The sequence below is a fragment of the Miniopterus natalensis genome, chromosome 17 (assembly GCF_054644295.1).
Source record: "Miniopterus natalensis isolate mMinNat1 chromosome 17, mMinNat1.hap1, whole genome shotgun sequence".
NCBI classification, from domain to species: domain Eukaryota; kingdom Metazoa; phylum Chordata; class Mammalia; order Chiroptera; family Miniopteridae; genus Miniopterus; species Miniopterus natalensis.
This window is the reverse complement of record NC_142097.1, coordinates 21,418,192-21,488,885: the sequence shown is the minus strand read 5'-3', so window position 1 is coordinate 21,488,885 and position 70,694 is coordinate 21,418,192. Positions and strand designations below refer to the sequence as shown.

At 47.1% G+C, this 70,694-nt stretch overlaps 2 protein-coding genes across 2 annotated transcripts; one reads left to right on the top strand and one right to left on the bottom strand.

Annotated features, from left to right (window-relative positions):
- Window positions 1-11,047: 11,047 nt before the first annotated feature.
- On the bottom strand, window positions 11,048-20,153 carry DCAKD (dephospho-CoA kinase domain containing). The gene is made up of 4 exons (XM_087826574.1): window positions 20,032-20,153; window positions 19,456-19,659; window positions 15,418-15,505; window positions 11,048-12,367 (listed from the first exon to the last, which is right to left on the bottom strand). The coding sequence occupies exons 1-4, from the start codon at window positions 20,141-20,143 to the stop codon at window positions 12,076-12,078; spliced, it is 696 nt and encodes a 231-aa protein (XP_087682700.1). The 5' UTR covers window positions 20,144-20,153; the 3' UTR covers window positions 11,048-12,075.
- A 19,419-nt stretch (window positions 20,154-39,572) lies between these two features.
- On the top strand, window positions 39,573-68,060 carry NMT1 (N-myristoyltransferase 1). Its single transcript, XM_016202066.2, has 12 exons — window positions 39,573-39,709; window positions 49,737-49,845; window positions 53,309-53,453; window positions 58,613-58,731; window positions 59,450-59,541; window positions 60,419-60,535; window positions 61,335-61,505; window positions 62,649-62,757; window positions 64,990-65,160; window positions 65,772-65,939; window positions 66,915-67,052; window positions 67,696-68,060. Exons 1-12 carry the CDS (start codon window positions 39,579-39,581, stop codon window positions 67,714-67,716), a joined length of 1,491 nt encoding a protein of 496 aa, XP_016057552.1. The 5' UTR covers window positions 39,573-39,578; the 3' UTR covers window positions 67,717-68,060.
- The last annotated feature ends 2,634 nt before the right edge of the window (window positions 68,061-70,694 follow it).

Sequence of the window (70,694 nt, the reverse complement as noted above, 5' to 3'; positions counted from 1 at the left end):
CGTCTCACTCACTTCCTCAGGTCACACACGTTTCTCGGGGCTGCAGGACTCTCAAACCACGGAAGACAACAGGTCTGGAGCCCACATCATCAGACTTTCTCAGTTCACGGGCCCAAAGTCACCTAGGGGGTTAAGCAAAGCTAGGACTCCAGCTAGGTCTTAACTCTCCCACCAGAGCTCTGTCTCCACCCCAGGTTTCCTGTCTCCCATGTAGGAAGCCCCAGTACCCACATATCCTCCCTGCCCACCCTCTCCACCCCCCATCTCCCAGGGTTCCCTGAGTGCCCCCCCCCCATTCTCTGCAGAGGGGGAAGGGCTTGCCTGCTTGCTCTCTGGTCCGATGGACCATGCATGCCATGGAACCCCTGTGTGCCCACATCTGAAATGCCTACACTGGGCTGCCCTGTCCTTTGCAGTGTCCTTCCTCCCAGCACTAGGCTGGGGATCAGAATATCTGCCACTTGTGGCTGATTCATTTCTTCCCCTCCCCTTCCTCCAGCACATGTTCACTGTGTCCTTATTTCATGTGAGTGGCCTGCCGGAGACGAGCAGAAACAGACCAAGCAGCGGCTGCCCTCGGGTCCCAGCGGCAGGTAGGAAGGAACAAGTTAAGGACTGTAAGAACAGGACAGGAGGGACCTCACCTGCACCTGGCGGGGCAGAGGGCTTCCTGGCCGAAGTGAGCACTAAGCCGAGGCCTGAAAGCTGAAGAGGCGTGTGTGTTCCCAAGATGAACTTGAAGGCTAGGACACAAGACACAGCCAGGTGTGACCTTGGGCAAATTGAGGTCTCAGTTTCCTCATCTCTAGAATGGACCCCCTGCTCTGTCTGCCTCACGGGATTCTGGAGAAGAGTGGATATGCATGTACTCTGTGAGATGGATAGTTCCATTCAACTGGGTATTGCTGTTAACAGAGGGCATTTCCCTCCACCCCAGACAAGGGGACAGAGTCTGAGGGAGGGGTGAGTCAGTGGTCGGGGGTTAGTGGGGGAGGTTGGAGGTGGGAGGAACAGGAATTCAGGATTTATTCTGCAGAGCTCTTGTGGCTTCTTGGGATTGGGAGCCAGCACCCCGGCCTGGGGAGTGCCTTGACCAAAGGACTGGGAGTTATGGGGGTGGGAGAAACTACAGAGTTGGCAGTTGTTGGCAGGGCTAAGCCTGGCCACTATTATCAGTGTCTAGCTTCCACATAGCAGTACGTCTGGGCCCTGGGCATTCCAGGCCCTGAGAGTCCAGGTGAGATTCTGAGGGGAGTTAGTCCCCTCCCTGCACCTCTCAGCCAATCAATAGCTGCTCTGCCCTCCTGGCCTTCAGCAGGGTTGGTGCTCTATGTGCCATTCTGGAACTGACTGGCTGGCCAAGAGAGCCACTATCTCCCAACCCTACAGAACCCTCCTCCCCCCAAGAGGGCTCTGGAGGAGACCTAACCATGGGCAAGCCTTGTGCCTCCTTTACCAGTGGTACCAACCACTGGGCTTCCTGCCCCTTGGGCCCTCCTAAGGCCATGCCTGTGGCCCCAGCGCCCTTCCTAGCACAGCTGGCCTGGTCAGCAGCTGCAGGGGTGAGTCACAGCTTTCATTAGAGCTTAATTAATCAATTGAGTTAATCAGACAGCTGGGATGTGCTGTGGTTGCAGATGGGGGCAGAAGAGAGAGTGAGCCAAAACATGAAGGGTTGGTTCGGGTGAGCAGGGGCTGCCAAGGCCAAGGTTGGCGGTGGAGCTTGGTGGGTTGGTAAGGGAGGAGGGTGCTGGCCAGGACCACACCTGGGGCCTCTGGAAAGGAGGATGAGTGGGCTCAGCAGAGGCCCGAGAAGGGCCACTCCGAGGGTGCCTTTTGCTGGGTGCCAGAGACAGGGCCTGGGGAAGGAGAAAGCAGAACCTCTTCCACCCCTGGCTTCTGCTCTCATTTTTTATCTGGTCATGTGTGTCTCTGAAAGCTGTTTGAAATCCTTATTTGAATGGAGTGGGAAAATAAAATGAGAATAAAAAAACAAAATGAAAAGGTAGGTCCTCACATTCCCAGAGATTCCAGTGATGGGGAAACCAGATGTCTACTGGGACCCCAGACAGAGATCCAGACTCAGAGACAAAGAGACGCTCATCTCTCCAGTTGAGCGGCTCAGGCTCTGGACATCTGGACTGAGGAGATGGGGAGGAGCCAGAGGGACCAGAGCCAAGGTCGGGCCGGAGTCCAAGAAGAATATTGGGAGGAGGGGAGCACTTGAGCAGAGTTTACATTGTGATTTGCAAAATGTTGTTTCATCTGTTTTTTTCTCACATCCGACCTTGGAATTACTTTGGGGCAGGGGGAGTGAACAGGACAGGAAGTGTGATGGTGGGAAATGGATTCAGAGAGGACTCATGGACACCCCCCACAGACCCTGCCCTCCAGGGCCTTACAGTTTCCACAGGGCGACAAGCTAAATGCAGTCTCAGATGGCCCAGAGTCTAAGTCTGTGAGAGGTAAGGGTCCAGGGCCTGAGACATGCAAGGGACTATGGGAGATGGATTCAAGGAGGGCAGGCATTTCTGATGAGGCTGTGAAAGGCTTCATGGAAAGGGTGGCACGTGAGCCAGGCCTGGCAGATGGGTGGGATTTAATAAGTAGAAGTGGGCGTGGAGAGCAGGGGTGCTGCAGGAGGAGAAAACTACCGGGGCAAAGGCAGGGAGGGTGGACTGCATACGGCATGGTTAGTTAGTCCCACAAGTTGGGCTGGAAACAAGGTTCCTGTTTGTGTCAGGAAGAGAGGGCTTTATGGCTCAAGGCTCTTTGAATGCCAAGCCTAGGAGTCAGAAACTGAATTTGGTAGGCACGGGAGTCAGTGCAAGCCTCTAACTGGGAAGAATGGGCTAGAGCAGTTTTGGGGAGAGGATGCCTGTAGAGGCAGCCCTGTGCAGGATGGAACCAAGATGGAAGAAGCCTGAAACGGGGCGGGGGGGGGGGGGGAGAACACGTGTATATGTGTGAGTATATGTATGTGTATTTGTGAGTATATGTAAGTGTATATATGTGTGTATTTGTGAGTGTGTGTGTAGAGCAGTGGTTCTTACTCTTTGGGGAGTCACAGGTGCCTCTAAGCCTTGACAAAAGCTCAGACCCTTAGCTTAGAAAAACATACATCTCAAGGAGGACGATGCCTTCAACGATGGAGAACAGGAGGTGTGTTAATAGATTTCCTGAAGCCCATTTGCTGGGCCACCTAAGGCTTAGGTTTCCTAATTCCCAGCCCTCCCCCTTAGTTGAAGAGTCTGCAAAAGCTGTAACTGAGGGCTCACCGTGGCTCTCAGGACCCGGCAGGCGTGCTGAGGGCGCTCGGTCCTGGGCATGCTGCCTCTTCCCACACCCTTCTCCTGGCACGACAATTCTATAGCCAGAACGGGCAGGAATGGTGGGTAATAGGAGCTGGGCCCCTTGGGCACAGGAGCAGCCAGCCCAGTTGTGAACACTCCAGGAGGCCAGGCCCCTTGCCTGGCTCCCGGCATCAGCAGAAAATGTCAGGCTAGGCCGGGGAGGGCTGCCTTCCTGTCAGCACTAAGCGCCTTTCCCTTGCTCAGAAATAGCCCCAGTCACTCTTTCCCACAGATCCTAGAGCTGAAAGTAGTTGAGAAGCAGGACCTAAGCGTCCCAGCTCCAAACCAGGGAGTTCTGGCTAAGCCATTTCTGGGTTTGCTGTGTGGCTCCTGGGGAATCACACCCTTCCTGGGCCTCCCCTCCTACCCTCTTCCTCCAGCTGGAGCCGGCCTCACCAGGAGTAGGGTGGCCCCTGCAGACCCCAAGAACATGCCCAGCAGTATCCACCAAGGAAGAGGTGGCATTGGAAGAGGCTTCCCTGCCCTCCCTCCCTCCTCTCTTTCTCTCATTCACACATGCCTGCAGAGGCCCCCTCCCCACTGTCCCAGAGGTAGAAGCCCCTTCCCGTGTGGGCTTCTTATTCTAGATCTCTGCTGGTCCAATATGGCAGCCACTTACCACACATGGCGACTGAGCACTTAGAATGTGGCTAGTGCCACATGTTAAAATGATAACATTTTAAACATATTGATTAAATAAAAATTTAATTTAAATTAATCCCCCCTTTTTTTTTACTCTTTAAATGTGGCTACCAGAACGCTTTAAAGCACATGTAGCTTGCACTATATGTATTTGTATTAGACAGTGCTGTTCTAGATAGCTACAGCCCCTCACCTCATACAGGGTCTTGTATAATCTCATTAAAAATTGTGTGAGATAACATTGAATGTCAACTGCAATTGAAAAATTTAAAAAAATTTAAACTCTGAGATGAGAGGTGTGGGGGTTACAAGCCTTCATTTTACAGATAAGGAAAGTGGGACTCTGTGGGGTCAAATGACTTAGTCAAGGTCATATAGCCAGGAAAGGTGGAGGCCAGGTTTCCCTGACTCTGAAACTGAGATCACTTTCCAAGACAATCCAGAGATGCCCCTTTCTCCACATTGACACTGAGCCACTCACTTGCCCCTGCCCCTGCTGAAGTCCCTTTCCCCTTCCCACACTCTGGGAACCTCCTGCTAGAAACATCCCCCTGACAACCCCATTAAGACATGCCTATTGGTCCTCCACTAAAGCCAGAGCCTAATCAAAGCGGGTGCCTTTGCCCTGTCATTAAAAGCATGCTCTTTTGTATCTGCTGTCTTTCACATAAGTGCCCCAGGGCAAAAGAAGCTGCGGCTACTGCTCCCTGGGACACACCCTCTTTCCCCCACACTCTGATCCTCAGCTGGCCCCCTCCGCCTGCTTCCACCCCTTCTGCCTCCAGCTTGGAGAGGAGCATATTCAATGAGGCTAAGGGACTGTTTCTTTACCCACCCCCCACCCCCCTTCCGTCGTCCCTGGAACATGATAAAAATACCCAGCATTGATCTTTTTTTCTCCCCCTCTGCCGGGGTAATGTTTACCCAGGTGTCAATCAGAAGAATTTGGCTTCCTAATTTCTCTTCTCCTCCCTGGGGGCTGCTTGTCTCCCGCCTCACATGGACACTGAGCTGGAATCAAGGTTACTAATAATCCCCCAGCACACACAGACACTGAGAGCACATATATTAAAGTCACATATTGATTTATATTTTCGGGTCCCTTTGCCTTTCTGCCCAGCCTCAGCCTTTCTCTCTGCCAAGGAGAAAGAAAGAATTACACAGCTATATTTATCACCAAGATGTTTAATGTAAAGAGCATTGTGTCCGAATGTAATTCCTACCCCCTCTGCCCTTTTTGGGGATATTTTTTAAGAATAGTGTGGCATCGCCTATTCATAAGCATTTATCTTTTGTTGTCCATTGTTTAAATTTTCCCTGAAGGAAGTGGTGAGAGATTTAAGGTAGACTGTTGGAAGGACTTCCTGACTTGACAAATGGTGCCTGCCACCCCCAAGGAGGCTGGTGGGGTTGTCTTGTGAACAGAGAGGTAATCTTGCTGCAGAGGGAGGGGGTGGTAGGTAGGAGCCTATGTGGAAAGTGGGGCAATGGATCTCAGTAACAGAGACTTATCTTTTAAGGTGAAATGGCAGAAGGAAGGGCTCCCACAGCTCTAAATGCGGACACCTGTCACTCTCTCTGGAAGAGCAGCCATTTAAAAAAGCCAAACTAGCCCTAGCCGGCTGCTCTGTGGTTAGAGCATCGGCCCTGGGACAGAAGGATCCCGGGTTTGATTCCAACTAACGGCATGTACCTCGGTTGCAGTCTCAATCCCCAGCCCCAGTTGGGGCACATGCAGGAGGCAACCAATCGATGGGTCTCTCTCACATCAATGTTTCTCTCTCTCTCTCTTTCCCCCTTCCACTCTCTGAAAAGCAATGAAAAAAATATCCTCGGGTGAGGATTTAAAAAAAAAAAAAAAAAAAGCCAAACTATTTGACTCTAGTTCCTTCAAGAGACTCTTGGAATGCAGTGGAAGCAACAGTGAGCATGGATGGGAGCTCACATGCGAACTCTCACCATCTTCTTAACGCCTGCAGTGAATTTCCTTCCTGCTTCCATACATCACCTCCTTTATTATTCATAAATGCACTGGGAGCTATAGGGTGTGACCCCATTTTACACATAGGAAAACTGAGGTTCAATCATTTGCCCAGCATCATACAGCTGGGACAAGGCAAGCCTCAACTACCACCTGGCTTCCTAATTCCTCTGCAGGGCTCACCGCCTCAGCCGGGCCACAGGTGTAGCCTATGGTGACCTTCAGATCCCTCTAGCCTCCTTCCCTGGCCCGGCCTTGGGTCACGGCTCTCAGCTCACCTCTAGGCCCAGTTAACTTTCCATCCTCGGTGCCAAAGTCCCTCTTCTGGTTGTGCTCAGATGCACCTGGGTTGAGGGTCAAAACTTTGCCTGGTGGATCCTGACCCCATCCTGCTGCCTACAAGCTTCTGCCCCCCTCCCCCCCCCCCCGTATTTTCCAGCAGCTTGATTGAGTTACTTCCGACCAGTGCCCCTCACTTCATTCTGAAACTTATTCTACCCCATGGCAGGACTGAGAACTAACGTCTGTGGAGTGCCACTATGTGGCAGCCCAGTGCAGGGCCCTGTCCCACTCGTGGTTGACGCCACAACAACCCTGCAAGGTGAAGGTAGAGCCCCATATAACAGATGAGAAAACCGAGGCTGGGAAGCACAAATAACTTCTAGGTCACCCAGAGGGTAAAAGGTGTTACTGGGATTGGGTCAAGTCCCTGTGACCCGAAGTCCTGCCTTTGGAGCTCACTCCTGCCGCCAGGCTGTCCTCATGAGACCGCGCTGGTGAGGGCGGAGGGTCCAGACAGCGCAGGGCGCGGCAGGAATCAGCAACGAGGACCCTCCAGGATAACTTTTCCCATTGAAAATCTGTTCCCCTCGCGGCCACGGGTGATGTATGGCTGAAGCTGATGAGAAACGTGCGGCGGAATGAAGGCAGGCAGCGCGGGCGACGCCGGCGCGGGGCGGGGGCAGCTCGGCATTGAGATTCCGCGGGGTGCGGGGCGCGGCGCGGGCCCTGACGCGGGCAGGGTAATTGATCTGGAGGTGCCAATTTGCAGCAACTAAATATTTGGTTTCTGCCTCTGCCTGCTCCACACTCTGCTCAAACAAACTTCAATTAAAAGTGAAAAGCGAGGGGCAGGGTGGGGGCGGCGCGCCTGGGTCCCCGCGGCCCAATCAATGGGCGGAGCCTGCGGGCTGCGGGGCGCAGCAGCGAGCCAGGCTCCCCGCGCCGTGGAGCAGGGTGGGGAGGGGGTTTGCGGGGCGGGCGCCCTGTTCCGGATCGCCGGCCCTTGAGAGGCTGTGCTTGGGGCCTGAAGCAGCGATTTTACCTCCGTTGGCGGAGCAGAGGGTGCCCACTATGTGCCAAGCTGGGGACACAAATAGGGCTAGCCGACAATCCCAATCCAGACGTCCAGGCCTGTGTACATGGGCAGGAACCCGGGGGCAGGAGAAGCCCCAGGGCACTGAACCTCCTCTCCCAATGCACCCACCACGGGAACTTTGATGATGGCCTGCTGCTCACCAGCATTCACTGAGTCTTTGCTGAATGCCGCAGGGTGCCTGGGGCACTGGGTGCTGAGGTCCATCCCCTCTCCATTATCTGCCCATCTGTCTACACTTGGGTGGGGGGAATCAATGAGGGTGACTCCAACCAGGCCCCAGCCCTGGAGGGGTCTGGAGGAGAGGGTTTGGAATTGAGGGAGGAGGCAGTGAGATCCTGGGAATTGGGAAGAGGACCTGGGGAGGTGGCTACAGCCTGGAGCAGGGGACGGGATCATTGGGTCACAGTTGCCTCTTTGCGGGGTCCAAGACAAATACAGCAACAACAGTCACTGGGAAGTTTCTGGCCCTCAAGGATCTTCCAGGACTTTCTGGGAGAGACCCCAGGACTGGGAAGGGGAGCTAGTCATTGGTGCTGGGAAGCTGGGGCATCTCGGGGTCTGCTGGATGGGCAGCCGGGGGGGGGGGGGGGGGGGGGGGGGGCAGTTAAGGCAGTTCTGGGAAAGCTATGATGAAGGGTGGGGGTGGAGGTGGCAGAGGCATCCAGGTTCAGGGTATGGATAGATGCAGACAGATGGAACGTGGAGGGGATTTGGGATCCTTCCATCTGAGTGAAAGTTTCTTGAGGGCCAGAGTTAGGAAATGAGGCTGAGGGACTAGAAAGGTAAGTGAGGAGGCTATTATCACCTCCCACATTTCTGTGCCCACCTCCTGGAGTGAAAAGATTGCTTCTACACTTACCCCTTCACCAAGTGAGGCTGCTGCTGGCCCAATCAGCTGCATACTGAAGCCTCTTCCCTTTCCTCTTCTCCTTTCAACCCCTGCCCACTGCCCCAGGATCCCCTTGGTCCATGGCTGGGTGTGGAGGCACAGGTCCTACCCACGTGGGCCACAGCTTCTAGGTAATCAGATGGCCCTGCAGGACTCTGGACCAGGGAGGCTTGGGTGCCATCCCCATTCCCAAACACAGGGCTCTGGGGGAGGCTGATCTCACTACTCCACCTCTACTCTAAGCAGTTGCCTCACCCCTCCCCAACCCTGCTCATCAGCCCTCAGCCCCCAATTCTCTTTGTTGCTTGGGACACCAGTCTATCGAAGGGGACCTGAATGCAGAAGCCTCCTCATACTCTGCTACTCTCCCTCCCAGCTCCTCCCAGGGGCAGCCACATTCCATGCCTCAAACCCCTTCCCAGACTGTGAGCTGGGCTTCTACTCCCTCACATTCCCCCCCTCCTTCCTTCCCACCCTCTCCCTGGGTGCTGAGCTGTGGAGCAGAATGATTTCCTGTAATTGGCCAGCAATCTGGCTGCCCGACTTGTTCTATCGACATGCTGGTTAGCTGGAAATTGTATTGGAATCTGAGCGACAGGGAGGGGAGGGGAAGGTGGGGAGCAAAGAGAGGAGGCTCTTTGGGCCCCAGCTGGATGCAGCCTCAGCTCTGTGGGTGGGACAGAGGAGCCACCAGCCACATCTCCCCTTCATAGGAAGGAGCAGGAATGCAGCCAACCCCTAGGACTTCACCACCTCCTTCATTTTGCTCCTTCTCTCACCATCTCCAGGGGTCTCCCCTGCCTACCTCTAATGTGCCCCTATGGCCTCAGGCAATTACTGCCACCCTATTCCCTCCTGCTCCTAGGACTAGTTCCTCTTGACTTAAAGTATCTTAGCAAGAACTAGGGGTGCCCAGCATAGCCATCCCTCTCATCCAGTTTCTAGCCATGGAGGCTCCTCATGGCGTCCCTAACCTTCCCCTGCCTATCCTCAAGCAGGGAGGCTAAACATCAGAAGAGCTGACAGTAACTTCTAGATAAAGAACCAAGGTATAATTAATGGGGGCAGTGCAGTTAGTGGGAGGAGCATTGTATTGGGGGCCCAGAAACTCGGTTTTTAGACCCTATGGCTCAACCTGAGCTTCGGTGAAATTCTAGCCTGGACTCCTTCGCAGAACTTGATTTTAAGGAGATAACCATGTGAATGTACTTTGTAAACTGTAAAGCTCTGCAAATTAGGTACCCTAGGGTCTGGGAGTCCCCTTCATCCCTGGCCAAGAGGCTGGTGCATCTGCTGCCCTCACTGGAGTCTTCATTGCTCCTTGTTGGGTGGGAAGGCCCCATGCTGAAATAGAGTACAGTGCCCAAGTTTCAGGCTGGAGGGTGGGAGGCTGGAGCCCAGGGTCTCCTGCCCTCCGAAGGGAGGGTGGGCAGAGCAGGATGGGGACACAACCCTCTGCCCCAACACAGCTTCATAATTAGCACCCAGGACCAGGCAGTCTGCGCTCCTGATTCTCCACAGCCTTTGCGGATAAAGTTAGTAACTTCACCGGAGCCTGCCACAGAGGTTGGACCCCAACCTGGGTGGGTGCTGCCACCTGCTGGCCAGGAGGGATGCTGCCCACTGGGGTGCAGGGCTGGGACTCCCTGTGGCCTGGCTCTGGCTGCTCTGAGGCCTTGGGAGCCCCATACTGGCCTAACCATGGCATCATGACCCTTAGGAAAGCAGGCTTTTTTTAAGACTGCCTTCGGTCACCCAGCCTGGGAAAAGGAGGTGGTGAGGAGGGAGGTGTAAAGAGGGGGAGTGGGAGTTGTATGGGACCGGAGGTCTGGGGAGGACTGCATCTCGTTTTCTCACCTTCCATGTTGGCCATCCTCTGACATTTTTGCATCAAACTCAGCAAACTAGGTCATGGAAGAAAGTAATTCTTTGGAACTTTACAGTCTGCAAAGGGTTTTCACCGTCCTCCATTCATTAGGTCCTTTGACCTAAGCATCACGATGCCTACCTGATAGAAGAAACTAGAGCCAGGAGGCCACATAAGGAGATAGGACCAGGTCGCAATCCCAAATCTGTTCCTCCTAGAGGAGGCTCAGGGGTACAGTGGGCAGAATCCTGAAGCTTGGCTGTGACCCGAATCAGATTCCTCCATCTCTCTGGGCCTGGAATCAGGATAATCAGTTATGTCACCACTAGAGTGTTAGACATCTAGCAAAGTGTCCAACACATCACAGGTGTTCATGAAGAGTCATTTTCTCAATGACTGGAGTAATAGGACACCTTGTTACCTCAATGAGGGGTCCATACCCCTCATGCCAGGTCCCACTAAACCCAGGAAGCAGCTGCCTTCTTCCTTTCTCATCCTGCCCAGGCCCCAACCTGAAGCTCACCAGCCTTTGCCCCTAGGGGTTTGCAGTGAGTTAATAAGCTGGTCTCCAAGGTCTGAGCAGCTCTGGGAAATGGGCACTAAATATGGCCACCAGAGCATTCACATTTGTCACACTCATTTCTGGCCTTAATAGGTTGCTGGCCAGGATCACCACATCAGCAGGTCTGCCAGCTCTGGCAATGGAAAGGTGATGTCTACACTGGTTTAATTGGCTTGGGGAAGGAAGATGGAGGGAGTGGGCACGATGCTGCCCCTGTACCTCCACCTGCCTCTCACAAGGGTACACCTGGAGCTAGCTGGAATCCTCCTGGCACCCCAGGAGAAACCAGAGGGCTACTGTACCTTCTGGGGCCCAGGCTTCAGTGTAGGAGGAGGCCAAGTATAACCCAAATGGTATCAGCCAAGTCTGGGAACCTTAACTGGCCCATGGTGCTAGGGGAACAATGGCAGTGTAGGGCATTTCAGATCAACACACTTTATTAAGCACCAATGGCGAGGCAGGCTCTGCACAAGGAACAGAGATGAATAAGACAGTCCCTGCCCTCAAAGGGCTTACAGTCTAGTAGGAGAGACCAACAGCTTTGGGTTGATTGCTGTACTGTGGATTCAGATAAAACACGATGATGGTGGTATCCCAGAGCACCTAACCCAGCCTGGGGCTTCACACAGTGCCTGAGCTGGGAGTCAGCCAGTTACAGGGGGAGGAGTATTCCAGGTAGGGGAACAGCACAGTGAAGGCACGGAGGTCAGAAACAGCCTGGTGTGCTTGGACTACCAGGGGTTCAGGGCTAGGAGTACATGGAGTGGAAGGTACAGAATGGTGGGAGGTGATGAGCAGGGTAAGGGGAATGCTGGACAAATGCCAAAGGGGGACAGTGGGTCATCCCAGAAGAGGCCTGGCCTCTGCAAACTACTGCATTACCCACAGGGAATCCTCACAGCATCCTGGCCAAGGGCATCAACCTAAGGGAGAGTCCTGTTTGAAGATGGTAGTCCTTGGTCTAAAATGATTTGCCATGGTCCATGAAGGAGGTTTTGGCCACAATGGGGCATGTGCTCAGAGAGGGTCCAAGCCCAGGGAACTTCCCAGCTTTAAACACTGCTGACAGCCACACAGACAGTGTTCCTCATTCCCACCCACAATAAATTTATGTCTCCCACAGTTGCTTTCATGTCCCACTGTGGACACTGTAGGTGGTTTCAGAGGAAAGGGCCCTGGGGAATGTAGGAAGGAATATCTACTGACAGGGCTGTTTCTTTGCCTCAGACAGAATGTACCCCAAACAAGGGTCAGCCCAGTGCAGGGTTCCAGCCCAGAGAGAGAGAGATAAGGAGAGAGAGGGGGAGGGATATGAGGGGGCTGAGAAAACAGGATGCATTCATCACCTAGCTTCAGCCTCCGAGGAGATCGAGGCCTGGGTCTTCCTGTCTTGAAGTCCCCAGCTAGGGGGAAGGCAGGAGGTAGCGGGTGAGCAAATAGAGGAGGCTGGCAATGCCAGCCAGACCTGTGAGGACTCCGAGCCTCAGGGGCAGGTACTCTAGGGAGCGCTCCAGCTCCGCGTGCAGAAGGATGACCTGGCGTTTGGTGATGCTCCACTCGCCCGAGTTGTCTAGAACGTGGCGGGCCATGCGGGCTTTGTCCTTCAGAGGCAGCTGAGCATTGATCCGAGCCTCTGCGTCCTCACGGTTCAGGTTGTTCCGCCGCATCAGCCGTGCTAGCTGTGTGTCCCGGTCGCTAAGGGCAGGGCAAAAGGGCTGGTCAGGCTTTGTAGGCCCCACCCTCCCTCTCCCCCACCAAGTTACAGGGGTGTGCAACCCCTTCTCTCAATTCAGTTTAGGGTCCCACAGCCGGGAGGAAGGCCTGGGAAGTTCGCAGGCTCCCCCTACCTCACACTACTCTGTGAGGACCCTGATAGCATGATGGCCTTAATACAAACAAGGGGAAAGGCTGCAAAAGCTGCTTTCTGCCATCTGGGGCTTCTCTGCTTTGCCACCAGACCTGAGATTTCCCAGTTATAAGATGAGAGGATTTGATCACCTGGAATCAGCTACATCCTGGATCCCTGGATGGATGACCTTTACTGGAAGGCCTGTGCCTGCAAGCTAAACGCTTCCTGCACTTCCCCTGGGGGCTTGGGCCTGCTACATCAAAAATAGCTTCCTGGGCCACCACAAAGACCCCTTTCCTTGCCTCTACTCCCACTCCTTCGTATTTAGAGCAAAAGGACCATGAGGAAATGGTGGCTGCTGAAGAAAGATGAGCGAGCCTCAATATGCTTCTCGTGGAGCAAGGACTTGAGAATTGGATCCCCTCAGTCCTTGGGACAGGACAAAGCACTGCACATTAAGCTGAACAACCCCTAGTCTCCTAACTACAAAAGAAATTCAAAGGATACCTCTTTGGCCCACTCTGATGTCGCTACCTTGGTCCTTCCTCAGGAAACTCTCTGTCCTGCCTTTGGCTACACAGGAACAGCCCGCTGTGCTCTGGAATAGGGTCATCTCTGACACCCCTCTAGCTCCGTGACTACCTAAGCCCCTCATTGGGAACAAAGGAAAAGGGCTGCAGCAGCTGCTTCTGCCACTGGGGCCTCTCTGCTTCACCCCTTGGCCTGAGATTTCCCAGTTATAAGATGGGACAATAGGTCACTACAATTTGGTCCTTTCTTAGGTGTGGCCTACACCTGGGATGTGAAGACAGAGCTTCTAAGGACAGATATAACCTGAACACCAGCCAGTTCAGTTCCAGTTCCATTCAGAACAAAATGCTGCAGAAAGTAATTTCTGGCTGGGTGATCAGGGAAACCTTTCAGAGGAGGTGGCATTAGTAATGGCCTTGAAAAGTAAGTAGGACTTCTGATTTCCTTTGTTATGGGGGCAGGGTACTATCAAGGTCATGGGACCAATCCCTGCCTGGCTGAGAACAAGAACTCTATCAAACCTTAGGAATATCTCAGGTCTAGGGCTGGGAAAATCTGGGTGAGAGAAGAGATGGCTTAGGGACACCTGAGTGCACACCCTTCAGAAGGTGTGGCCTAGACCAGAGAGCCTCCTGGAATGTGAAGGCAGAACTCTCCAGCAGCCGTTCCTGTGGCTCAGAAATATTTGTGGTAACGAGATTTTTACAAAACACTTATTCCACAATTGGCACATTCCTTGAAAATGTCAATTATCACATTTTAGTATAATCATATTTTGGTAAATGCCCCATATTATTTCAAATGCATCAGGGGTAGTAAGGCAGTTAAAGGAATCCATGAGGGGAACCTAATTTTTATAAAATGTAGATCCCTTTTATGAAAAGCAAATAACCACACTCATTCATACCTCTGGCAGCTCTCTCGAGTTGTATACCCACATGTGCTGAAAGTGGGGCATGAAACCACCAGGACTTTGGCAAAGGTTCCTTGGCTGGTGAGTGGGGCTGGAGGATCTCCTGGACAACAGGCAGAATCTACAAAGCCCCATTTATCTGCCAGGAGCCATAGCTATCTCTGCTCTTAGCAAATAGACCAACCTTGAAGGGAAGTGCCGGAAGACGGTGGCAAGGGCAGGCATGGAGGCATCTGGTGACTGCAGATGCAACCTGTTTTCTCACCTACACTCAAGATTCTTTCTTTTGGATCCCTTGGTGCAAAGTTCCAATTGTATTAAGACTCCAAGGCAAAGAGAATTCCAAGTCTTCGTGGAGTTTGCTTGGCCTCAGTTGACAGTCTTTCACAAACAGGGGACAAAGAACCCAGAGAGGTTGTATGTTTACATGGAGAGACATGGGCCCAAGCAGGAGCTATGAGGAAGCCTGAGTCTCTACACCAGGCTCAGCAGACTCACATTGGGTTTTAAATGACAGTCTATGGGGGGGAGCTGGGGGGGGGGCAGGGTGATGCTTAGGGCAGTTTATGGTGGGGAGGGAGGGCAGGGTGATGCTTAGGGCACTGAGCACGCTAGGCCCCATCTCCAGTGTGCCAGAAACCTCCCATGCATTAGTTTCCTGAGAGCCACCCAGTGCCCAAAATACCCACAGAGCCAAGTGCCCACCTTTGTGTCTGTTTTGCTTGTGGGCGGCATCCAGGAAGTTTCTGAGAGACAGAAACACTCATCCTACTCTCTCACCCCACTGGGACTGTGACTCATTTTTTCTGACAGATCCTCCTCTGTTTGTCATACCTGATTCTGGTTTGCTTCATATCCTGGGGGATTCTGAGAACAAAGCTCCTTCCTAAGCTGGGCTCTGACAGTTTACTCCCTGCAACTTTCGGTCCAAATATGTTGCCAATGGGAGACCCTGGACAAATTCTGTTACCTCTCACCACGTACCACACCCCCCTCCTCGCCCAAGTTTTCTTTTCTATAACTCAGAAGTATCAGCTAATGACCTGAATACCTCATCTTGAAAGGTAAATTGAGTGAAGTAATAAGTGTGGGAGCTGTTTGGAAAGTTGAGAAGTGCTGGAGGAGGGAAAAGGGATCCAGTGAACAACAACATGGTAGCCCTGGGCAGAGCCTGGCATCTGGTATGAAGTGCCTCCAACAGCCAGCAGGGGGAGACCTTCCCAAGCACTAGAGAAACCTGGGGGCCATCCCTTCCCACACCTAACGGGGTATATTTGGATCAGGCACAGAGGTTGGCTTCTGTAGGCTCTGGGTACTGCTGCCCTAACCCCCTGTGCTTCCTGGCCGCCCTGTGGGGAAAGGGCAGTGATGGGGCCATTTCTCAGGCACATGCCTTACTCCAGGGGTCCTGCTTTCTAGCTTCAGTCAGGCCAGGCAATGCCACACACTCACCAGTATACCACCACTGTGTGCTTCATGTACTTGAGTAGTTTCTTGGTCTCAAACAGCAGGGGGATATCCAGAATCACGTAGCGGTATCCTGGAGAAAAGATGGGAAAGCCACAAGCTCAAGTCTGCAAGCACACACTAAGGACTATGTGTTAGGCATGGGAACATAGTTGAAGCTACTGGCTCCTACCAGTGAAAGCTCCCCAACAGAGGGGGATAGGCATAACCTGAGAGCTAGCCAGTTCCAAAGCCATTCAGAACAGAATGCTGCAGAAAGTAATTTTTGACTGGATGAGCAGGTAAGACCTTATAGAAGGAATGGCATCTGTACTGGCTTTGCAAAGGAGGTAGGACTTTTGATACTTGAAAATGAGTGGTTGAAAGTGAGAGTTCCAGGAATGGGGAACAGCAAATCACAAGGATCAGCAAGGTCCTATTGCTCTGGCTGAAGTGGAGGTCTTGAGCAGCATGAGGCAAAATTGACGAGGTGGTCAGGCAGGCCCAAAGCATTGAGTTCACCCTGACCCTGAACCCAAAGAGTTGTTATTTCTGAACATGGAAATGACACAGCCAAAACTGTAGGAGACTGGGAAGAATCTGCAGGAGTAACTGGGTCCTTTCCACCCTACTTGTGCCAGGTCCAAGCCTGCCTCCCTGCTGAAGAAGAATCCTGTATGGCTACCTCTACCAGCTCTCCACAAGAGACTCACATGTGGATTGCAGCCATCAAGAAAGGGGCTGCTTCTTAGGATCAGAGGCAGACCTCCAGCCTGGGATTGGAGGGACAGGGCTGGAGGTGTTGCAGTGGTTATGATAAATACTAAACTAACTCCAGTGGGGTAAAAGCACTGGCTGGCTCTTCCACGACAAGCCAAGTCAAGTCAAGGGCGGCACCCTCACCCACTGTGAGTGGGCACATCCCTGGGCTGCCCACCCAGGAATACCGTGGGCTCCACACTCCTAGTTCTCTTTAAGCCAGTGACCCATGTAGGTGTAATAAAGCTGGTGGGGGTCCAGAAGCAGTAAGAGGAAGGGACGGGCACTGCTCTGCCTACAGACTCCTGCCTGGCTTACATGGTGTCCCACTGCAAACACTTCCAACCACAGATCCAGACACATATCACACGAATTCCAAGTGTGTCACAGGGAAACTCGCACTCTAGGTGATGCAGGGAACAGAGTGACAACACAAGCTACTGGGTTTCCTGTTCCCCAGGATCTGTTGCTCAGGAAGACTTCAATTGAATAAGGAGTTAGGAGAACGGGCTTTGATGACATGCTTGGGTTTGTAACGCCCCACTTTCCTACCATGTGACTTTGGGCCCCTTAATAAACTTCATTTGGCCCGGCCGGGCGTGGCTCAGCGGTTAAGCGTCGACCTAGGATCCAGGCGATCAGGGTTCGATTCCTGGTCAGGGCACATGCCTGGGTTGTGGGCTGCAGCCGATCAATGACTCTCTCATCATTGATGTTTCTAGCTCTCTCTCTCCCTCTCCTTTCCTCTCTCTGAAATCAATAAAGATATATTTTAAAAATAAATAAATAAATAAACCTCATTTGGCCCAGCCAGCGTGGCTCAGCGGGGTAAGCATCAACCTATGATCCAGGAAGGATATCAAGGTTCAATTCCCGGTCAGGGCACATGCCCGGATTGTGGGCTCAATCCCGAGCAAGGGGTGTGCAGGAGGGAGCCGATCAATGACCCAACAGCTGGTGATCTTATCTGACGTTTGATTATACGAAGATAGGTTCATCTTGCAGAAACATCAAACTCATCATTGATGTTTCTATCTCCCTCTCCCTCTCCCTTCCTCTCTCTGAAATCAATAGACATATTTAATAAATAAACAAATAAATAATAAAAATAAACAAACCTCATCTGTGTAAATGAATGAAAAGACTACCCACTTCACAAGATGGGAAGGATTAAATGAATGAAGTCATGTAGACCACACAGCAGCCCCTTACCCAGACCCTCACTAAGTGCTCCATAAATGCTGGCTATTATTACTACTGTTCCCTGAGGAGGGAGGCCTGCAGTGCTGGCTCCCCCGCTCCCCCCTAACTCAGAACAGGAGCCAGGGCCAGATCCTCTCTGGGCCTCTTATCTCTCTTTCCTGCTCTGCTCCCATTCCTTCCTCTCCCCTCACTGTCCTTTCTCCCCAGCCCCTCTCGGGAGCTCGTGGCCAGTTCTTTGGTTCACCAGCAAAGGGCTATTCAGCTGTCACATCCCTCCTGCTTGATAAGCTCTGCAAACTAACCTGACTCTATTAAGACATCCGTCTGCCTACACAGAGACCTCCCCAACAGCTGGTGATCTTATCTGACGTTTGATTATACCAACTCTGACAGTTGTATTTGTTATAGTCATCAGGGAAAAACTGGGACTGTGGAAGCCACAGCTGTCCCCATTTTTCACCTTATCGAGCTGAAAAGAGCTTTCTGGCTTTTATTTAAGTGGTGGTGGTTGGAGGGGGGGGCTGGGTGGATGACACTGCGGGAGAACTTTGGAGCGGGTGACATTATCCGACGCTTAATTTCATAAGGGGAAAGCCATTGTTGTCTCAGAGCCCAGCAGATGTACTTGCAACTGGCCTGGGAGTGAACGCAAAAGGGCAGGAATAAAAGGCAGAAGGCTTCACTCCTGGGTGGGGACAGGAAGGGATCCTGGCACCCACACAAGAGGGATGACAAAGGGAGAATCTAGAGACTCTCCTTGAGGAAGGAGGAAGGGAGGTAGGCCTGCGGGAAGGTACTGAGATGCAGAGCAAAAAGGTGATCCAGCAGAGAGGGTGCCTGGAGCCAGATCCCACCCTGGCCAGAACTGGGGAAGGTAGGTCAGCACCATGGATGCTTGTCAAGTCATCCCTTTCCTTCTGGAGAAAGGTTCTGGCCAGAGGGGGTGGGGTTCCCCACTCTATATATGAACTTGACTCCTGAGAAAGTAAGGGGTTTGGACATGATCGCAGTGCAAAAGCCAGAAGAAAACCTAGAAGCCACCCTCATACCCTCCAGGAAGGAAAGTCTCAGCATCATGACTGACAGTGGGGAGACAAGCAGCCAGGCCTTTAACACTGAGACCAGACTGGAGGCCACATGTGCCAAAGGCTGCAGGGGGCCCTAGGCCAGCCTCTCACCTGATCCCAAGCCACTGCTCTCTGCTCAACCACTTTTGGTGACTGGCTCCATCATGGACAGTAAGTATTAGGTCACCCCTGCCCAACACAGTCCTGAAGAAGGGGATTTGAAATGTGCTGTATAGTTTGGGAAAGGCTAGCAACAGCTGTGGAAGGTGCTTGCCGACTGACCACAGACCCCTACTTTTCAAACACTCTTCCCTTCTTTCAGTCCCAGCAAGGCACCTGGCTGTCTCTGTACATGCCAGGCTAACTCTCTCCATGGAGCCCTAGCCTCAAAGGATTACTCTCCACTTAGAACCTCTCCACCACCTGCCCTGGCCACCCTGGATCCTCTCCAATTTCCTATCTGCAAACTCACTTTCCCAGGAGGCTTGACCAGCACCAAATCTGACTCTGACTGTGGTTTCTATTTGTGGGGTGATGAACAGTCACTGATGTGGACTCTGAAGCTCCCTAACAGCTTTGCAAGGTTGGCATTATTAGTCTCACTAAGCAGATGAGGAAACAGGCACAGGGGTTGGCTCACTGACAAAGTCAAACAGCTATAAATTGTGAGGGTGAGGACTTAAACCCAGGTCTTATGATCCCATTAATCATCAGCTGTTATTCCCATCCCTACTAGAAAAATCAACTTACTTCCTGGGGATCATGGCTCAAAAGCCTCAAGTGTCTCTTCTCATTAAATTGTCAACCTCCTTAAGAGTTGAGGGACATGTGCTTCTTTCCTCTGGGACTGGTACGGGGCTCTGCATGGGGGGTGCCAATAAACAGTGTGAACTCTACAGCCTGGATATCCAGCTCCCCACCCCACCCATCCCACCAACCTTTCTGCAGAGGAGAAGGGCGCTGGCCCTGGAAGGAGAGGGCTTTGCCCACCCCTGTCCCAGGCCCTGGGTCTTACCCCGAAGGAAGTACTTGAAGGTCTCCTTCATCATTTCCTTTTGGATCTCAGGGTGGGTGATGGTGTTGAGCAGATGCCGCCGGTCAGGCTGGTTAAATATCAGGTCCCCCAGGACCTTGCGATTGATGTCTCCATTCTCCAACAAGACTTCAGTGCCAAAGGCCTCCACGATGCGCCGGTGGGCAGGGCATCCTGGCTGGACAACTGTGGCAAGGGAATAAGATGGGGTCACTCTTTGGAGCCTCTAGGCCAGCCAGAGGACCCCAAGTGACTAAAGGCAAAATGATGGGGGAACCCAGGGTTGCTTCTTTCAGTTAACGAGGGGAGGAAAAGCAGTTAAGGAAGAGAACAAAGTACAGAGAATCCCTCATGTTGGTCATGGGGTGAAGGGAAGGAGAGGGGATGTCTAGTGAAAGGGAGGAATAAAGAGAAAAGCAGGAGGACGAGCATGGGACAGGGAGCGGGACAGGGTCGAAAAGAAAGTCTTCCCTCCTCTGAGGCCTTGGAAGGCTTTATAAGAAAGAAGCACAAGGGAGCTGCCATGTATAACCCCACAACCCGAACCCTCCAACTCACCATGTCGGGCGATGACATCAACATCAATCACTGCACAACCCAGCTGCTGGAACACCTGGATCACTGAGCTCTTGCCTGAGGCAATGCCCCCTGTCAGGCCCACCAGGAACATCTTCCCAGGAAAAAGGGAAAGCTCAGCCAATCAGGATGAGCCACCACAGGAATTCCAGAAGGACCTGCCTGTGGGACAAGAGCAGGCCTGGTCAGTGCTGGGAGAGGAAGGCAGAGGAAGGGGAGGGAGAAACAGCCTGGTTGGGGAGTCAAGCCTGGAGCTTGGGGAGCTCTGGGTCCATCCTGAAACAGAAAACTCAGGAAAGGCCTCTGGTATTCTTTTAAAAACACTCATAAAGAAGGCAAACGAACATAGTCTAAATTTAGCAAAGTGCTGAGGAGGCAGAACAAGGTCAGGTGCCATTAAGCAAAGTGTGCTTTCTAGGAGGTGGCAGTAACTGACATAGGCACACTTCCAGTAGGAAGGGGACACCTGTCCGTCTATGGTGAACCCAAGGCACTTCCAGATGCCCACAGAAACAAGTCCCCCCTTCCCAGCCTCTACTTTTTTGTTAAATTGATTTTAGAGAGAGGATGGGAAAGGGAAAGAGAGAGAGAGAAACATCAATGTGAAAGAGAAACACTGACTGGCTGCCTCTCACATGCACCCCAACCGGGGATTGAGCCTGAAAGCTGGGCATATGCCCTAACTGGGAATGGAACTGACAACCTTTTGGTGAACAAGATGACGTTCAACCAACTGAGCCACATGAGCCACTTTCTAGTCTTGAACACCTAGGTTCACAGAAAGAAATGGCCGGCCTGCCCCACCCTAACACCAGCAGGACTATCTGGGTGGCAAGTCTAGATTGAGATGAGTAATCCCTCCTCCTTAGCTAACAAGGGGGCCAGATGGGAGTCTCAACGGCAAGCAGTGGTTCAGTGGCCACTAAACCTGAGGTTTAGAGAAGTATGGGTCTTGCCATGAAGAAATGTGAGGAAAGGATAACAGGCTTGGGGGGATAACTTTGAGCTTGGTGTAACTTGCGGTTCTCACACTGAGCAGCAGTAGTACAGCATGAAGGTAAGGAGCATGGACTTCTTCAAATCCAGTTCCTCGCTTACATGCTGTGCAACCCCAGGCAAGACACCTGCCTCTCTGAAGCTGTTTTCTCATCTATAAAATGCAGAGTGACATTATCTGCCTCCTAGGCTGTCATGCAGACTAAATGAGAAAATGCTTATGAAGCTCTTGGCACGCTGTCTGATAAAGGAAGTGAGGATGGTGATGTGGGGTGGAAGGTGGGGGTTACAGTCAGACTGCAAGAAAAAAAGACTTTCATGAAGTTAGGTCCCCATTCCTCTAACCTCAAGACTACCTAACAATATATTTTTTAAATAGTCATGTTGTAGCCCTGCCTGGGTAGCTCAGTTGGTTAGAGAGTCGTCCTGATAGGCCAAGGTTGTGAGTTTGATCCCCCGTCAGGGCACATACAAGAATCAACCAATAAATAAATGGAACAATAAATTGATGCTTCTCTCTTAAAAAAAAAAAAAAGTCATGTTGCATTATCTGGAGTAAACAGGGTTACCATGTCGTGAACTTTGGTAACCCTGGATGAAAGTAATTAAATTCAAGGCTAAGTCTTCCCATCCTTCCTTCAGTGTCAAATGATGTCTCCAGGACCTTGAAATCTGTCATGACTTTTTGTTGTTGTTAAATAGCAGATTTACTGTCCTAATTACACTTTGCTTGAGCTTATACTGAAATGAGTTTGCTACCCTGAGGACACACCAAATGGCAGGGGAAGGCAGCTGTTTAGATGTGGGCTGAGTGCATGGGTGGCTTGGAGCATCACGGGGACCAACCTAAAAGTTTAAATCTACCCAGGCTCATTATCACCCAGGGAAGCCAGGGGCGGAGAGAGGGAAATATCCACCAGCTTTGTCATCCAAATGGAGAGACCTAAGTTATTAAACCATTTACAAAGCATTTCTCCTCAATCTGAGACTGGAGTCGTCCCCAGGTGGTCTCCCTCCAGTTTACAAAAAGGATTTAGGATAGGGTTCAGTTGCCAAAACAAAAGTTCATCTACACAGCTGAAGTTTGACATGGAGAATCCAGCAACAGCGTTGTTTTGTTTGTTTTAACCCACACCTGAGGATACTTTTTCCATTGCTTTTCAGAGAGTGGGAGGGAGAGACATCGATGCGAGAGAGATGCATCAATTGGTTGCCTCACGCACCCCAACAGGGGCCGGGGATCGAGCCTGTAACCGAGATACGTGCCCTTGGCTGGAATCGAACTCAGGACCATTCAGTCTGACGCTCTAACCACTGAGCAAACCAGCCAGGGCAAGCAACGGTGTTTTTAATCCCAACTCTGTCTTGTTGTCTCTAAAGCAATGGGTCCGCTACTCTTTTGTTGAAGACCAATCTGAAACAATGGGAGTAGGACTTGAGAATAGGTCCTGGTGGAGCAAAAAGGCTAAGGGCAGTTCTCCACAAAGCCCTGACCTCTTGACCTTAAAAGCAAGCCACTATCACAGGTCAGTGGGGCTTTGCCAGAGTTGGCTGAAGGGACTATAAGGCCATGTGGCTGAGACTTTACCCCCTGCCCACCCACAGAAACCTACTGAGTCAGAATCCTGGGGATGGTGGTGCCCTGGCAGTTCTGCTGTGTAACAGGGCTTGGGATCAACTCTAACTCTTCACTTACAGAGGCAGAGATGATCAGAGAAGGGAAGGGGCTTGCCCAGAGCCACAGCTGTTAGTGGAGCCTGGATGGAATTCAACACTCCTAACTCTGAGTCTAGACCCCTGCCTTTCTATATTCAGGGAATGCAAATTAATTTACCTTTAGACTAGGACAAAATAAGGACGGTGAATCTGTCTGCAGGCAAATCAATTCAGAGCCAAAGAAAAATGATTTCTTGATCATATTGGTACTTCCTCCCCACTGGCAGAATAAGGGTGGGGTCTTACAGGGAGTGGACAGCACAGGTGTGAATTCCAGGCTCAGCTCTGTCCCAGAGGCCTGGGGTAACCTATCTTCCCTTCTCTGTGCCTTGGATGACCATCTGCGGAAACAGACCAACAGCTGCTTGGCCTCTGTTAGGAAGGCCAAGGGGATGGAGGAGCACAGGCCCTGGCCCCTGGGCTTAAAGGGGCTGGACAAATACAGCTGTTCCTGTTTCCTCTATAACTTACTCCCTCACTAACCACCGACTGAGCTCCTCCGGGCTTTGTGGCATGATACCTGGGACTTCTCAGGCAACCAAAGGAAAACACAGGCCTTGCCCTCAGGAAAACTGGAGAGACGGACAGTAGCAAATGAAACCTGCTGACAGGCAAGCAAGAGTAGTCATACAGTACACACCCTGGGCCTGTGTGTGTGTGTGTGTGTGTGTGTGTGTGTGTGTGAACGAACTCACAGATTTGCTCACAAATCTGTCCAGAAGGGAGCTGCAAACAATAAGAGCCCACTGTCCCTCAAGGCTTATCAAGAAAAAAATGAAGGCTTGGGTTCCAAGCTGTCTCCAAGTCCCACACAAGCCTGTCCCCACAGCTCCTCCCGAGGCACCCATGGAGAAGTGACCACCCTTGATAACCTCTGATGACCTTCTTCCTGCCCTGGCTCAAGTCATCCTTCTCCAGAATCAGCTCATTTCTTCTTATTCCACGGAGAAACTCCTAAACCTGGCTCTGACCTGAATCCCCTAGGAAACTTTAGAAAAGGTACAGAAACCCAGGCCCCACCCAGTGCACTGAATCTGAATCCGGGGTGGGACCTAGCATCCCAGCCAGCCAGGCACCAGAGCCACTGCTAAAATGGAAAGTTGTGGGCTGAAGTAGAGAGGCCTGGGTCCCAGTCTCTGAACTCTGCCACAGAACTACCTGTGTGACTGCAGAAATCATTCTCACCAGCCTGGCCCAGGGTGGTAAATTTGGGGTAAGCTGAGTCCCAATCATCTGCCTTTCTTTGAACCTCGGTCTCCACACCTGTAAACAAGGGAAGAACTGGACTTCCAGTGCTAATACCAGCATCAAGCTCCTGGGGGAGGCTGTGACTCACACTGGTGCCTTCTTTCTCTGAAAGTGCTCTTCCCAGAGCAGTCAATAAATGCTCACCAGAGTAACCAAAGAATGACATGACCTTGGTGGCCTGGGAATCTTCCCCCTCCACACCCAAAGCTGTTAACAGAAGTGGCTTGGCTGGAGGAGGAAGGACAAATACCAGGTCCCATAGTAAGAGAGAAAAGCTAATGCCCAGTCCAAGAGTAAGGGAAGCTGGATTCCACAACCAACCCTAGGCCTGGCAGTCATCAGTCAAGATGGGCTCTAATCCCAGGGGAGCCATATCTGATCCTTTCTTTTCCCTTCTCTGTGTCGGAGGAGAGGCAGCAGGGTGTAAAGAAAAGGTAAGGACTAGAGCCAGAGAGGTGGGTCTGCAGCCTGTAAAGAGGAGCACAATTCCCCTGTGCTCCATAGATGGCAGGCCCTCTCACTGAGCCTCTCCAAACTGCCTTTCGGGTTTTACCTCTTGGGCCCCAATAGCCTGGAGAAGACAAAAAAATCCCTTCAGGGAAGAATGGCCTCTCTTAGAATCTCCTTGGCAGTGTTTCTTAGGAGAAAATAAGAGTGGCTGCTGCACAGGCTTCCAGAGAAAAAGCCCCACTGCTGAGTGCTGTCTGTGGAATTCTGCTAACCTAAGCCACTAGCACCTCACCCAGACCTCTGCAGTCACCTCTGACCTGCCTCCAGTCCCTGCCTTATTTCTCCCAAGGTGGCAACGGTCATGGCTTCAAGGACATCTGATTATGTCACTCCCCTAATTAAAACCTTCACTTCATTCCCCACCCGCACCCCCAGGCCCTCAAAGAAGTCTCTGGGCCCCATGTGACCTACCCATTATCTAGCCCTCCACTCTTAGTCACTCCTGTGCTTGTCACACACCTGCCTTCTGTCCCCGAACATGCAGGCTCTTTCCTCTCTCAGAGCCCCCTGCCCCCTACACTCACCATCTGGCTAACTTCTCTTGGCTAATTTCTCATTCATTCCTTCAGCTTGTCAGGCACCAGGCATTGTTCAAAACAAGGGTACCTGTCCCTACAAAGCTTACTCTACCTCGTGGGGAAGGGTGTGTGATATAAACATGAAGCTCATAATACATGTGGTGGTGCTAAGGAGGGGAGGGTATCAAGGGTGATGGGAGCCAGTGTTTCAGATGAGGGACCAGGGCGGTCTCTCTGAGTGAGGACCCAAAAGCAGCCTCTTCCACCCCCAACCCAAATCGGGCCCTGACATCTCTCACCGCTCCACTTCTTTCCCTTGTACTCCTCGTGCTTCGTACTTTCATTTGTTTCACTATTTTCAGCACATTAGATAAAATAAGCTCCATGAGGCCACCGCTATGTCCATTTTGTACCCCTTTGTCTCCATCATCTAGCATAGTGTCCAGTGTTTGTCTGTCACTCACCAAGTGAGTGATATTGGTCAAGTTACTTAACTTTTCTTCGATTCAGTTTCTTCATCTGCAAAATGGAGCTAATGGAACCTACGCTCAGTTGCTGTGAAAAATAAATGAGTTAACACACGTAAAGTGCCTAGAATAGTACCTGGTACACATTAAGCACTCAACCAGTGTTCCTTATTAGTTATGAAAGAGTATTTAATAATTATAGAATTTACTGAATGACCAGGGAAGGGGAGGGGAAATACTTAGGGTCACATTCCCGTCAGTGGCAAAAGGGAGGCTGGACCCAAACTCCTAATGGGTTAAAGAGAATAAGGAATTGATATTTGAATGGATACTTTCTTTCCTCCCTTGGGGGAGCTCAGGACTTCAGTTGGAGGTGAGTTCTATGCTTTGCATCTCCCAATCAACAGCCGAAACCTGCCTCCCTCATTAGCTGGCAGCTTGTTTCTTCCTCCTTTTGCAGCCTCTCAGGATCTCATACTGGGCATGACTGACCAGCCATGCCCTTCTCCTTTGAATTGCTCTCCAAAGGGTATGTATCCATTTTGCTCCAATGATCAATATAATCATTCACGAATACGAGTCACTTTCTGTCTTGGGACCCAATTATTTTCTTGTGGAAGCAGTGGTTGCAAAAATATATTGTTTTCCAGTTAACTAGTAAATGCTATTTTTATCTATGGTTTCCCCACTCCTGATCTTGTACTACTGATGAGAGGTTGCTGTTTAAACCTGAGCCCAAGTTCCCTTGTCTGCTAGGTCTATTAAGTCACCACTTTCTCCAAGCTGTCAATTATCTGAAGGGGGCCACAAGGGAAGGTGTTGGCAGTCAGTCTTCCTCTCCCTTCTCCCCTTGCCAACACCAAGGGAAGGGAAGGAACAGGTGTCTCTTCTTGAGCACTCTCCAAGTACAAACCATCACTACAGAGAGATTTTATGGGTGAGCAGAGAGTTTGGACTGAACTACTATGCTGGCATTTATGCAGAAAGGGATCAAAGGGAATGCCACCTCTCAGGGTGTCATAGGGGCCTTGGCTGACATCTCAGCTCTGTCCCTTAAACTAGTTGTGTGGCCTTAGGCAATATGCTAGCATTGTGAAACTGTTAACTTGCATATAAAATGGGATCAATAATGACTACTCACAGGGCTTTTGTCAGGATTAAATGAGGTAACATATGTTATGGTCACCTTATCTTCCGCAACTCAGAGTGTGACATGTCAGTCACTGAAGTCTACTCTATTTCCCTAAAGGGCACCTCCATCCTTTCAATTGCTTAGGCCAAATACCTGGGTGTCCTTCTGGCTCCTCTCTCACAATCTTCATCCACCCATCGGTGCCCCCTGCCAGCTCTGCCTCCCACCTTTACAACCAGGCCAATATCCCCTCTCCCATCTACCACCATCATGTTGCTGCTGGACTACTGCAGCAGCCTTTGAGCGATTTCCTTGCTGCCACCTTTGTTCCCCAACAGTCTATTCATAATAGAGCAGCCAAGCTAGTGCAACCCTTTAAAAATGCAAGTCCGATCATGTGATTGCTATGCTCAAAACCCTCCAATGGTTCTCGTCTCACTTAGAGTACAAGCTGAGTCTTACAGAGTCCTACTGGGTTTCATGATAGACGCCGGTATTTCCTCCGCAGGCACCTCCGGCCACTCTCCACCTTGATCACACCCCTCCTGACACACTGGCCACCTTACTGCTCCTTGACCATGCTATGCACACTCCCACCGGGCCTATGGACATGCTATTCCCTCCATGTGAAAAGTTCTTCCCCCAGGGGACGGCATGGCTAACTCCCTTCTCTGCCCCATTGTCCCCCTACCAGAGGCTGTCCTGAATTTACAAAATAACACCCCCATTTCATTCTCTATTCTCCTTTTGTTCCACTTTTCTTCACAGCACTTATCAATTTATCACCACCCAACATACTGACCATCTGTTTATTTATTGTATTCTGTCTCTCCCTAGAATTTGGGAGCAGCTGTATGCTTAAAACAGGGCCCGAAAGTAGAAGTCCCTCCAAAGATATTTGTTGAATGAATACATAAACCATGAAGCAAAATGTCCAGCTCATGAGTAAGCAGGAACTCAACATGAACTATTTCAAAATAAGAACATAATCTGGTCTAGAAAACCTACTACGAGAATCACAAAACCTTTTCACATCACTTCCCACCTCAACTTTCCTGGGCTGACAGTATCTTGGGCTCACAGCTGAGGAAACTGAGGCAGAGAGCCTAGGAAGGTATATTTCCCAGCAGGCAGGAATTAGAGTATAAGAGCAGCCACCCACAGAGTGCTCTCCACGTGCCAGGGACATCTTTGATCCCATCTGATCAGCACAACAATCCAATGAAGTCAGTTCTTTGATTTACTCCTATTCTAAAAGTGAAGAAATGGAAGTTAAAAGAAGTCAGGTATTTGCCCACGGTAATTCCAGGTGGTCTTCACAATGGGGAATGAGGAGCCCTACGAGATGCATTAAGCTTTTCTAAGGGGCACAAAGGCACAGTTTGAAGGAATCAATTTCATCTCAACTGCCCATCTTCTTCCTATGAGAACAAATCAGCCACGGAACTTGCCTACAGACTCTCCTTTCCCAGACCCCTCCCCCCTTCAAATTCACCCACCTCCCATGTTTCAAAAAAAGGCACAACTACCCACCCATGGCAAATCTTAACTATTGTGCACTGTCACACAGTGCAAAATATCCCTGGCACCACAAAGGGGCAATTCAAAATACCAGTATTCGTGCTGAGGCTGTAACTGCCTATGGTGACTGTAACAAATCCTCCTGCTGAGTCAGGTGGTTTCTAAACCTTTGCTTTCAATCAAGTTAAAGGAGGACCTAAAAAAACTGTCCGCTGACAGATCGTTAATAAACGATTTCAATAATAGATCACTGTGACTTTTTGGCCCGTAACTCTGAAGATGTCCAAAGAATTGAGTAATACTGTCACAGCCAAATGCCTTCAATTCCTGTGTATTTACTTACAAGAACCAACTTTATCAATGCTTAGTCATGGAATAAAAAAGTTGTGCTCATTCTAGCAAATATACACTGATGAATGCATGAACTAAAAGAAGTAGTTCCACTCAGCTTATGAAAATAAGCATTTTCAAATAAAACTTTTTATGTTTAACAATTATCAAAACTAGTAATATATTTATGTTTTGATCAATTGTGTATTTTAAATTGTAAAAACTTGATCTCAAGGAAAATGTTAAATATTGTGACAATTGTTAAAAATGTTTTAATTTTTGTGTATTTTTGTTGCGGAGAAGTAGGATGACAAGCAAAAAGCTTTCAAGCATAAAATCTATTATACTAGAAAAAAATTTCGTCAAGGAAATAAAGTGGAAATATGAATTCAAGGACGAAAAATGAACGATGTAAAATTTCAACTGTTAAATAAACTGGTTTGTGTATTTTTTTCAAAGGATGAGGTATTTAGTAGATTCCACTAAAGATTTAAATTCCTGATGTAAGTTTTATTTTTCAAATGTCAATATTTACAATTAACTACAAATCATACCCTTTGGAACTACTGAAACTTTCAAAGAAAAATTTCAGCTACCTAAAAATATGCAAGTGGGTAGTTTTCAGAACAAAGCTAAGCTCACTGTTTGCCTGCCTTCAGCTATCAGCCCTGGTCTTTTCTCCTTAAGGCAGGGGCAAGGAAAGGCTCTGAACCCTTTAAACATTTTATCCAGGACAGATTCTAACTGCTCAAGGTAAGAGGATTTGGTGAGAATTTAGGGCCCTGCTAAAGAAAACCACAAAAAACACTCTAACTGGCCTGTTCACTTTCTATTCATCAGCCAGCTCTCTACCATTTCACTGTTTTCCAGGTCTTTGTTTGCACCCCGCCAAATCAATCTGACTTACTCGGGTAAAATCAGCTCCCCCACTCCATATTCAAAAGCTTCCATTTCCTCAACTTTAAAATTAGGACTTAATGTCAAAGTTAATTTGGGTGAAAATTTTTCCATATGTAAGGAAGAGAGAAAAACCTCTGAAAACTTCATAAGCAAACTCAGTGCCAAAGGTGCCAAGGACTCCACTTGGGAAAGGAGGAGAAGCAGGCCTCCACCCAGCCGCCCTCTTACTAGCCGCCTGGGGGGGATTTCACTAAAACTTTACAACCAGTCTCCCCTCCTGGGGAAGAGAAAAGCAAAGAAAGCCTGTCTGAAAAGCGAAGATGATCGCTCAGCAAAACATCAGCTATCCAGCCCAGAACTTTCCATCCACCCTGAGATAGGTATCATTCTCATTTTTTCAGGTGAGCAAATTGAGAGTCAGAACGCTACCCAAAGTCACAAAACTGGAAACGGCAGAGGCTGGATTCAAAACACAATTTTAGGTCTGACCACAAAGTTCTAAGTGAAGTGGCTTTGCACTGAACCTGGATATGAATCCACATTTTCCACCGCTTTCTACTTGTAAACCTTTCTTCACAGCTGTAAAACAGGGAAAAATAGCACTGCTCGGTCGCTGTCAAGGCAGTGAGCCACGGATGTAAACGCGTTTGATCCAGGGGCTGCTACCTGGCACGTGCTCAGTAAGTTGTACCCAAGGCTTGAAAAAAAGGCGCGTACACTACACCCCACCTCGCGACACGACTGGTGCGCCTCGGGCGGTGGCTCAGCCCAGCCCAGCCACAGGGCACAGCCCGGGGTTGGCTCGACTCCTCTAGGCCGGGTGGCCCGGACGCTGTTGTAAAACGAGGCAACCCCGGAGCTGCCCCCCCTTCCCGGGGGGCCCAGCCGCTGCCGCCAACCCGCCCACGCGGCGTGCTACCTACCCGGGGCCTCTGACCCGCCTGTGCCGCTGCCGCCCGCCCAATCTCAGAGGCGCTTACTGGGTGGCTACCGACCGGCAGGCGGGGCTTCGGCAGCATGCGCTCGCGAACCGGAAGTCCGATCAACGGAAGGGGCGGGACCGGGGAGGCGGCTTTAGCCTGGGGAAGTGGGCGGGGAAAGAGGTAGAGGCCCGAGAGCTGTGGCAGGGGTGAGGCCGTAGGGTAATTCATCCGTCGGAGCCAGACTCTTTCCAAGCGAGAGGGTGACGGGGCGACTCGAGAGCCCTATCCTCGAAAGCCGGCCTGGCCATCATTGGCTGCGTAGCTTCTGGCAAAGGTAATGATAGCTGTGGTTAAACCGAGCACCCTTTACCTGACAAGTCTTACGAGCACTCTGTAGGAATGATCTCATTGAATCTTTCCTTGAGGTGAATGATGTCACCATCCCCATTTTACAAAAGAGGAAGCTGATATTTAGAGGTTAATCAGACCCCCTGTCTCACAAAGCCGGTTGGCTGCAGAACTCAGATTCTGTTCATAGAAGCCTAGCAAGTCACTTAGTCTCTCATCCTGTGTCCTCTCCTAAAGCGCAAGGAATCGCTACTGTGTCGCTTGTTGAAAGAATTGGAAATACAGAAGTCCCCCTTTATCTGAGGTTTCGCTTCCATGGTTTCAGTTACCCATGGTCTACTTCCGTCTGAAAATATTAAAGGGAAAATTCCAGAAATAAACAATTTGTAAGTTTTAAATTGTGTGCCTTTGAGTAGTGTGATGAAATCTCACTCGTCCTGCTCCATCCCACCGGGGTTGTGAATTAGCCCTTTCCAGCTTATCTACGCTACCCACCTGTAAGTCACTTAGTAGCCATCTCAGTTAGCAGATCAACTGTCACAGTATCACAGTGCTTGTGTTCAAGTAACCGTTATTTTTTATTTTACTTTTTGTAGTGGAGAAATATTGGCTATTTCATTATAAACCACTCAGGAGGTCAGGAAGCTAAAGATCAAAAACCCAAACTTCCCGATGGTATATAGATTACAGGTTATATAGTGCAAAATCACAAAACACTGTGGGTTAGAGGATTTGGGGTCGTGCTGGGAGCTGATTGGTCAGAAGCGAGGTAAGGGTAATAAATTATTTCTTCAGGTCTTGGGGACAACTCTGAGGTCTCTTCTGGTGTCCCTCTTTCTGGTTTCATGGTAAAACAGCCAGGGGTCATTCTACCTTAGGGCTCAGGAGCTGAAACATAACAGGTCAAGACGTTATCTTTAGTCCTGGCTAGTATGGCTCAGTTGGTTGGAGCGTCGTCCAAGGTGGTGGGTTTGATTTGGGGTCAGGGCACATGTCCAGCTTTCAAGCTCGATCCCCAGTTGGGGCACATGTGGGAGGCAACTAATCAATGTTTCTCCCTTGTATTGATGTTTCTCTCTCCCTCCTCTCTCACTAAAATAAATGGAAACATGTTGTCACATGAGGATTAAGTATATATATTTTAAAGATGTTATCTTTAGCCTGCCCTAAGTGTGGACCCTGTGACCATTTGTCAGATCCAAGCTACTGTCTTCTGCTGCCTAGGGGGTTTGTGATTATCTGGGGGAAAGGCTAGGTTTCTAGGGGTATATATATAGAGAGCGAGATGATTTCTAGGGCTAGGATTTAAAGCTAAGTTTAATCAACATCATACGGACCCTCAGTTTCAGGTTTGTCTAGAATGGAGCCTATCTGATACTTGAAATATTTAAAAGATACCACAAGGGTCAGAGCATGAGGAAGCTTAGGTGAAGCCATCAACAAGGATAGATAAGGTGGCCTATACTGGAATACCTAAGAATCTCAGCTCTTACTCTGCAGCATCCTTGCCACTTAGGATTCTATTTGGTTTGCTAGTTTAAATGATATCCTTTGACTCCCACCTACAACCTGTGTACCAATCATTGAGCTTATTCGACATTCCCCTTTGCTCCCAATTTAAGTTGTATTTCTACTTTGTCAGAGAATGCTCTTCAACTCGTATCTCCATATTTGTTTTAGCCTTAGATTAATAATTAAACCTATTCAATTTTCATTATATGTTCTTTTGCCAAAATTTCCCAAGCATCTCTTAATTAGATGAAACTTGACCCCTAGTAGAATCCTCAGCAGGAGCTCTTGAATATAAAATTTCTTGAGTTCTGAAAGTTTAAAACTAAAATCCTTGGCTCATACTTTTTACTTGAGTTTTAAAAAAATGCTTCTTCACTCTTACGTTCTATAATCCTGTCATGTAGTTTGATGCCACTTGATTTTTTTTTTTAAATCATGTTTTATTTTTCAATTACAGTTGATGTATAAAAATTAGCTTCAGGTGTACAAACATTATAAATGATTAGACATTTATATAACTTATGAAGTGCTCACCCTGATAAATCTAGTACCCATCTGACACTGTAATACTTAATAATTATTTAATAATGGTCCCAAAGCTCAAGAGTAGTGATGCTGGCAATTTGGATACATCAAATAGAAGCTGTAAAGTGTTTCCTTTAAGTGAAAAGGTATGTATATATAGGACAAAAAATAATATATATAAGGTTTGGTACTATCAGTGGTTTCAGTCATCCACTGGGGGTCTTGGAAAGTATCCCCACAGACAAGGGGTGACTATTATACATAAAAGCATCTAATGATGCCTTACATAAAGTAGGTGGTCCTTACTTAACTCCTGCTCTTGACTCCTTTCCCTCTCCCTAAACTGTATGTCTGCACTCTGCTTCCTTTAAGGTAGGAATTATGTCTCACTCTAGGTTCCCCAGTGCCTAGGATAGTGCTCAGCATAGGAGGGATCCAATACATTGAGGAATGAAGTAATTCAGCATCTTTCTCTGATCATTTGTCACTGAAACCTTTCTTCTTGACATCAATAGCACTGGCAACCACCACCCAATAAATAGGAGTGCATCTCATGATCAAAAGGGCCATTTGGTCCAAACACCCTTCCAATGTTTGAATCTTCTCCACATCATCTCTCCTGTCTATACTTGGATATAGCCGGTGTCAGGGAACTCACTCACTGACCTTTGAGACAGCTTCATGCTGTCTTTGAAGTCTAGTCCTGGCAGTTGGAAAGTTCTTCCTTAGATCTTTCCTAGTTCTAATCCATGGGGTCATGCAGAACAATTCTAATACCTATTTCATAGAACCAGATCTAATGGCCCAGGCTCCTTTCTGGATCAAACAACTTACAGATAACCTAGGTTTGTGGTTTTCAATCTTTCCCTACTCCAGACATATCAGAGGGATACCCAGACTCCCACCAGTAACCATGGCTGGCCATGGCAGTGATAGGGATAGGAACATGCCTGCCCCTCACCGCAAATCATCAGGCTTTTCCTGGGGCATATTGTTAGGAAACTGCTGCAGATGATCCTGCTTTTCCCAGATACTGCCTCAGAGTATTGTGAGCTATTTGTGTACAAGTGGGAGCTTTGTCTTCTAAGTAGGCATCCTTGTGGTCCAATTTGTCAACAGCAACTACATTTTGTTCTGGGATGGTCCCAGAGGAAAGGCTTAAGCGCTGCTGCAGGGGCTTCATCTCAGGCACCTCCTCGGAACTGAAGTTCTGCCTTTGCAGTTTTGAGGTGATGCCATCAGGGCTTTTTCAGCTCAAACACACATCCTTCATTATTTGGGAGGGCAATAATGATCTTGAGCTGGTCTAGCTGCTCACATGATCTCACTCTGTCCTGACAATGACCTGCATCTCGGTCACCTCTGTGTCTTTAGCATCTAGCAAGATGCCTGGAGTATAGTGCTGCTCCAAGTTGTGTGATTAACAACCCTCTGAGTTCAGTAGAGATCACTTCTTTGACTCCTGGGTCTTTGATTCTTGGTCTTAAAATTAAACTTACTTTCTGTATGTTTATTTTAGATAAATATTAATGTGCAATTAAACTTATACCGTACCTCACAAATACCATTAATATTTATTCTTTATTAAACAGCTTTAAAAAAACCACGAAAACCTCTCAAAGGTTGTCACCAGCTAGAAAGTAAAGTGCAAACTCCTCAGCCTGAAACTTAAGGCCTTCTGTGACTTGGCCCCTGATCACCCCTCCAGATGCATCTCGCCATATGTTTCCCCCTTGGGAAACACCAAGGAGGATGGTAATTTAGTTACTGCACCAGACTTTGTGTTAAAACACCAGGTTGAAGTATGAACTCATACTAAGTAGCAGTGAAACTTTGGGCAAATCACTGAGCTTATTGTTTTTTCATTGTAAAACGGGAATAACACCTGCCCTGCTAACTGCACAGGGTCAAACAAGACAGTTGACAGTAGGGATCAAACGAGATGGTGTGTTAGTGCATTTCATGGGCAGTAAAGCACTGTACAAACATAAGGGGTAGTAACTACACTGTGTTCCTGCCTCTGCCTTTTGCTTGTATTGTTTCTGCACCCTGAAAGCTTTATCCCTTCTTTCTCACCATTCGCTCATTTACTCACTCATATGTTAATCCAACAAATATAGGGTGTCCCAAAAATGTATACACACACTTTGAATAATTATAAAGGCAGTGTCTACTAAAATACATTTCATTTTCATCTAATAACCATCAGCTGTTAAAGTGTGTACACATTTTTGGGGGTCACCCTGTATTGGTGACCTACTGTGTGCTGGCCCAGAAACAGAGGTGAGGAAAATGCAATCTGTTCTCTGCCCCCACAGAACACAGGGTCTTGTGGAGGGAAATGGTTACAAATGGAATAATCACAAAAACGGAAGTAAAACTACAGCGGTGACTTAAGATCAGGAGTGGGTCCGTAGGGCCTGCCCTCGGAAACTATAATGGGGAGCTCAGGGTTTAAGCTGCCTCCAAGGCCAGGTTCAAAGTCTGCTTTCTCCAGGAAGCCTCTTCTAACAGTGCTGCTCCAGAGAGCTTCGCACACACACCTCGCCCTGCCCCCAGTTTCAGTTATCTTTCTAGCTCATTTAATCATACCCAGTCAGGCCTTGTTATTTTGTTTTCAACTAAGCCTGGTTTTCTGGATTTCACTGGAAGTGCCTTCTGGGCAGGGAATGCCTGGCACACACTCTTACATACCACAGCACCAAGCAGAAGGCTGTGCCCACTGTGCTCCAGGCTCACGTGTCAGGAGATGTCACAGGAAGGAAGGGTACCGTTCCTGAAAGTGAGCTCCAGGGGAGACAGGAAGCTGCCTAAGACCATCTCCTCGTCCCTTATTTCATGATTGAACCCAGCAGCCCTATTCATCTTCGGAGAAAAACCCTCTTCCTTAGGACATTCAGTCAGCTCCCTAGAATACCATCTTTCTCCAACAAAATTTGATGATCTCTTCCCAGCTAACCATCTTCATCGGCTCCTGAGTCTTTAGGACAAAGGCCAAACTCCTTAGCATGGCATCCACATCCCTTCATGGTCTGACTCCTGACTAGCTCTCCAGGCTTGACTTCCAAAATGACCATCACACTCTAAACTCCAGTCACATCATTCTTGTTGTAGTATCTCAAAAGCACCGCACTCTCAAGCAGCTGGACTTTCATACCTTCAGCCTAGAATATCCACCCATTTGTCTGCTTCCCCTATGAAAACTCAGCTTAGCTGTCTTTTCCTCCAGGACCCCTTTCCCCAGGTTAACAGTCCCTCTTCTAGGCTCCTGCTACATCCTGTGTTCCCCGCTCTCTTTATATACTCTTCTGTAACTGTCAGACTGTGTACTGACCAACTCATGGAATGAACCCAGGACAGGGACTATGTTGTTCTATCCCTGATTCTCTGGTTCCTGCCATAGAGCCTGACATGTCATGAGTACTCCAAGGTGTTGAATATATGAACCACAACCTGGCTCATGTCTTCCTAGGCCCATTAGAAGAAAGGACATCTGATATGCTGGGAGTACAGCAAGGGCCTTGATCTGTGGTAGACATTATAAGAAAGTTTTTCTTTGATTATCACAGTAGTAATGCTGACTTCCTGGGAAGGGAAATACTTTATTAGGTATTGACTGCCCCAGACACTTTACTAAGTGTTTTGTGTAATACTGTCTTGTTTTACTGATGAGGATATTCAGGCTCAGAGAGGTAAAATGACTTGCCTAAGGTCACTGATTAGACAAAGGCAGAGCCAGGATTTAGAACCCAGAAAGGCCCTGGCTCGATAGCTCAGTTGGTTAATGTGTTGTCCCAATACGCCAAGATTGAAGGTTTGATCCCTGGTCAGGGCACATACAAGAATCAACCAATGAATGCATAAATATAGTAGAACAACAAATCGATGTCTATCTATCTATCTAAAATGAATTTTTAAAAAAAAGAACCCAGGGAGCCCAACTCTGAAGCCTGTTCTCTTAACAACTATATGCTACTATCCCCAGTAACAACCATGAATGGATAATGGAGGTATCTACATGAGGAGCAATTTCCAGAATCTGCATAACTTCACAGGCACAGCCCTCAGTCACCCTCCGGGCCCTGCTGTACCCCACTTCCTTCCTATAATGCTCCTGCTACAACGGGTGGGTAGGAAGAGCCAGTAGAGCTAGATGGGAGAGTCCTGCTATTTAGTGCGATGAGGTGCTCAGAAAGCCAGGAATGTTTACCTTGAAAAAAATAAGAATTTTAGGGGACCAGCTATTAATTGTAGAATATGTAACAACTACCGAGGACACAGGATTATACGGTTCTACATAACCTCATAAGGCAAAACTTGGCCAACTTTCTACCAATGAGAGCTGTCTGAAAGAGGAAGGCTGTCTCATGAGGGAGTGGGGAGGAACAAATAGGAGAACTCTTGGAACCCCAGGAAAGCATTAATATGTAGACCCAATTTAGGAAACTCTACCTTGCACTGTGACTGTGAACTCAAAAGTAAAGTTAGACACCAATATCGCATATGGTAATATTCAGTTACCCAGTGGTTGTTTTTTAAAAAATGTCACATATACTCAATTTTTTTCGAAACATGAAATTTAAATTTTATTATACAGAAATCATGGATTCTACAAAACCTAAGTGAGGATTCTAACTTGAAAAATCCTAAGAGAGAGGGAATAAGAGCCTCTCTCAGGTCCCTTCTAATTCTGAAATTCTCAGAGGTACTGAATTCCAGAACTTTGGATTTGGATTTGCATTCTGAGCTGGGTTATGTTCAAACTGCCTGTTTACTTCCCAGAAAAGGCTCTCCACTGAGTATCAGTCTATGATCCGGGAGATTGCGGTTCGATTCCCGGTCTGGGCATATGCATGGGTTTCGGGCTCAATCCCCAACAGGAAGTGTGCAGGAGGGAGCCAATCAGTGACCCAACAGCTGGTGATCTTATCTGACATTTGATTATACCAAGATGGGTTCATCTTGCAGAAACATCAAACTCATCATTGATATTTCTATCTCTCTCTCCCTCTCCCTTCCTCTCTCTGAAATCAATAAAATAAAAAGAATACCAGATGTGGATTCTGCTTCTGCAACTAGGTGGCATTGTGATTATTAATTTTTTTTTGCAAGCACAATTTTCTTCCATTACCCTTCCCTATCTACTTCACAAGGTCACATAGCTACAATAGGTGAAACTAACACATGTAAAGCTTTACTATTGCTTTCTCTGACCTCCACTCGCCTGAAGCTGCATGTAAGGTTGACAGCAGTCTTGGCCCTGCAGAGATGTGTGGGTGACAGCTCTCAACCTGAGCAGGTGTCTTTGACTGCCTTTTGAAGTCAAATATAAATGACTTGAGATTATCTGATTTGGGTCATATTTACTTCTGCACTTGCCACTGATATAAAAACTAAGAGTTGGCAATCTTTAGCTCTTTTATTTGTTTCCCTGAGTCAGATGAGAACTGTTTCTTCCCATGTTGAGTTTCCCAAAGGCAAAGATCACTTCCCTTTTTGGCCAAGGAGCTCTCCTCTGTTAAGAAGTTGTCCTTCCCTTGCTACCCACAACCCAACCTGAATGGGAGATCTCTTAGAATGGGAACCATGTCCTCGGGCTCTCTCCTCAAAACTTAGGTGTATCAGAACACACTTTTGATTTCCACCAGACGCCGCATTTCCCTGGTTTGCAAACTATTCATCGGAATAAAGTTTCTAAAAAACAAAACAAAACTCAGGTATGATTACTCAATCACAGAGGTGAGACCCAAGGGACTGAAGCATCCAGTCAAGGCTGCAATTACCTTCTAATAACTGATTTCCTTGAGTAGACTTATCAGACAATGGGACTTTTGTAGTGGTAAAGCATTAAGAGGGCCTAATGGCAGACAGATTAAGATTTATATACTGACTTTGTCACTTATTAGCTATGTGACTGCAATTTGCCAAACAATCTGGTTCACATTTCTTCCTCTGTGAAAAAAAAAGGGAATAGAGCACACATTCTAGGCTTGTTAAGTGGGTTAAAGGAGAAGTTTCAAAATCTTGATCACAGAGCCTGATATATAAGGGCTCAATAAAGAGTAATTGTGGAGCGTTGCTGCGGAGAATGAAAGGGACACTGAGGGGTGGAGGTAGAACAGGGCATAGAGGGGATAAATGGTGATGGAAAAAATAAAACAAAACAAAGGGGCACTCTTTGTGGAAGAACTTCGTGGAGACCGGTACTTGCAGGTCCTGGAGCGCAAGGTTTGACCAGCCAGTCAAGTCTCCTGGCTCAGAATCATTGCTCCGCATACCAGAATCCACCGCCTCTCATGAGGCCTTTACCTACCAAACACCAGACGCCGCCCAGAGTCCCGAGTAAGGAAGGCGGCCAGGAGCCAACCTAGTTTCTTGCTGGAAAGCCCCTCTAAGAAAGCCTGATGCTTTCGGGCTCCCGGTGGGTCATACCCGCGGGCCTCAGGCCCCCTTACTTACTCGAGAATGGTAACGGTCCTTAACGGCAGTCAATAACGGCTCATTTATGGCTCTGGCACTAGAAGGGGCAGGATGAGGTCAAACCTTGTATTTCGGAGCCTCCACGCCCGAAACTCTAAACTTACACCGAACTACAATTCCCAGCATGCCACATGATCTCCAGGTCGCGGAGCGTCGGTCCTCAATGCGCGGCCTAACGCCCAGTGCTTCCGAGTAGTGCTGGCCCCGACGTTAGCACGGCCTCCCCTCATAATTTCTGGGTATTGTAGTCCACCTTGTTCCTGTTTCCCCTGGAAAGAGCCGCGCCCAGTTACGGCCCACTTCCCTACAAAAACTACAAAACCCAGAATACAGCGCCAGTTCCCCTTGTCCAATAGGAACCCCCTATGTAGTGAGGCGCGGAGGCCGGCTCTCGGAACTCAAGATGGCGGACGAGAGTGAGACAGCAGTGAAGCCGCCGGCCCCTACGCGGCCGCAGATGATGGAAGGGAACGGAAACGGCCATGAGCACTGCAGCGATTGCGAGAACGAGGAGGACAACAGCTACAACCGAGGGTAACGAGATCCTCGGAGTCCAATTCCTGTCCAGTCTCCCACCACCTGGGTCTCTGGGGTGCGGGGAAGTCACCGGGAGCTTAGAGTAACCCCACCCCCCATATTCTTATTGGCTGAGACATTGAGATTCTCCTTGGCGATTGGTTGCTTTCTTTGTCATTTACTAGGGTGGGCGCTCAGTGTATTAAGAGCCGAAGACATTCAATACTTTTATTATATAAAAGTTCTTCTGTGTGTGCTTCAGGCGCGTCCTGGGAAACGAACCAGTAGGATGATGGTTTTCGATGGCACAACACAGGTCAACATAACAGTACAGTTCAAAGGGAATGTTACTTATAGATGTGATGTGTGAACAACGTGATCAGCAATAAATAATACAACATTTCGCTGCACTTCATCTTCAATGAGGAAATTAACCAGGCTATACAAACCATAATTATGTTGTAAAATGTCACTACCAGAGAATCTCAAAATATAAACTCACCTTATAAACCCTACGCAATTACTGTATAATAGTGCTTTGATGTATAGGTGTCTGTTGCTCCAAATAATCCATAAGTTTCCTGAACAGTATATAATTAGATCTGCTAGCATATTGGCTCTTTTAACTTTGGGAAGTAGCCTCAAGCTTCAGGAAATTGAGTGACAGGTGATGCTTCTTGAACAGTGTTTGGGAGTGGGTTTAATACTGCATCTCCTGTACTTTAGGGTCTTGCCTGCTGTTAACTATTTGTTCCTCCTGCAGAAGAAATGTATCAGGCGTTTGAGCTCTGAGTTCTATTTCCAAATCAGTTTTCACTCCCGTAAGCCACACCCTGTTATTCCTCTCTCTCCACGTTGTTACAGTGGCTAGCACTGATGCTCACTCTCCCCATCTATATTTACATATATGTATTTTTAACGGAAAGTCATGAGAGACTGTTTTGGACGTATAACTTTGGCAGAGTCTGGTCTGATTTTCGTAGCCATTTTGTCATTTGCAGTATTGATGGTATTCCTGGAGGTAAAGGTAGAAGGTTGAGGTCTTTGGATAAACTTTAAAAAAAATTCTGCAATCTTGTAGAGATGAGAGAACATAGGATTATTAAAGTGGTTTATAATCTACCTCTGATGAACCCTTAGGTTAAAAGACCTTTTATATTCTTCAATTGGCATTAAAAATTACAAGAAGGTAGAGGATACGGAAGTTTGTCAAATTTGGTTTTATAAGACTATGTTCTTTTGCTATAACCCACAACAGATCTAATGTAATAAAAGCCTTGTTTTGAAGTTGGAGGTTCCTAAGAATGGAAGAGCTGAGAAAGAGGAAATAGGAGGAACAGGAAGAAGGGAAAGTGCAGTCCTTCTGAATAGAGATTCTGCTCATAGATGAGAGTTGTTAAGTTAGAAAGTCATTTCAGAAGTGAAAGTACAATTTCTGCTGATGATTGCTCTGACCAGTGTCTATAGCTCTTTAATGGGTTTTGTTCCCTATAATCTGTGAATCTTTTGCAAAACTGCTCTGGTTTATTAAAGTATAACAAAGTAGTAACCTTAAAAAACTTTGAAGGTGTTTCTTTTTTTTTTGGTGGTGGTGGTGTTGTTGCCTCCCACATGCGTCCCAACCAGAGCTAGGGATTGAACTTGCAACCCAAGCATGTGCCCTTGACCGGGAATGGAACCTGCCGCCCTTCGGTGCTCAGGGCGGCACTCTGACCACGGAGCCACACTGCCAGGGCTCACGTACTGTATTTTTTGTAGCTTTTATCATAACACTAGTTAAATAACGTATGTGTCCAGTTCCTGCCTCACCTGACTGTAAGGTGCCTGAGAACAGGTTCATGTCTTTGAGATGCCTGGCCCTTAGTGTGTCTTTAATTAGTATTTGCTGGATGAATGAATCGCAGATGTTAAAGTTCTTAGCCCAGTGTTAGTGGAGTTTCATTTCTCCTCACTGAGGAGAAGGGTGTCAGATTTTTCTTACATACACACTTTCATTCCCCGATTAAGTCTCATTGTAAACCTTACTACAGATTTTGTGAAATACCTACAGAAATCAAGGATTCTCCAATTTACTGTGGAAGTTTTCCACTGCTTTTTGGCATCTTGAAATTTTTCTTGTCTTTACTTATATTATTTAAAGTGTTTTCAAAAGTAACATAAGAGTTGAAGGGGAATGAATATCTCCCTGTGATGCTAATGATTCTGAAGTATGCAATTGGTTAATAATAGTTCAAACTAACCCTATTCTCTTAGGTCTTTCTTTCAGGATGGGCTCACAGTGCTTTACACTAATGAAATGAGCTACATTCATGGGCTGGTATAATAGGAAATGCAGTTGTGCTAGTTTCTTATGTTCCTTGTGTATAAGTTTAGTTCCTGACTTTTTTTGTCATGTGTTTCTTCCCTAATTAAACATTTGCTGAGTCTAAATTTCATGTGTACGTATGAACATATATGTGCACATGCATACATATATAGTATGTGTGTGTATGTGTTTGTGTAGATGTATAGATGTATCTGTAGTTTTTCTGTCAGCTATTTTTTTAAAAATTCACTCAGTAGAGGAAAGGAAGGCAGCATTTTTATCCCGATTACTTGCCTGACATAAGTTAGTTACCCTGAGCAATTGAGAGGAAGAGTCAGACTAAGATCATCTTTATACCACATCCCCCTGCAGTTTATGATTCATCTACATATATGCTTTAATTTGCGTGTTTGTTTTTCATGAAAGGCTTTCCAAGAAGTATCACTAAAAAATAAACTTTATCAGCTGGCAGATTTTAATTTTGAAGTACCAAATAGGTAAAGTTTATCTGAGTGTTTTGAAACAGGAAAAAGCTTTGGAAATCGCCCCCTCTCCCCCCGCCATTAATCCTTACCAAAGGATATTTTTTCCATTGATTTTTTTTTTTTTTTTAATAGAAAGTGGGAGGGAGGGGGGAGAGAGAGAGAGAGAGAAACATTGATGTGAGAGAGACACATGGATTGGCTGCCTCCCACGTTTCCCCCAACCAGGTCTGGTGACTGAGCCCGCAACCCAGGTTTCGAGCCCTTGACTGGGAATCGAACCTGTGACCCTTTGGTGCACAGGCCGGTGCTCTGAGCAACACTGGCCAGGACTGGAATTTATTTTGCTATGTCATTGATACCATTGAGATGCTGGTAAGCCATGGATCAAGAACCCTTTGATAAGGGATATTTCTTTTCTCTCCTGTTCTTTTACTCCATGGGGACAGGTTAAGATGAGTTCTTAAAAGTTTTCCTCAGTTTCTAATTATTTGTTGTTATCTCATATGAAGAAACTTAACAGAAAAGAACAGGTTTTTTTTAAAGGAATTCCATAAGCTATCCTTAGTTGCTTTTTTTTGTTAATGGTTCAGATTCTCCAAGAATGGTTCTTTCCATATTTGCTTGATGGCTCATAGCTGCATCTAGCTCTTGGAAAGAAGGAATCTTTTTTGTTTCTTTTTCTTAATCTCTGCCTTCAGCTTTTGGTATTTCAAAACTAGATCAAAGCAGAAATGAAAAAAGAAACCTCATCACTGATATCAAATAAGTTTTCTAATTTTATTTCCCAATTAAGTGGCAATTAAAAAGAAACTAATCAAGAGCTGCTTCAAAGAGAAGAGACTGGAAAGCAGAAGAAATGAAAAATAAATGAGAGCCTATTTCAGGGAGATTGCTGCTCATGGCAAACAAGTTTTGCTGATTTTTCACATTGTTTAATGTGCTCACTCCAAAATTTCCCAGCTTTACTAAGTTAACCCTTTCCCTGTGAAGTCCAGAGATTTTGGGACCATAGATTTAGTAACTTTAAGAGGATACTTCTTTAGTTTTTCCTCTTTAACTGTTTATTTGAAATCTCTACCCTGCTACCCTCTCTTCTAATTCCTCAAGGAAGGCGCTTTTGTGATTGTTGCATTTAGGGCACACAAAACATGGTGTTTTCTATTGAGAGCACACACATACACATACAGATACTAAAATTTTTCAACAGGGTTAGTCCTTCAAAATTTTCTCTACTGCTGCCGACTTTGAGAGGCAGCTGAGGATGATGCACTGTTAAGTGTACAATAAATGTTACCTCTCTGCTATTATTACTATGTGCTGGGCACTTGGACACTGTGCTAAGCCCTTTGCATGGATTATCTCAGCTACACTTCACTTATAACTGGTTTAGCTTTTGTAATGAGGCTTGGGATTTGCATCACCTCTCCCTTTGACACCTGGAAGGACCCATTCTGAACTTACAGATTTCTTTTCCCTACTGCATTGACTTCTACATCCTGATTCTGTGAGAGCATGAGTCCTGTCTTTGTATTCACTTAGTAACCCACGGATTTACCCTATCTAGGAAGCCAGTTGGTGATGAAAGTGGCTGGCCCCTTTAAACTCTCCTTTATGGACCATTGTCTTTTTCAGTCATTCTAGTGTGTGAAATTGCTGCCAGCATTGAGTCATTGCTCAGAAAATTCCTGAAAATGGTCTCTGAATAGCATTTGATTTGACCTTGGAGTTGCCAGGTTACAGTCTACCTCACCAAACCAACCCAGAGGATGTAGAATTTACATTTCTGTCTCATTCTCATTTTAATCTATTGAGTATATCAGAGCTTTTGTGACCCTTAAAAACAACAAAAAACGGTTTTCCTCCATGACAGGAATTGGCTTGTTCACCCTCAAAACTCTGACTAATTATCCCACGGAGGGCAGAGGGTGGCAGTAAAAGCAATCTTTTGTAATCCCTTCCCACAGCCTGCTGTTTTTCACAGGCTTCCTAGGGTACCTTGATTGCTGTACTAAAGTGTTTGTTTTTCCTGTCATGTAGAATTCACAAGCAGGTTTTTATATAAATAACTGATGGGAGGAAATTTGCAGAGTTTGCATTAAGTGTTCCCGCAGTCACAGCAGTGGGGAGGATAGGCAACTGATACTGATTCATACCATGTGGTTACTACCTGGGCACCCTTGTAAATGCCACTTTGTTCACCTCTCTTTGGGCCTGCTGAGTAACTAATAGGATTGCTGGTGGATGTATCATACCTCATGAGTAAATAGATCTGCAGAAGGATTTCCTGATGTCTAAAAGTGGAATCAAAAGGATATTAGAGGCTAGGATTTATTTAGTAAGTTTCTCTGGAAATTTTGAATTTTAGCCCAAAGAATTAATTTCCAGTTTTTAGGGGTAGAAAAGAAGTGACTGAAAATTGTGAGTTTTATTTTCTGAACTCATTTTTTTCTGTTGATCTCATAATCAAAGCTAAACCTGTGGTCTGTGTTTAAGACATTGGAACCATTTGATGTAGTTAAGAGTGGAGCTTTTTTGTTTTAATTCTTACAGGAATAGTATAGGGCCTAAGGAGGGAGAAGACAACAAATAAGAAAGTTGATAATTTAAAATCTTAACCAGTAGCTCTAACAAGTACAGCATGTCCACTGCTTTCATAGAATATTAACTCAGCTGTCCTGTGGAAACATTACTACAGATGTTTTCTGACCCTTTTTTAAGCTCTAGCTTTTCAGAGTTTTATTTTTGTCTGCTATGCCTGGAAAGCATCATTCAGGCACTTATTTGTTGAACTCTTAGCTGTGTGCTCAGCACAACCAGAAGTGCTGTGAGAAACAGCCGCATAAGATGTGGTCCCTACACTTAGGAAATTTGTAATTTCATTGGGAAGCCAGGAAGCAGTGCATTGTTATATATAAAGTGTTAAATTGGGAGATCATAATCTTAAACAAGTCAGGCATCAAGGAGAGCTAGAATAGGCAGAGGAGGGAAGCTTCTGTATAAAACATGGCTCACTCTCCTCATTGCCTTTAATACCTGCTCCTCTGATACACAATATTTGTTTTAGGGTCCTGTGTGATGAAACAGTGCTCTTTTGGCTTTCAAGATGCTCAGGCAAATTCTCACAGGGGATGAGGCTGTAGTGTTGAGGGAGGAATGGGCCAAATCTTTAGAGATTGGTGGTTTTTCCGTGAGTACTAGTTGGTTAGTTGATGACCAATTTGCCTCACATCTTGGGTCTTGGTTTCCTCTTCTGTAAACAACAGGTTAAGCCAGATGGTCCTGAGATTCCTTCCAGCTCTGGTGGTTTAGCTTCCAAATAACAGCTTCTGTTCTTTAGCCATGCACCTTTGAGTGGATTTAGTCATTCAGTGGGATTGAGAGGAGGCCCACGTTACGATCCTCACTGCTCATGTCGTCTGAAAGTTCCCTGCTCCTGTTGGGCATCTGTCAGCTTGCCCTTCCTTCCCACCCACTCACAAACCCTTATTTCTCGTTCTAGAAATAAGTACTGAGGTTCATTTTCCATCTCCTCCCCCAGCCCTAACTTTCTACCAGAGCATCCATAGAGTTTCTTATATGCTTGAACTTAGAATATTTTGGCCTCTGGTTCTGTCATTCTGCTGATTCATCCCATGTTCACTAGGTTGTTCATTAATGACTTGGGTTGGTCAACTTTACTTTAGAATGTAAATTTCAAAATTTTTATGTGAACTCCCTCCTCCCTTTCCATTGTAGGCACACATCACTCTCCTGACCACCCCAAAAAAGAGGGTGTATTTCACTAGTTCTCCGCTCATTATTTTGGAACCAAATGAACCGAAGTTTGATTTTGATTTGGCTTATTCCAAGATTTTGGTTGCTCTTGAGTATGTTAAGGTGACTAGCAGGCTCAGGGAACTCTGAGCGATTTCTGTGTCAATTTGCAGAATCCCAGAATGCCCTGGGATACCTACCCAGTGGGTATGGACTTCAGGTCCCTTTAAAAATGATGCCGAATTTTTTAAGAAAGGATAGCCTGACTTCGGTGGGATCCCCTGATTTCGTTCTCCCCAAATCCAAATTGAGGCCATTCTTCTATGAAATGATATTGGCTTCCTAATGCTTTTTTAAAAAAATATATCTTTATTGATTTCCAAGAGAGAAAGGGAGAGGGGGAGAGAGATAGAAACATCAATCATGAGAGAGCCGTCATTGATTGGCTGCCTCCTGAACGCCCCCAGCTGGGGATCAAGCCTGCAACCCGGGCATGTGCCAGACCGGGAATTGAACTGCGATCCCCGGGATCCTAGGTCAGTGCTTAACCACTGAGCCATACCTGGCTGGGCTTCCTAATGCTTCTTGAAGACCTACTCTCAGTGTCTCTGAGCTTGATTTCTTGTGAATAATTATAATCACCTTAAAAGCTAACCCTAGTAGGCTACTTGGAAGTCTCTTCTCTGAGTCTTTCTGGGGTTTGGGGTGTTGACTGTAAGACCATAGTGAGCTCATAATGTGTTCTCATGGGTATGGCTCAATACCTGGTAGCTCAGTAAAAATGACTTTTTTTAAAAAAAACTTCCCTTGGTTCTTCAGCTGTCTCTGTAGGCTTGATTTACAAGTTGAAACAAGATTGTTGCTCAGTAGCTGCATGTGAAAAGTCAAGCCAATACAAGGAAGTGGTTTTAGCTTGGGTCTTGGAGTTTGTCAGGCACTTGTATTAATATGCATAAAACAGAACAAGCATTCAGCCCAAGATCCTTCCACAAAAATGGGGTTGTTGAGGAGATGGCTTCATAGAAGGTCTCCACTGAATAGCAAGGGTGAAGGCAGAAAGGTAGTTTTTTAGTGATTTTTGCACACTTATGAAGATGTATAAAGTTGAAGGAAATAATTTTTTCTCTTTTCCTTATGTGAAATTGTTTCGTAAGTATCCATTTGGTTAATATATAACATTCACCTTGACCTTTTTGATTCTTTTTTCCACAGAATTATAAAAAAAAATATTCTTACCATAATTCATATACAGGGACCAGAGAATTCATTCCATAAACTGAGATGAATGAGGATTTATAAATTGTATCAACAGTGGAATGTGGGTTTGTTTCCTAACATCAACCAGATTTTAAACCTTCTCATGCTACATATAATCCTGAGACTGAAGTGAGAATATCTCTGAAATAAGAAAACCACATAGAGTTGTCATAGGCTGCAAATGGACCTCTGTGTGATAACAAAATTGAGTTATTAAAAGAAAAAAATTATCTTCAGGGTATAAATGACTTTATGGTTCCTGTTGTTTGCCACGGCCTTGGGGATTTTGCTGAGCACCTGGTTTTAAGGAGTTCACCTTATTCCCCCTCTGAATGTTACCAATCTTTCTTCCAAGTTGTGCCTTCTATGTCTCATTAATATAATAGGTAGGAGGGTGCCTGGTCATAGGGTAAGGGCTGCCCCCCAGACTGGGCCCCTCTGTGGCTGACCAGGAGGAAGGAATAGCTGAAGTCGCAGCCACAGTCTGGGCAAGAGTAGGGTAGTCTGCGGGTGGGAATGTTCTTGAGCCAAGGCTTAGTAGAGCTTCACCTAGAGTTCCAGTAGAGCTCTGGGCAGGCAGCTTTGTGACGGGGCCCAGGTGGTATGCTGGATGGCAGCCACTCCTTGAGAAAGGCTCCCATGTTCCATCTCTTTTCATTTCGGACTCTTCTTCAGCCCTTCTTTCTCACTCCCATCCCTGGATCCTGAGCCTCCCTGTTCTACCTCTCCTTCCACCCAAGAGATGAAAGCAGGTTTGGGGCCTGAAAATGCAAGGGGGAACCCAGATAAGAGGTTGGACCCCACAGCATAAGAAACTAGTAGATGATTAATTTTGACTTTTTGATGGAAGAATTCCAAGGAGGATGGCAATGTGATACCAGGCATTACTCCCAGGCTGGCAGTGCCAACATCAGTTTAGACATGGCAGAAACCAATAATAGCAGTAATTAGAAAAGCAAGCTGCAAGGTGAACCTTAAAATTCATCAATATAATGAAGAAAACCCAGAGTCAAAACTACTTCCTAAAATCAAGAATTGGGAGAAACATTTCAGAGCAAATGAATTGAAACTGTCAAAAAAACAGTATAATATATGATTTGTGTCTCACTAAAGATATTGGGAGACAATACAGAAAATTATAAAAGATGGTAGGAAACCTAAATATGGCTAAGAAACTGTTTTTGCTGTATTCATTGGGTGTATCACAAAGAAGGAAAATGGCATGAAGAAGTACCCATTACCACGTTTATACTCACGTACATTTCATGTAATCTCTGTGGCAGGAATGGCTGTGTGCTTCACTTTTCCCAAGATTCCTAGTACTGGATTTTGCCTGTGGTGATCACCCACTCTTAACCAGCTGACAGTTGTTTTCAATCTTGCAGGCCTGATTTAGGCATTTTTTGTGATTATTTGACTATTTTGGACACAGAGGACAGCAATGTTGAATTACCTTTTTCCCTGTCGCTTCCTCCCTTTCCAATACTGCCTTGTGCTTTAGATCCAGCTGGGGAAACTCATTAAACCTAAGGCATTGGAGAGGGTGGGAATGGGGATGAGGAAGGGTTTCCACAAAGACTGCTTTTGGCTGTCATGTATTTATTTATTTATTTATTTATTTATTTATTTATTTATTTATTTATTAAATATATCTTTATTGATTTCAGAGAGAAGAAAGGAGAGGGAGAGAGATAGAAACATCAATGATGAGAGAGTCATTGATCGGCTGCTTTTTGTACACCCCTCACTGGAAATAGAGCCCACAACCCGGGCATGTGCCCTGACTGGGAATCGAACCCCGATTGCCTGGATACTAGGTCAACGCTCAACTGCTGAGCCACGCCCGGCCGGGCTGGCTGTCATCCTTTTAAATTTAGGGCTCTAAGGATGTGTTGGTGGTATGAAAGCCCTGTTAACAATTATCATTTGCCTTTGGTGCCAGCAACCTGACAATCTAAAGAAAATAAATATATAAAATAAAAGCGAGAATACAAACAGTCCTTTCAAACAAATAGGACATTCCTTGTATAGCGCTCCGTCCCTGGGAGCTGATGGGCATGGGAGGAGAGCTGTGTTTTCTGGTGTCCTCCAAATGCCCCTTCTGGGAACCTGGATTCTCTAGTCTGCTTCTGAAGCCAACAGGCTTGATTAAGGGAAGTCTGACTCCACAGAAAGCTCTTTGTCAGTGTAGCCCAAAACGGATGATTTTTAAAAAACCCTGCATCGGTATTTACTTGTCTTACAGTGGTTTGAGTCCAGCCAATGACACTGGAGCCAAAAAGAAGAAAAAGAAACAAAAAAAGAAGAAAGAGAAAGGCAGCGAGACAGATTCGGCCCAGGATCAGCCTATGAAGGTAACAAGGAGGCTCTGTTTTCTTGTGACTGAGAGTCGATTTTTCAGATGAGCATTTTGGGGTAAATGTATCAGAATGATTTAGATTGACATTGTCTACTGGTATTACTTCAAGATGGAGGATATGGATCCTTCTGCTGCCCTCTTCTGCCCTAGATCTAGGTGATGAATCTGCTCTCATACCTTAAGACACAGCAGTTTAGTCATTGACTCCCAAGCATGGTGCCTTCTGAGAATGCACAGGTACATAACTGCATGTGGTGCTTTGCAAGGTGCCAGACGGAGAGTAATTACATTGTTCCAGCTCCTGTTACCTTAGAGCAGTGGTTCTCCGCCTTTTCCATCTTAAGTCCCCACCATTGTGGGAATACAAGACCTATTCTTTAAGGCAGACCTTTATATATTGCAAGCATTCTCTTAATGCCATAGTCATTATAATGAAAATCATGAGTCCCACAGTCAGTTTCCAAGTTCCACTAGCTGAGAACCATTGGCCTAGAGTTTATGACCTAAGACTGGACCCAGACGTATAGGTAAGGAATGTTTTGTGTAAATAAAACAACATTTCAAAAAGAAAACCTTTTATTTCAGGTTAGTCCTATCCTCTTTAAATGTGTTTTTTTTTTATTGGTTCTTTTTAGAGAGAGAGGAAGGGAGAGGGGGAGAGAGAAGCATCGATATGAGAGCATAACATCAATCTGTTGCCTCCCATACGCGTCCCAACTGGGGATTGAACCTGCAACCTGGGCATGTGCCCTGACTGGGAATTGAACCGGCAACCTTTCACAGGCCTATGCTCAACCAACTGAGCCACACCCAACCAGCTGAGCCACACCTCAGGGCTAGTACTCTCCTCTTTAAGGTAGGCCCTGGGGGAAGTTCAAAACATGTCTGTAATTCTCTTTTAGACTAGCCTCTCAAACAGTTTATAAGCTTCACAAGAAATTTGGTCTCATTCTAGTCTACTTACGCTTTGCTTTATGCCTCAAATGGTATGCTCCAACTTCAGTCTTCTGTCTTATTGAGATATGGCTTCAAGTAATTTTTTACTATTTTCAATATCAAACCCCTTATGGAAAAAGAACCCCACCATTATTGACCACAGTGTTGACTAAGTTCTTATCAGGTAGGTGGGGATCTTCCCATTTTAAAGATGAGAGAGGTGGCTTGCCCAGGTTTTTTCAGTCAGGAATTCTAGTCCAAGCCCATGCTCTTTGGCTTTAAGGATTTTTGTTTGTTTTTTTGTTCGTCTAGTGATGGGTATTTGAGTGACTCCAGGGGGATTTAACTTTGAGCCTATATCAAAATGGTTCCCTTTGAAATTAGAAAATTTTAACAAAACACCATTTACATAGCTTTTCCATTTTCCTCTTTACAAGAGTGCTGCAGTTCATTGTAGAGAATTTAGGGGGGAAAACATAGCAAGAGGAAGAAAACTAAAATCACTTATAATTCTGTGGACGAAAAAGGGGCCACATAGTAAACCTGGCAAATTAAGGGGAGGCCTGCATGGTGGGCCTTAAAAGCTTAGAGACCTAAAAAGTAACCTCATAGGATGGTCTGAAATTAAAACTTTCTAACCAGCCTCGCTGGTGTGGCTCAGCGGTTGAGCATTGACCTATGATCCAGGAGATTGTGGCTCGATTCCCAGTCAGGGCACATGCCCAGGCTGCAGGCTCGATCCTCTGCAGGGGGCGTGCAGGAGGCAGCCGATCAATGACTCTCATCATTGATGTTTCTGTCTCTCTCCCTCTCCCTTCCTCTCTCTGAAATCAATAAAGACATAATTAAAAAACAAAACAACAACAAAAAACCCAGAAAAAAACCCTTTCTAACTAAAAGCAAGCCATGGCAGGTAGTCATGTCCTAGGTAGTATCTTTCTGAGAAATCTTTACCTTAACTGAACCTGTCTTATCGTCTTTTTGCATCTAAGGTAACACACCTTTGGTAATCCCCACTGCACCAGAGCAGAGACCACAAAATCCCTTGTTGTTGTTATTGTGTTCATTGTTAACTGCTATCCTTTACCACAAATGTAAAAGAAGTATGTGTCTATTAGGTTTACTTTTTATCCAGTCCCAGAGATCATCCCCCCTTTTGCTTTCTCCTGCCTCCCTAATCTATCACCAGTGGATTTCATGTAACCTCTTTCATGTCCTCCTTTGATTGTATTGTATAAAATAAGGTGCAAAAACTCCCATTCTCTGGAGCACTTTCTCCGTTGAGATTTTGCTTCTCCGCAATTGTTATCAGTTTGGCTCAAATAAACTCATAAAAATTTTCTATAGGTTTAAATGTTTCTTGTGTTGACAGTCCTACCTCCCAAAGCAATGTAAATATGTTGGTTTATAGTCTTTCTTTCCTCCACAATCTAAGTGAAAAAAAAGTAGTAATGTTAGAAAAAATTATGCATATTTTTATAATCATAAGCCTGACATAAGACCCAGAAGCCATTAAGAAAATTGACAGCTTCTCTGTAAAAGTCAAAAGATAATAAACTGGGAAAATATTTGTGATACATGAATCAGTCCATTTAAAATAATGAACTGAGTTGGCAGTTCACAAAGAAAAAATATAAATGTTCAGTGTATGAAAAGATGATTAAACTTAAATGAAAGAAATTAAAATTAAAGCAGTATTTTTTTCTCCCAGATAGGCAGAGATTAAGATTTGTTAAATCTTATGATGAGAATCTGGAGAAACATACATTCTCAAAACACTATTCATTGGTTTATTAATCTGTTTTTAGAGCACAGGTTGACAATATATATTACAATTTCAAATGTACATATCTGTTGACTTAGCAAGCCTGCAGGAATACATATCCAAATGAGCAAAAGTAGATGTACGAGAAAGTTCATTATAGCGTGTTTGTAACATGGAAGAACAAAACCACAAAAATACCCATTGGTGGGGTGTTGGCTAAATACACTGTGGCCCATGCACAGTAGTTGGAATGGGCAACTCTGTTTGGCCACATGGAAAGGTCTCTTAGACATAGTGTGTGAAGAAGAGCAGTTTGTAGAATAATACTCTATGATCAGATTTCCATTTTTGAAATCGTGTATTTGTTTAGAACTTGAATGCAAAAAAGTCTGAAATTATATTTGCCTCTTCTCACTCTGCTTCCCCAATTAAGACTTGATGACAGGATTATATTTGAGGGATGAGATTGTTGGGTTTTTACTTTCTATGTGTATTACATGTCTACATTGGTTGGAATTTTACACTGAGCAATATTCTGCCATCAGACATCACAAGAAGGGGAAAAACCCTGTAGGAAGCACCCACCAATCATATTGCTTATTGTCAAAAACTTTTTACAGTTGTACAATATGTTACCTCTGGGATTAGGACATCACACCCCTTCTTTGAGTTGTACCCCTTAAGTGTTGAACCTGTAATTAATCAAGTGCTTAATAACATAATGGTCCTTTTCTCTCCCTGACTTTGTCTTATCTAGATGAACCCTTTGCCAGCAGAGAGGATCCAGGAAATACAGAAGGCGATTGAACTGTTTTCAGTGGGTCAGGGACCTGCCAAAACAATGGAGGAGGCCAGCAAAAGAAGCTACCAGTTCTGGGACACACAGCCCGTCCCCAAACTGGGTATGTATGTGCTTTCCTCCCTAGTCGAGGGTGGGGGCAAGGGATATGCCTTAGCTCTGCTAAGGGTTCCACACTGAATTTGTGAGGGAGGACAGTAGCGTCCTGGAGTGCCTTGGTGGTTATTTTTTTAGAGGGTAGTCTTGAAAGTGCAGTATAGAAAGGGCTATTGTTCAGGGACCTTATCGTTACACAGTAGCACACACTGAGAACAAATAATGGTTCTTTTAGTCCATCATCATCCAGTACAAATCTACAGAGAAAAACAATGCATTGGCACATGATGAGTGGGTATGTCTGCCCGTGAGTCTATCTTCCTACATAGATTATATTTATAGAGAGACTCTCTTGTTTATCTGGGCAAATGTTTAATCCTGGAATGGCCAAGTCCTCAGCCTCTTCCCCTTATCTCTTGCCAATGCATGCTTACTAAATGCAAAGGAGTTTGACATTTTACTTAACAGTAATGGTTCAATACCTGGAATACCATATGCAGGTTTGGTTGGCACCCCTTAAGAAAGCTATAATGAACTCTTAAAGGGTGGGACAGGCAGAAAATCTAAAAGGATTCCATAAGAGGCTGGACATAGCAGTTAGAGATACCTGCTGAGACCAAGCCACAGCTAACCTTGATGGCTAGCTTCAGAGGGTTGCTGTTGACAAAAAGTTTCTGGAGTGGATGCATCATGATTCTGGGCTCATTGATAGCCCAACTCCTATTTTCTATGTGATTTGGAAAGTAAGTGTGTTGGGGGGAAAAAAGTGTTCCAACACCAAATGTGAGTAACCTTCAGGTTGTTCATGTTACTGTTCCCCTCCAGAAACAGTGCGACTTGACAGTATGTTTGGTGGGGAGGAAGAGGGTGGAGACAGGGCTGGACAGGGCCAAAGACTGGTGAGGGGCAGCTGTGCCCAAGGAGATTCATCTACTCCAGCAGTGGGGACTACGCAGTACAGAGCCTTGCTACTCGAAGTGTGGTTCTCAGACCAGCAGGATGGACATTGCTTAAGAGCTTGTAAAAATGCAGGATCTCAGGCCCTGCTCCAGATCTTTAGAATCAGAACTTGCAGGGGATTTGTGTCCACTTTGAAAGTTTCAGAAGCTCTGCTCTGGAGCATTACAGTTCTTGGGTAGCTTAGTCACAATCCAGAAGTAAGTTGAGGTACACCCCTACAGGCAAAACACTGCCTGGATGGTTATGAGCCATGAAACGGCAAGCAGGCACTATTCCAGTACCCTGTCCCAACCCATCCACCTTGTCTGTTGGGTTGTCCCAGTCATGCAGATACCAAGCCCACTGGCTAAGCCCTCTAGCAAGGTTTGGGTCATAGTAATGATGTTCCTAGGGCATTACTGGTAACCAGTTCCAGTGACTTCCCCTACAGGGAGCAGGAAGAATGCAGAGTCATACACTCTGCCTCTGAGTGAAGTTCATGGAGACATTGTGTGGTGACCACCAGATATCTTAGCCTGTTATCAGTGTGGTTTGGGGTTTGGGTTTGATTTGATTTTTCATTAGGACTTTGCAAATTGGTAACTTAGCTCCATTTTTTTATAGACAGTGGGACCTGGGGATGAAGTGAATTAGGTAATGGGCTTCTGTTCCTCTTCAGTCCAGCTATTCTTTGTTCTTTGCCTCAGTTTCTCCATCTGTAATTGTAGAAAGTGCTGCATTTTTGTTTTCAGGAAGTTCATGAGAAAGCCATATAGTTGCTCACAGGGGCCCTGACACACTCAGGAAGGTGCAGTGATGCTCAGTGCTATTTTTGGACATGCCTTCTGGACAGTGTATGGTGTGGGGCTTTGTGGAAGAACAGTCACTCTGAGCATCTGATCAGCCTGCCTTTTAGGTCCATGGCCAGTCAATTCCAAGTAAAGGATCCCTTTGTTTCTGTGACTCAGCCCATAGAAAGTACCACGTGTTACAGGGGTCAGCTGGTCTGCGTGGATGAGGTGCTACTCTCCTTCTACTTCTGAGTACCCTTAGTGTAGTGTGATTTTAGCTAGCTGCCTTTATACTTTCCATTGAAATGGGGCTAATGATTGTAAAATTCAGGCATATCAAATGAACTGTGTTTTCCATACTCCCTACCTTGTTGGGAGAGGTATAGATTGTATTCCACTAAAGGGACCTAGAATTCTTTAAAAGTTTAAAGTCACCCTAAATTCCCCATTTAAAGGCCTTCTAAACAGCAAATGTTTTAGGCTATGTAATAATTCTGTGTGCTCCCAAGTAAAATTTTTCTCTCTTTTTTCAGATCATGTCATTTTATTTTTTTAAGAAAAAAACTGTTTTAAATTCATTGATTTTTAAGAGAGGAAAGGAGGGAGGGAGGAGTGGGGCAGGGAGGGAGAGAGAGAGAGACATTGGTTTGTTGTTCCACTTATTCTTGCATTCATTGGTTGATTTTTGTATGTGCCCTGAGTGGGGATGGAACGCGAAACCTTGATGTAGCAGGACACTGCTCTAACCCTGGGCATCACTGGACAAGGCTCATTTTACTTTTTTTTAAATCCTCACCCAAGGATATTTTTTCCATTGCTTTTCAGAGAGAGTGGAAAGGAAAGACAGAGAGAGATATCAATGTGAGAGGGACACATCAATTGGTTGCCTCCCGCATGTGCCCCAACTAGGGCCAGTGATCGAGTCTGCAGCCGAGGTAGTGCCCTTGGTCAGAATCGAATTGAGACCCTTCAGTACAAGGTCTGGTGCACTAACTACTGAGCCAAATGGGCTAGGGCTCATTTTACTTTTTAAAAGTCACCTATGTCCACTTCGTTTACCAGCTCTTGCTACAGAACTGGTACATCCTGAGATTTCATGAACAAGTGGTGAAGGAGTGAATGGAAATGCTTGTTGTATGCAGGACCTAGTAACCAGCCTAACTGAAAAGATTTGGCCTTGGGATTATTGTAATAGAGTCATGTGCTGCATAATAACACTTCGATCAACAATGGACTACATATACAATGGTGGTCCCATAAGACTATAATGGAACTGAAAATTTTCTATCCCCTGGTGACATTGTAGCATAATGCGTCTGTGGTGATGCAGGTGTAAACAAACCTGCACTGCCAGTTGTGTAAAAGTATAACACATGTAATTGTGTATAGTATGTAATACTTGGTAATGATGTGATAATGATAATAAATGATTTATGTATTTACTATACTATATTGTTTATTGTTATTTTAGAGAATATTCTTTCTACTTACAAAAAAAAGTTGTTTGCTGAAAACAGTGTGCTGTGTTATGCTGACAGCAGCCTTCTACATCTCATGTTTACGTCTCTTGATTCCATCATTTTCTCTTGGGCTTGATTTAATCTCATGTTGTTTTGTGCAGTAATGTGCTGTACTGGCTTGTAGCCTAGGAGCAGTAGGCTATACCATAGAGCCTAGGTGTGTAGTAGGCTAGACCACCTAGGTTTGTCTAATTGCACTCTATGATGCTTGCACAGTGACAGAATCTCCTAGTGATGCGTTTCTCAGGACGCCGTATCCCATTAAGTGGTGCATAACTGACTGTACAATGGGGAGGACCACTGATATCTTGTCCATGGAAATCATTTAGGAAAATAATAATAAAAAGATTCTGAAGTTAAATGTATTTTGGAAAAGGTGTAAGTTCAGTCTAAGAGGGAAAATAGACTAGCACCTAGATAAGATGAGAGTAGAAATCTTAGTACTTTCCGGGGGTCTGGCCCTTGGCTTTGTATACTCAAAAATGTTTACAGGGCAGTGAATTGGAAACTGCTTCACAGGGGCTACTCTATGAGTAAATCAAAAGGTCAGTTTCTAAACTAAGAAAGAAAAATACCAGCTCTCTCCTAAGCACACCTCTTGGGGAGCCAAATTGTAAATAGGTAGCCAGCCGCTTCCCTGCTTTGTATCCCCATCGTTGCCTGTAGTTTCCAGTTAATGACCCTTACCATGTTGGTAATGTCTCATTTCTTGAATGTTTTTCCCAGAAGATGGTACATTTTGTAGAGACGGGAGCCTTGTCTTTTCCTGGCTGTATCCTGGTGCACGATGTCTGATGCCTCTGACGCACGTTGGTGTTCAGTAAATGTGTTGAGTGAAAGAGTTAGACTGTTAGTGCTGACAGTGTTGTCCTCAGCTCATAGCCACAGGTTGCCATTTCTACTTCACCTGCCCCAAGATATGTTGTTGGGTCGAGAGCTGCCCGTTACACATTAGAATGATATATTTGGGCCAGGAGTTCAAAAGTCAGTAAAAGCATGAAATGAGTGTCTAGAGTATACAGTGTCCTATACTAGGAGCAAACAATGTACCAAGTGGGTTCCTTTTTAAGACACAGTTTTCAGAATGTACTAAACATTGTGTTCTTCCAGGTGTGAACGTGAGTAAACTCTGAATTGTAGAAACTAAGTAACTCAAGCAGCCAAAATTAAGTGGTTGATTTGTCCAACATTTATCAAATGAGTCTGATTTGGCTGTGGGTGGGAATCGGGGCTGTATCTTCTGAGCACCCCGAGGCACTCCCCACACACTCCACAGAGGAGTGATGTCTGTCCAGGATAGGGGTGTTATGTCAGAGCCTAACTTCCCAGCAGCATTGTGTGGATTCAGTGATTCAGCCTAAAGGCGCTTGCAGGACTCTGAAATACTGAGGGACCGAGTTGGTGGCAGCTGTTAACTGGCCCACATTGCTAAAAGCTAAAGCTGGCAGGGCTAAGATCCAGCCTGGCGCCTAGATGCCATCATCTGGCTCAGGAATGAGCCCAGTACATTGTTGTTGCTGGTGACACAAAAGCAGTCTTGTTGCAACTCCTTCTAAATCCGTCTAGGTTGATGGGCCAGGGCCGTGACAGCACTCTTTGCATCAACCAGGAGGCAGGAAGCCAAATTAGTCAAGATTAATGTTTGTCATTCGGTAACCAGGGGGAGATGTAAAAGAATTTCCAAAAACCAACCACCTTCGATCCCAGTGATTGTTCTGAAGTTTTGCCATGAATTGGCCTTTAGTTAGGGGCCAAGGATAGCTGGAGAGATGGTCTGTGGTTGCCAAGCACAGAGTGTTCTTCAGATGGGGGGCTCCTGGAGACAGGAGGAATTTGTTCTAGTTGATTTTTGAACTGAGCTCCTTCCCTCCCCTGGGAAGCAGAGGGTAAGGCTCATGGCTGTGCTCTTCTTCTAGGAGAAGTGGTAAACACCCATGGTCCTGTGGAGCCTGACAAAGACAACATCCGCCAAGAACCCTACACCCTGCCCCAGGGCTTCACCTGGGATGCCTTGGACCTGGGGGACCGTGGTGTGGTGAGTAGGCCTGGGCAGGCCACAGGTGTGGATTGGGCGCCACTTTCACAGGGAGCCCTGCATCATACGGAGACAACTTCTACTCAAGCCTTCTTCAGGGACTCTCTTAAGAGCTGAGCCAAACAGGTCTGAGAAGAGCCCCCACATCTGTTGCCTCTGGGGTTTGCCCAAGACTCCACAGAAATAGCACTTGGCTTCTCTGGCAGGTTGAGACTTAATCTCTATAGCTCCTCAAGGTCAATACACTTTTTTCGTTTGTCTTTTTTAATTGATTTAAGAGAGAAAGAGAAACATCAATTAGTTGCCTCCCATATATGTCCTGATTGGAGATCGAACCCTCAAACTGGGCATGTACCCTGACCGGGTATTGGACTGATGCCCAACCGAGCCACACAGGCCAGGCCCACATTTTTCTTCGTCCATTCATTCATTCCCGTGTCTTAACCGGGGGGTGGTTGGTTAGTTGGATGATTCTTGGTCGTCTGCCACTTTATGTACTTAAGTCTGCCACCGTACCCCTTGTGGCTCAGTTTTGTGTTACAACTGGGATGCTCATTCCAAAAGAGTCCCTGCAGTGCCTGGGCTGGAAAGGGTTTGTGAGATTAAACATAGTTTTTGGTAGTTTGCCTTGTCCTTCAGAAAAGCTTGGAACCCCAGGGTGTTGGAGTTGGTCCCCATCTGGCAGAATACCTCTAAAGCAGCACCTGTTTCTGTACAGCTGAAGGAATTATACACCCTCCTGAATGAGAATTATGTGGAAGATGATGACAACATGTTCCGATTTGATTACTCCCCGGAATTTCTTCTGTGGTGAGTTGTGAGGGCCGCTTTATGGTTCTGGGCCAAGGCGGAGAGCAGAACCACCACAGGGCATCAGAGTTTTCGTCTCCCCACTGAGCCAGCCTTTGAATGGCAAGTTAGTGTGTAATTTCTGAGTTTCTTCATCTGAAGGAGACTTGCTTCCAGTGGAGCTTAGCATCGAAAGCTTATTTAAGACAGAATGACTGGGTGAGGGAAACTTTGTGGAATTATTACTTAGAAGAAAATCACCTATTGTATGGTGACTTTATATAAGGGAAAGAGCAATGAAAGCTACTAAGATTTAAAAAATAAAAATAAAAAAGGGTCATTTTCTATCTAGTTCGTTCGTATGCTCGGTTGTATGAAAATGGCCTTGCCTGGCTGAGCCATCCATTATCCTAGGCTGCATTTAACATCCCGGAAGGTAGAGGCATGAGGCTGAAACGTAGAGGGGCTGCCTGATGGGGGAGGAAAAGGAAGAACAGGCAGATAGGAAGAGGGGAGTAATGGAGCCCAGAGGGCAGGTACAGACTGGTGCTCCAGGGGCTCCATAATCGGCTCCAACCATGGGATCCACAGGACTCGGAGCCAAGGAGGCCAGTCTTGTGGCTTACGCTGTCAGAGTGAGTGAGCACAAAGAAATTGGATCGGATATAAACCTCAGTATGACAGCCTTGGATTGGGTGGGTAAGTAGGCCAAGTGGGCTGAGCAGCAAGGAGCTATGACTCAATTCCATTTGTGTCTAGAGGGCTTGGCCCTAAAGGGAATTTAGTTGCTAACCCCCAGGGAAGTGGTAGCAGAAAGTTAGAACCAAACTCAGCTGTGGACCCCAAATAGCCTGCCCTGCCCGCTGGCAAGCAGCACCGCAGCCCCTGTCTCTTCTAGGGCTCTCCGGCCACCTGGCTGGCTCCCCCAGTGGCACTGTGGGGTTCGAGTGGTCTCAAGTCGGAAACTGGTTGGGTTTATCAGCGCCATCCCAGCAAACATCCACATCTATGACATGTAAGCACCAACACCATCCCCCAACTCCCACGTCCCCACCATCCTGCTCTGTCTGGGAGGGAGGGGAAGGAAAACAGGTACATACACCTTCCACAAAAGAAAAAGGGAAGGTCCCGTGAAGGGAGGGAACTCAGGCCCTGGGAATAGAAATTCATAGTAAGAACTGCTTATTTTACTCTGAATTATTGCTGATTCTCTTGTTTGGGACCTGGGCTGGAGGAGGGTCACCCTGAGGACCAGTGCACTACCTGAACAGGAGCTCAGTGTTTGCACTCACACAAGGCACATGCTGATGCACTTGAGCAGCTTCAGCAGTGGGCCGGAGCCAGTGTAACTCTCGTTCACTTCGTCATGGGGCCTTCAAGCTCTGCTCTTTATTCTCCCTGGAAATGTCAGAACCATCTGCCAGTCTTCTGGACTTGCAGGTTGTGGATTCTTGTTGGTGTCATAACCCTTGCAATCCTAGGGTAACCCTTGACTTACTCTGTGAGTTACCCTGTCTGCTGAAGGTGGGATTCCCCCAGCCTGCTATTGCAGATTCAACAGGGAGATGCTGGCAGTGCCTTCAAATAAAGCAATTTGCTTGAGTCCCACTTAACCTTTGAAGTAGAGCCTGTGTTGTGGTGAGAACTGCTCCTTGCCTGGTGGAGCAGAGCAGTGGGAAAGAGTCCAAGTACTGACTGTGGAGCGCAGGTGGTGGTACAACATATGCCTGTGCTGAAGGCCCGGTCCCTGCATGTGCTTGAAGGGATTGCCTTACCTGTTAAAAGCCTTGTCACTTTTTTTTCTCCCTCTTTAGAGAAAAAAAGATGGTGGAGATCAACTTCTTGTGTGTCCACAAGAAGCTGCGCTCCAAGAGGGTGGCTCCAGTCCTAATCCGTGAGATAACCCGGCGGGTTCACCTGGAGGGCATTTTCCAAGCTGTTTACACTGCTGGGGTGGTATTACCAAAGCCTGTCGGCACCTGCAGGTAATAGTCTCTTCCTGCAAGGCCGTAGAAGTACTGACGTGTATGCTCTAGTTGAGGAGCTGTGTCACTGTCAGTCACAGCTCTGCCTCCCAGCCTAGTGCTTTCCTGAGAACATCTGGCTTCTTTAGTGTCTGATAAGAGGGGTTGTGGGTACACACAGGAGCAAGTAGGGAGCATGGAAGAGTAAAGTTAGGAACAGCAGATTGGAAAGTACATCATACCCTTTCCAAAGGGATTAGCCATTCTCAGCTCCTGTTCATTCCTATTATTTGGAAATAAGGGATCAATCTGCTAGGATTTTGTTTTAGTTAGGTTAATATATCTTTATTGATTTCAGAGAGAGGAAAGGAGAGGGAGAGAGAGAGATTAAAAACATCAATGATGAGAGAGTCATTGATCGAGCCCATAACCCGGGCATGTGCCCTGACCGGGAATCAAACCCGTATCGCCTGGATCCTAGGTTGACGCTCAACCGCTGAGCCACGCCTGGCCAGGCTTGTTTTAGTTTTTAAGGACAAACCCAAATCTGGATTTTTTATGGTAAATGTCTGAAAGTTTTTTCAGTTGTTGGCTTAATTTTGTTTTGAATATTGTGTGAGCCAGAGAGAGGATGCCTGATCCCCATGTGACCCAAGGAGAACCTCTTACTCAGAAAGTTGTTTGAAACAATCACAGTCTGTGCCTCAAGAACTTAAAAAATACAAACACCAGGAAAATGCAGTAGAGGAGGGAGGAGGAGGGTGAACACTTGTAGAGAACTGTTAAGTCTTTTCCATTGACTTGATTCCAGCAGTGGGGAGTGCTCTTCCCAGACAACTACTGTGACAGAAGTTGCTTTTGAAATTGAGAAAGAAAAACAGGGAGAAAGAGAATCCAGGAAGAGCTCTGGCAGCTCTGCATTCATGGGGGGAGGGGGGGGTGAGCAGGGCAGTGCCACTGGCTCAAGAAATGTGTATCTCATGCCACCTGCTGGCCATCTGGGGATCTCGATGTCATTGTCTTTTTCTTTTTTTTTTGGTACATTGCTTTGTCATTTTATTTTTATGATTGTTTTTTTAACATCTTTATTGTTGAAAGTAGCCATTGTCCTCTTAATGCGACTTACCAGAATCGTCTGAGGACAGAACATTTGTGTCCCCACAGGTACTGGCATCGGTCCCTAAACCCACGGAAGCTGATTGAAGTGAAGTTCTCCCACCTGAGCAGAAATATGACCATGCAGCGTACCATGAAGCTCTACCGACTGCCAGAGGCCAGTGGTGGCCCAGGGCGATGGGCAGGGGGCAAGAGAGAATCTCAGGAGAGCCTGGTCCTAAGGAAAACAGGGCTTTGGGGGGTGGGGACCGGTCAGAAAACGGACTCAACCCATAGTTTCCAGATTCCTAGACTTTCCATTTCCGTTGTTTTCTGTCGCCTATAGCAAGGGCTTTATTTTAATTTGACTTTCTCAGTTCTCCTGCGCCTGGACTAGCTTCTCTGTCATCTGTTGTTGGGGCTCAGAGAACACCTCTTTTCTGCAGTTTTAGCCTGAGTGAGCCTAAATAGAAAGATGAGTCCACTCACTGAACTGCAGTACCTCCCAGAGCCCAGTGTAACTAAGCCATAGAGTGTCTGCTGCTCCCTCTGCCAAGTCAGGTAAAGGACAAATGACCTGGGCTCGTGAGGGAAGCCCTGATTTCTAACTCCAATGTCCCCATCTAGACTTTGCCATTGAAGGACTGGGCAACATGGAGTGAGCTGACTTTCTGTTCTGGGCTTCAGTTTGCCTAGTTTCCCAGCAAAACAAATGTTCCATGTTCTCCAGGTGTGCCTGGCTTCAGTATCCTAATGGCTCTAAAGATCGTCTCTCTTCCCCCAGAGCTCTTGCAGGCAGCCTCACAGAGTTATTGGGTGCCTGCTTATCAGAGGGCTTCCTGCCCCACCTGGACTCATCAGCCACTCAGCTGGATTAGTCACCCTGGGATCAAAATAATCCACCACTGGATTGGTGTCATTAGTGTCCCAGTTTGAGGGACTGCTGCATCGCAGTTAGACACTGTTGAAAAGAAGCAGATATGAGGGACAATGTTGGGTGTCTTCTCCTTTCTGTTATTATGACAGATTTGCCCTGATTTCTAGGCAGGCAGAGAACATTAAAGTGTATAGCAACCAAAGAATCTCTCTGGGTCTCCCTGCCTGTGGGTGAAAAACTTTAGCATGACTGCTTTAGGTGTGGGAGCTGTCTTGTAGAAACAAGTCAGTAACTATTCCCTGGCAGCATCAGGATTAGCAAGGAATTTTGGCAGCGAGAGATCCTGGAACTGCTATTTTAAGAGCAATACCTACCATGGGAAGCAGTTACATCAGGCAGTGACTGAGGTATATAAAACTATCACTCCACCTTGTTTTCAGATTTGGCTGATCCCATCTTTACAGATTGAGTCTTTGGGGACATTCTCTCAGCCCCAGTATTGACTTTAGAGCACCACATGGCTTCATTCCACTAAAACATTTTTTAAGAAAAAGGTGTGTGGTGGGATTCTGGTTTGAGGTTAATTCCAGGAGTTTGGTGCTTTTCTTCTGAACTTAACTTGCATGAGTGTTCTTCTGGAGGACTCCTGGTACAGTGGCATCCAGCAGACAAAGTGAACACCCAGTACAGATCTGCTGGGCCTGGGGGTTCCACAGTGTCTGCAGCGGGAAACCTGTCTGCTGGGTACTCTTAGTCTATAGGAGAGAGACCAGTATAGAACCAGATCAGGTACAGTTCAATGGGAGAAGTTTGTGAGGTCTCAGAGGAGAGGGGACAAGAAAGGCTTCGCCTGAAGCCCAGGAGTAGCACTGGGCTGGGCCTACTCCATCACATCCGTGGGGTAGTCAGGGCTTCTCTCCCTCTAGGCACCGTTCACATTTTGTGCCGGGTGATTCTTTGTCATGGGAACTGTCCAGGGCATGTAGGATGTTTCAGCAGTGTCCCTGGCTTATACCCACTAGGTGCTAGTAGTACCCCTCCCCCCAGTTGTGACAACCAAAAATGTCTTCCAGTATTTTCAAATGTCCTGGGGGTGGACATTCTGGTGCAGTGGCATCCAAGTAGACAAAGCGAGGGACAGAAGGCGCAGTGAGAACAGCCAGCTGGTCCAGGGGTAGAAGATCTTGTGCTCTGTGTTGAGGAGTTTGGAACAAGGGAGATGTGTGGGGGGTTGTGTTTCTTAGGAAGACAGCCTGGGACATATGGATAAGAGGTTGAAGCAGCAGCCTTAACAAGGAGGGAAAGGGCCAAAATACACTGGAGAAACAGGACTTGTGCCTGAGTAGATATGGACTGTGGGGGAGAGGAAGTTGCCAAGGGTGACAGAGGATTCTGTCCTGAGGGCCTGGGTGGATAGATCCAAGGTCAGGTAAGAAGGGAGACAATGTGAAGTTTTTGGTGCCTGTAGGATCTGAGAGGAGCTAAAATGCTCAATCAGCACATCTGATGCTGTTTTGTCTACCTTCCTTCCAGTCTCCCAAGACAGCTGGACTGCGACCAATGGAAAAAAAGGACATTCCAATAGTGCACCAGCTCCTCTCCAGGTACCTGAAGCAGTTCCACCTCACACCAGTCATGAGCCAGGATGAGGTGGAGCACTGGTTCTACCCCCAGGAGAATATCATTGACACTTTTGTGGTGGAGGTGAGTGGGAGCGGTGTTCGGGCCTCTGACCATTCACAGAGAGGCATCCTTAAATGGCTAGGCTTCCTAGGCTCAGTGACTGAGGAGCCAGTTGACGGGAGTGTTGGCATCCTAGACTTCCTGGACCACCCTTGCTTGGTCCTCCCTAAAGACAGGAAGTTGTAGTTTGCATTTTCTAAAATGATCCCTCTGGACTTGCCATGAGCCCTTCTCTCTCCCCTGGGCCCCAGAGACAGAGAGAACTGAGCTCTTCTTAGTCAGGTAAGCCTGCAATCCCTGCCTGTCTGGTTTGAGGTGGTGCTGGTCAGGCTTCAGGGATGCAATTTTGGGGAATGTGAGCCTCAAGAAATCCCTGGGGGTGCATAAGCCAGGAAAGAAAGCTGACAGATTCAGCCCACATTCTGGCCTGGATTTTCCTCCTGGCTCTGTCCTCAAGTGCCCGGCCAGTATATTTTCTCCTCCCTGCATATCCTGTTTCAGTTTCCACCCATTTGTTTAGGGGGGCAGAGCTGCCTGTGGGGGGTTTGAGAGCAAGAGGAAACATTTTGTTCCCAGACTACAGGATCCCTGTGCATGCATGACATTGACTCCTTTTACTGTCTTCCCTTCAGAATGCAAACGGTGAGGTGACAGACTTCCTGAGCTTTTATACGCTTCCCTCCACCATCATGAACCATCCAACCCACAAGAGTCTAAAGGCTGCTTATTCTTTCTACAACGTTCACACCCAGACCCCTCTTCTAGACCTCATGAGCGATGCCCTTGTTCTCGCCAAAATGGTGAGGAGCAGATCAGAGGGAGGGTCAGATCTGTGGGGCAGTGGCAGTGCAATGGTGGTAGCTGCTCATGGGCCGGGGGCTCTGAGCCTTCCTTGCCCTCCTGCTCTGCTTAGGGAAGAACCCACCAGTTTTCAGCCAGCACCTAGAAACTAGGAGGGAGCAAGGAGCATCCACATGAAGTGAAGGCATTGAACTCCTCCTGATTTATTTCAGTGAGTTTCGTTCTCATGGGAGGCGCTGCCAAGGAGCCTGAATAGCCAGGCCTTCTCGGGGAGGAAAGGGGTTCTCCTTACGACTTCCCCAGCGAGGGAATGGGGAGATTGGTCTCTGTCCTGGTGAGTCATTGGAGTGCTGACTATATAGAGTATGGGGGGGAGGGGCCCAGGTGTCCTTTATACCCAAGAGGTCATCCTCAGTCCTTCATTATGGGTTCTTCCTATAGTGAGCCCAGGCTCTGCCCTGGAGAGCTTCTGATCAAGGTGGTGAGATGTAGGAAGTATCTTAGTCACAGTCCTAGAGCAGCAGTTATGAAATCACAGTGTGTACACTGAAGGCCTAAGAGTTGAGGTGTCCAGGGAGTGAGGGAGCAGTGCAAGTGCTGACAGGAACCAGCTTCTCCGAGAAAGGGGTTCAGGGCTTAGTCTCCAGAGAGGACTGTGGAAGTTACTAGAGTACTTCAGGGAGGTGTGACAAGGAACAACGGGAACAGTGGCCTGGACACCAAGTACACAAGTGTGCTTGGAGGGACACTGAGGAGAGGCCAGGTAGGATGGCCTTAGAGTGTCCTGAGAAACGCCACTAGTGAGCGGGAACTCTCTGGAGTTGGGATTTAACATGGAAGCATCCAGAGCTTCGGAAGGAAGATCACTCTCGTGGCTGCCTGTGGGGTGGTTCTGAAAGGATAGAAAAGGGCTGGAAGGTAAGGCAGTTTTTACCTTTCTTCATCTCTCCCTCTTGCTCCCTGCTGCTATGCAGAAAGGGTTTGACGTGTTCAATGCACTGGATCTCATGGAGAACAAAACCTTCTTGGAGAAGCTCAAGTTTGGCATAGGGGACGGCAACCTGCAGTATTATCTTTACAATTGGAAGTGCCCCAGCATGGGGGCAGAGAAGGTATGTAAGCAGCCCCCTAACTGGTGTTTGACCCCTTCAAAAGTCCCCTTCCTCTGGGCCAGGCTAGCAAGATCATTGCTCCCCTTTTAGCAGCTGGTGTGAGGGTGGCAGAGGGGATGGGCTCCAGAGCCACACAGAAGCAGGAAGGTTGTCTCCAGCTTCTCTTCCCAGAAGGTGAGTTACTTCAGCTGGCTGGAGGCAGGGCATTTGGGACTATCTCAGGGAACCATGCAAATCAAGTTGCCCACAGTTAGCCAGGAAGGTCGAGGCTGAGAGTCGAGGATTTTTTCCTCTGCTGGGGTGCTGCCCTCCCAGCGTGACCCTCCTCATCCCTTCCTCCACCAGCTCCAGAGGGCAGCCCAGGACCATGGGTGTGGTCAGCAGTTAAAAAATAACTGACTGCTGGACGGAGGCCTGCTGACCAGTGTTCCTTAAGATGCTGGCAGTTGCTCTCTGTAAAGGGTGTGATAAATGTATAAAAGTTGATGAGGTGTGCGCCTCGGCTTGCTGTGAGTCTGCTTGCACAGCCCAGCGGCAGGCACTGCGGGCTCAGTCGTTTGGCCCTTCAGGTCTGGGTGGGGAAGTGGGAGAGGCTTCGAACAACTGTCTACTCAGCTCTACCCCTCCCCATTGGCTCTCCTAGGTTGGGCTGGTGTTACAGTAACCAATTGCCAGTGAGATTCTGGATAAAGCCACTGAGAATTCAAACCAGGAAATGGAACCCCACCACTTGATGGTCCAATTTTCACAAACGTGAGAATCCCTGGCAAAGGGAACAGAAGTGAACCGGCTTTACCAAACCGCCACTGAACTTGACAATTGTATTGCAATGGCGTAGGCTGCGTGATGTCACCTCTGGCTGTGTCTCTGGTCTCCCAGTTTTCCAGTTAATCACATCCTTATGCAGCCGTGATCAAGGGAATGTAACTGCTGAAAACTAGCTCGTGATTGGCTTATTATGGAGTTAACGGGTGAATAATAAAAGTATATATATTATATATATATAAATATTTTAAATATCTTTCATGTTCCAAATGTACAAGGATGTTCGGTCTCTAATGAAAAGCTGAATCCAGATCATTCCTCAAAATTAGAATCAAGACAGTGCCAGACATACACACTGGTACAGTGAATTATTTCCTAGAAGCAGGCATTGACTTTTCTTGGGGGAGCAGGAGAAAGGATGTGGGGAATTTTATCCAGTTCCCCTTCTGAATTGGCTGGAATGATTGGCTTGAAGAAGGCAGGGTATGGTGGAGGGACTGTGCCAAGCTTTGGGGAGGCTTAGATCTCACAGACTACAGGTGGAGTCCTAGGTGGAGCCAACCCTACTCAGAGGCTTTCCTGCAGACCCTGGGCCTTTTCTGCATTCAGGAACTGGGCAGTGGTGAGAGTCTGTGGAAACAGATTTCATTAATTGAGTCCCTTTTCCCATCCTCTTGGCCTGCTCCCTGTTGGAAGTCATCCTGCCAACTCTTTAGCCAGCTGTTGTCAATCTTATAGGCATGAGTCCCCGTGAGATTGTTGTTCCACTCCCAGGAGTGACTGGCAGTTTGAAGGGGACCTTTGACCTCCTTGTAGCATTTGGGACTTTGTGGAGACCATGTCAGTGCAAGCCCTGTTTAGCTCATCTAAGAGCAAAGAGGCAGCACCCTGATGCCCCCAGGGTGGCTGGGCAAGAATGGTGTGGGGCGGATTTCCAGGCCCCTTCAGCCACTGGTCCCTGGCCTGTGCCTTCCAACCCATTGGCCATCTCTTGTGCTCCTTTCCAAAACAGCCTGCAAGAAATGGCAAGGAGCAGTGGTTAGATGCCAATCTGGACTTGACAACAGAAATGATTTCATTTTGCCATTGTCTGAGTGTGATTTTCACTGATGATATTTGGTGGATTTTTGTGGTGGTGGTGACGGTTATTGATGTTGCCAGTTTCTCCACAATAATGGAACCTCTGGTCATGTGGCTGTCTGTGTAGACATTCCTATTCCTCACTTGTGCTCAGCCAAGTGGCTTAAGGAGGATTGGGCTGTGGAATTGTCAGCAACCCATATCCTGGCTTGTATGTAACTTTTGCTCTAGGAGAAAGTAAATGAGTGGATAGCGTGGTGTGGGGGTTTCTTGGCTGCTTTCACCTCTCAGCTACTTGTAGGGGGAAGGAAGTCTTAGCCAGGAGGCCAGGCTCAGTCTGATCTTACTAACTGAAGCCATGCGCTGCAGGCCAGCAGAGCTGTTTCAGTCTGTGGGTTTTGGTGAGGGTTACCAGAGGCTAATTCTGCAATCTCCAAAGCTGGAAGAAATTGTGTGCTTGGGAAAGCAGCTGTGCCACCTGCTGGAATGTTGCCTGCTCTTTGTAGACTGGATTGGATTTTCATCAGAGGCCTCTAGGGGCCTCGCTTCTCCTATTGTCCCTGTGCTGCAACCCACAGGCACCAACGATCATGCCTGACCTTTGACTCCTTGACTCCAAGATACCCAGACCAAAGAAGCTGCTGTTCTTAGCAAGATGCTCACTGCATTCCGCAGACAGGAGGAGTCAGAGAGGCAGGGGCTTGCCTTACAGCCCCCCAGACATCAAACACAACGCCCCAAGTCCCAGAGCAGCTAGGCCTGTGCAGGCTTATATGGATATCAAAGAACAAAATACCCGACTCTTTCCTACCTTGGGCAGGACCTGAAACTTAGAACGTTCCCTGTCAGTGGCTTGGTCAGCTCTGGACCAAGTCCCAGCCCGAACTGCCTCTATAATGTGGGGTGCATAACAGCCCCTGGAGTGAGTTTGCCTAGGTTGACCCAAGGGTAACAACAAAACTGTGAGGCTTGTGGCTGCTCTGGAAGAAACAGATCTCCTGGAAAGGCCCCAGTGTCTCCCTCCAGAATGGTGTGGCTCCTTGGACTCTGCTGTTATTCATGGTAGCACCACAACCCAGGTCTTCAGGAATCGGCTCGGTGGCTGCTATGTCTCCTTTTTTCCAGTCCTTGGGTTCTTCACTCAACTCCTTCCAGGACTTCAGGTCAGAGAGAACCATTGTTTGGGGTTCAAGGCCTCCCTACAAAGAGACTTGCAGGATGGTGGATCCATGGCTGGCTAGAACCAAACAAGGGAAGGACCTGGGGCCTCATCACCTGGGACATGCCTCAGGCAGCTGCTGTTGGAGAGCCTCCTGGGCATGGCCCTTACTCTGTGCCACCAGTATTTCTTGTTGGCACTGGGCTTTTGGGCACTCATGTTTCTGTGTTTATCTCCTGGCTTTGGATTGACTGCATTTGACCCCTGACCTTGTGGCAAATTCCCATGGCCTCCTTGTCTGTGTAGGGAGAGAGCTGGGTAGAAAAAGAAGCCTCAGCTCTGGATAGAGGTCTGTATAGGGCTTGTTACCCCACACATGCCTACTTTCAAAGATGCTAATGTCTGGTTTAAAAGCAGGCCCATACCAAGCCACTTCAACACCTAGATTTATGGAAAATTTCAGGCCTTTTCTGTACCTCCCTTCTAACTGCCAATGCCCCCCTTACTTGCTAGCTCACTGAAGCCCAAGGGTGGGTGTCCCAGTGGTCTTTCTTTGCTCAAAGATGACCAGCATTTAACCCAAGGGATGTCCCAAAGGCAGGATAGCTTCAGGGAGCTGCGGTCTAGGAGAGGGTGAG

Bases quoted from the DNA above. Each gene is read 5' to 3' on its own strand.
- DCAKD (XM_087826574.1), bottom strand. From the start codon at position 20,143: ATGTTCCTGGTGGGCCTGACAGGGGGCATTGCCTCAGGCAAGAGCTCA. The intron at 15,506-19,455 runs GTAAGACCCAGG...TCTTTTCTCCAG, and splicing joins CTTCAAGTACTTCCTTCGGG to GATACCGCTACGTGATTCTG. The intron at 12,368-15,417 runs GTGAGTGTGTGG...CCCTGCCCTTAG, and splicing joins CACACAGTGGTGGTATACTG to CGACCGGGACACACAGCTAG.
- NMT1 (XM_016202066.2), top strand. From the start codon at position 39,579: ATGGCGGACGAGAGTGAGACAGCAGTGAAGCCGCCGGCCCCTACGCGG. The intron at 49,846-53,308 runs GTAACAAGGAGG...TGTCTTATCTAG, and splicing joins CCCAGGATCAGCCTATGAAG to ATGAACCCTTTGCCAGCAGA. The intron at 65,940-66,914 runs GTGAGGAGCAGA...GCTGCTATGCAG, and splicing joins CCCTTGTTCTCGCCAAAATG to AAAGGGTTTGACGTGTTCAA.